Source organism: Miscanthus floridulus, chromosome 6 (genome assembly GCF_019320115.1).
Source record: "Miscanthus floridulus cultivar M001 chromosome 6, ASM1932011v1, whole genome shotgun sequence".
Taxonomy (NCBI): domain Eukaryota; kingdom Viridiplantae; phylum Streptophyta; class Magnoliopsida; order Poales; family Poaceae; genus Miscanthus; species Miscanthus floridulus.
In genome coordinates this window covers 108714532-108784490 of record NC_089585.1, presented here as the reverse complement: position 1 = coordinate 108784490, position 69959 = coordinate 108714532, and the positions used below count along the sequence as shown (strand labels likewise).

At 44.9% G+C, this 69959-nt stretch overlaps 5 protein-coding genes and 1 long non-coding RNA gene across 6 annotated transcripts; 4 read left to right on the top strand and 2 right to left on the bottom strand.

Annotated features, from left to right (window-relative positions):
• Nucleotides 1–123: 123 nt before the first annotated feature.
• Nucleotides 124–1207, top strand: LOC136460996 (pentatricopeptide repeat-containing protein At2g27800, mitochondrial-like). The gene has a single exon (XM_066460489.1). It carries the CDS (start codon nucleotides 422–424, stop codon nucleotides 1205–1207), a length of 786 nt encoding a protein of 261 aa, XP_066316586.1. The 5' UTR covers nucleotides 124–421.
• Nucleotides 1208–11103: 9896 nt separating this feature from the next.
• LOC136458986 (dihydroorotase, mitochondrial-like) lies at nucleotides 11104–14407 on the bottom strand. The gene is made up of 7 exons (XM_066458888.1): nucleotides 14027–14407; nucleotides 13763–13944; nucleotides 13086–13222; nucleotides 12747–12912; nucleotides 12522–12638; nucleotides 12025–12185; nucleotides 11104–11806 (listed from the first exon to the last, which is right to left on the bottom strand). The coding sequence occupies exons 1-7, from the start codon at nucleotides 14263–14265 to the stop codon at nucleotides 11615–11617; spliced, it is 1194 nt and encodes a 397-aa protein (XP_066314985.1). The 5' UTR covers nucleotides 14266–14407; the 3' UTR covers nucleotides 11104–11614.
• A 1873-nt stretch (nucleotides 14408–16280) lies between these two features.
• Nucleotides 16281–20366, top strand: LOC136456548 (uncharacterized). The gene is made up of 5 exons (XR_010759445.1): nucleotides 16281–16590; nucleotides 17128–17212; nucleotides 17308–17350; nucleotides 17487–17640; nucleotides 17894–20366. It is a non-coding gene; the product is annotated as an uncharacterized lncRNA (long non-coding RNA).
• Nucleotides 20367–21384: 1018 nt separating this feature from the next.
• On the top strand, nucleotides 21385–22893 carry LOC136456546 (serine/threonine/tyrosine-protein kinase HT1-like). Its single transcript, XM_066456451.1, has 3 exons — nucleotides 21385–21798; nucleotides 21950–22408; nucleotides 22663–22893. Exons 1-3 carry the CDS (start codon nucleotides 21433–21435, stop codon nucleotides 22768–22770), a joined length of 933 nt encoding a protein of 310 aa, XP_066312548.1. The 5' UTR covers nucleotides 21385–21432; the 3' UTR covers nucleotides 22771–22893.
• A 195-nt stretch (nucleotides 22894–23088) lies between these two features.
• LOC136456547 (uncharacterized) lies at nucleotides 23089–26673 on the bottom strand. The gene is made up of 3 exons (XM_066456452.1): nucleotides 26418–26673; nucleotides 26091–26325; nucleotides 23089–25509 (listed from the first exon to the last, which is right to left on the bottom strand). The coding sequence occupies exons 1-3, from the start codon at nucleotides 26598–26600 to the stop codon at nucleotides 25073–25075; spliced, it is 855 nt and encodes a 284-aa protein (XP_066312549.1). The 5' UTR covers nucleotides 26601–26673; the 3' UTR covers nucleotides 23089–25072.
• Nucleotides 26674–48348: 21675 nt separating this feature from the next.
• On the top strand, nucleotides 48349–51067 carry LOC136458985 (mannan endo-1,4-beta-mannosidase 2-like). The gene is made up of 5 exons (XM_066458887.1): nucleotides 48349–49009; nucleotides 49142–49339; nucleotides 49512–49634; nucleotides 49817–50034; nucleotides 50135–51067. The coding sequence occupies exons 1-5, from the start codon at nucleotides 48593–48595 to the stop codon at nucleotides 50553–50555; spliced, it is 1377 nt and encodes a 458-aa protein (XP_066314984.1). The 5' UTR covers nucleotides 48349–48592; the 3' UTR covers nucleotides 50556–51067.
• The last annotated feature ends 18892 nt before the right edge of the window (nucleotides 51068–69959 follow it).

The following is a 69959-nucleotide window of genomic DNA, read 5'->3' as shown; positions in this document are numbered from 1 at the left end:
GAATCCCTCGCTGCTGCAACGGCAATGGCGGTGCTATACCGTCCTGGCTCGGGCGGGCCAAGCGTCAGCGGAGAGGCAAAATCGAAAGATAAGATGGGCCTTCCGCCTTCGGGCTTACCTCGCGAGATGAAGTAGCACGGAACGGGGATGGCTCCGCGCGGTTGAGGGACGCGTAGGAGAAGCCAGAAAGAACTCGCCAACGCGAGCGAGGAGGCGGCCATCCCTCGTTCCAGGCTCCTGCGAACCTAGGAATTCGCCTCCTCTGGTGCCCGGTGCTGCTGGTCTGTGTGGCCGTGTGCTGTTAAGCGGCGTCACGGCCTTGGGTTGTGTGAAAAAATACCGGTTCCCGAGTCCTGACCGGTCCTGACCTATCCCGCTCCACGTCAGTCGTCACTCAAATTCGCCCGCCGCCGCGACCCCGATGACCACGCTCCTCCGCCGCCTGCTCCGCGCGGCTCCAGCCCCAGCCCCCGCTTCCCTCTCCAGCCACCTCCCCTTCTCCACCAGATCTCGCCGCACCCCTCACCGCTTCCGCCGCAGCCGCCGCGGCGCCAACCCGGCGCCGCCTTCCCCCGACGCCGTCTCGGCAGCAATCGCATCCCTCCCGTCCCGCCTCACCCCGCCCGTGCTCGCCTCCTTCCTAGCCAACACCTCCGACGCCCGCCTCCTCCTCCCGCTGCTCATCCACTCCCTCCACCTTCCCGCGTTCCGTCCCGACCCCGCCCCATTCCTCGTCGCCATCAAGCGCCTCGCCACCGCCGACCTCTACGCGGACTTCGACCGCACCTGCGCGCTATCCTTCTCTCTCCTTCCCTCGCTCTCTTCCCCTTGCCCCCTCCTCCGCAACGCGCTTTACTTCTACTGCCAGTTCGGCAGGCTCGGCAAGGCCTTCCACGTCTACACCCTCATGCGCGCCTCCGCCGACCCAGCAGCTCGCCCGTCCGCCGACACCTACCACGCGCTCTTCACCGCGCTGCTGTCGCGCGGACGCGGCGACACCTTGATCCATTACATGTACATGGACAACGTGTCGGCACTGTTCAGGCAGATGCTCGAGGAGGGGATCCCGCCGGACACGCGCACGCTCAACGTGCTCATCAGGGGCTACGCGCAGTCGCTGCATCTTATTATTCATACATTCGGCATTCCTCAAACATTAACTACAGAGGGAGTTACTTTACTAAGTGGATCGAGGGAGTTCTTTTGAAGAATATGACACACAAGGAAGTAATTAAGTTCAATACTGAGCATATTATTCATAGATTCGGCATCCCTCAAACATTAACTACAGATCAAGGGACATAGTTTGTGTCTAAAGAGGTGAGAGAATTTATCGAATTATATAAGATCAAGTTACTCAATTCATCTCCATACTATGCTCAAGCCAATGGCCAAGCTGAGTCTAGTAATAAGACTTTGATCAAGCTCATCAAAAAGAAAACTGAGGAGAATCCAAGGAGATGGCATGAAGTTTTGTCTGAGGCTCTATGGACACATCGTATTTCAAGGCATGGAGCTACAAAGGTTACTCCTTTTGAGTTAGTATATGGCCAAGAGGTCGCGTTGCCTGTCGAAGTGAATTTGGATGCATACAGGCTTGCTAAAAAAAATGATTTATCAGCTGTTGTGTATCATGATTTGATGATCGATAATATCGATGAGGTGACTGATGTGAGATTAAAAGCTCTCAAGAAAATAGAGAAAGATAAAGCTCGAGTTGCCAAAGCGTACAACAAGAAAGTCAGGAGCAAATCCTTCCAAGTGAGAGAATTGGTGTGAAAAATCATACTACCAATTGGATCGAAGAGCAATCAGTTTGGCAAGTGGTCACCGAATTGGGAAGGTCCTTACAAAGTGGTCAAAGTTATATTCGGAAATTCATATGTGCTAGAGACATTGCAAGATGAACGTCTCACGAGAGCAATCAACGGGAGGTACTTAAAAAGGTACTTTCCAAGTATTTGGCAAGAAGCCTAAGTGCTCACCAAACAATGGCCGATACATGTATCGTCCTTAGAAAAATGGCCGATGTATACATCGTTCTTAGCCACTGAGCAGCCGATGAGATGGGAATCATCGTTGTTTGGTTTTAATTTATTTGATTAAGTGTTTTCAGGTTTATGCATCATTCACCTGAAAACAGGGGGGCATATGTTGACAACCAAAAATGTTCATTTTGTGAAGTTGTCAAAATGTGAAACAGACTTCACCATTGCGTTCCTCTCGTCGAGACGGTCAAGAAACATATATGGAATGTCTAATTCGGAGTCCAGATGAAGAAGTTATGCCCTCGGAAAGATGTCCCGTCGTCGGGAGTTCTGACCCAAGTCGGGACTTCCGACTGTCGAAAGTTCCGACGTGTGTCGGGACTTCCGGGAAGCCTGAAGAAACCTGCTCGGGTGTCTGGGGTTATCCCTACGTCGGGAGTTCCGACAAAAGTCGGAAGTTCTGACTGTTGGGAGTTCCGACTCGAGTCGGGACTTCCGACTGGACTTCCAACTGGACTTCCGACATACCTGATAGAAAATCCTGTTCGGATCTGGCCTTTTGGATTCTGATCCGAACTGTTCCAAACTCATGGGAAACTTAGAAAATAAGGCTTGGAGAGGTTTCCTACTGGGATAAGACCACCCCCCTCTATATATATGAGAGGATCATGGCCGATTGAGATCCCATCTATCCAATCGTCAAACAAATCAATCTACTACCTCTACTCCAACCCTTTTGCCCTCTTCTCCAACCCCTATGCTATTCATCCCTTAATCCGACGACCAAGGATGGCGCCCTAGGCTTGCCGGCCGACCTAGGGCAACCCAACGACGTCCTTGCCCTGACGAGGTCCCTCCCGGGTGAGAGCTTCGACGGTTTCTTTGCTAGTTTGCCTGAAAACTAGCCGGTTCTTCGTCACGTAAGCACGTTGGTTATCCTTTGGTGGTTTGCTTGTAAACCTCTCCGTTCCTCACCACGAAAGAGTGACATCTTCGCTGCGTTCTTCGGTCCGTAGCGGCTCGGGCGTCTAAGGCCCTGTTGATGTTTGATTCGGATCACTTCCGACGTCAACACACTTTTTGGCGACTCCGCTGGGGAAGATTGGTTCTGCTATCTTTTATAACCGATCTCTTTGACCTAGCCTTACTCCTCATTGATCTATCTTCTTGAGCTCGCCATTACCATTGCATCTGGCCCAAAAGGTCGATCGCATCTAGTTTTGACCCCTTGTGATCTTGTTTGCGATTTTGCAACAAGTTGCGCTACTTATCGGAAAATTCAGCATGGCGGTCAAGTTATAAATCATGAAGTACCAAGGTGTTGCATCACAATATTACTACAATCACCATGAGGTACAACTTGCAAATGCATCTTATGATCATAATAGTTATTTTGCAAGTTCTATGAGCTCTCATGTTGGTGTTGCTAGCTGTAATGATACTAGATATGTTACATCGGCTAATACTTTTGTTAATGCTCCTCATCATACACATCATAATTATGAATATTATGGTCAAGAGCCAATGCATGTTGTAAATTCTTCGAGTTTTGATGCTACTAGCAACATACACCACGTAAATTGTTATTCATCGGCTATAAGTTCACAATATGTGGTTCCACCACAAGACATGCCGATGAATGAAAGAATTGGTTATAACAATGCTAATTATTTAGCCAATTGCTCTGAAAATTCAGCACCATATGCCAATGCACCTATTCATAATTCGGCTCCATATGTTACTCCCAACTCGAGCCGAATTAATGAAAATTCAACAAGATGTTTAAGTGCTAATACTTATGATTCGGCTTCATGTGTTACTAGTAACCATAGCCGAATCAATGAAAATTTAGCACCTTATGCAAAGATCAATGCCCACAATTCGGCTTTGTATTACGCTCATGACCATAGCCGAATTGGTGAAATTTCAGCAAGGCATTCGAGTGCTAAAACTCGTGATTCGGCTCCACATATTGCTAATAATTGTAGCCAAATCAATAAAAATTCAGCAATGTGTGCACTTGCAAACATTCATGATTCGACTTCATTTGTTGCTCTCAAATCAAGCCGAATTGATAAAGATTTAGCCCATGCTAGGAATCCATATGGTTCCTCTAAATGGAAGGTGCCCACTTATCATAGACCGTACCCATTATGCTATGATTACTTGAAAACTCCTAATGGTTGGTGGGTACCTGATTTTTATAAATTTAGTGGTGAAGATGATAAAACCACTATAGAACATATTAGTATATATCTCTCACAGCTGGGTTTTGCCGGTAAAGAAGACTATATGAGAGTGCGAAATTTTCCTTTATCTCTCACCGGTATTGCCTTTGCATGGTTTACATCTTTGCCACAATGTACTATTGGTTCATGGTCTCAATTAGAGGAGAAATTCTATAAATATTTTGGAAAGACTAAAGAGAAAAGGCCGATCACAGTTGAGTCATCGGCTAAAATAGGATTGCTAGTGGGCATGAAAGAAATAATTGATTCGGATGTAAGCAAAGGTTCGGCTATAAAAGCCGAACAATACAATATCTTTTCCGAATCAATCATATCTCAAAAAACAAGTCTTGCTATAGAAAAGCATGGAAAACGCCAAAAACCAGCTAGACTTGATTTTTCAGGAGTTAAAGGGGTTGTACACTTATCTAGTGATTACCGCATCAGTGATGGAGATGAAGCCCCTACAAGCAACAAAGGAGGGTTGCCTGCCTACTCAGAATCGGCTAAGCCGACTTCAAAGTCAGCTGAGCCGATTGCTGCCTGCCCTGAGTCAGCTAAGCCGACTGCCCCTGCTAGTGCCCAAGTCGGCCTAGCCGACTTCCAGTCGGCTAAACCGACTTTCTCAGTCTCGGCAGCTACCGATGCATCTTCAGATGATTTGGCACCTATTGTTGATCATTCTCTGGAGATGAAGAGTAACATCATGCAAATCAAGGACGTGCACTTTTCCAACATGATCAACAAGGTAGAAAACACAAATATTTTGCTCAAATTCCAATCTGGTCATACTATTTCAATTTTTGCATCTATTAGAAATATCCTTGCTAATTATTGTAATAGACCGATTGAGAATAGCAATTTATTTATTGTTGATAAAATAAATTCAGATTCTATCGGCCAAGACATTATTCCATATGGCAAAGCCGATAGTGGTAGTTCGTCAAAGCTAAAGCTTCCTATAAGCAATTGCAAAGGTGTAACCGAATGGATTGATAATAAATCCGATCCATTCATTTGCCTAGCTTTAAAGCCGACTCCACAAAAGAATCAACTAAAGAAATCAAAATACACCTTTGACTTTACTTTTTGTGATCATGTCTTTGATGTCTTGCTCAAGAATAATTTTATTAGAATCATTGATCACAATGCTTTACCATCTGTTAAAAATTTAGAAGAGCTTACATATTGCAAATGGCACAATTCTTCTAATCATAATACCTCTAGTTGCAATATGTTTCATCGAGTGATCCAATCGGCCATTGATAAAGGACGATTGAGATTTTCTAAAGCTCAACATATAGACCAATTGGATTCAATTGGTCTTGATGGTAAACAGGTTTCGAATCGACTTGCATTAGCCGATTCACTCAAAGCTCAAAGCTTGAACGTCCAAGAGAGAGATGTGAAGCCCTCAAGTGAAGGCAAGGTTGTTGTTGATGAATTGCAAATAGAAGATATTCCAGAGGACAACAAAGTTATCACAGTTCCAGAAGACACTGGGGGCAGCTGAAATCTCTCCAACCAAAGCAAAAGCCGATTGATCTCGTTGAGCAAGGGGAATCAGCTAAGAATCCTCCTTTGGAGCATGCCTGTCAAGATGGGGAGAAGGAGGTTGCTCGTAAAGCTAATGGAGGTAAAGGTCATGACAAACAAAGAAGTAGAAGGCCGAAGCTTAGCTTCAAGGAACTTCTAGCTAAATATGAGAAGATAGCAAAAACAAATATCACCAATCGGCCAAAGAAAATCCAATTATCAAAATTGCCTCCAAAGCACAAGTCTCAAGAGTGGAATTGGCAAGGAGATAGATCTCACGCAGCAACAACATATTCTCCTTTTGAGCAGCCAATTACCATGTCATATGGACCACAGCCCGTATATTTTCATCCTTATTCATTTTGGGACTGGTTTGATCAAGAGGCACATGTTTCACCATATTTTAGGCCAGAATATGTAGAGTATGCAGCTCCTAGATATTTAGAGAGATCATCATCTTGTAAAGACCATTTTGATCAAAATCGGTCTGGAGCTCAACCAAAGAAGAAAGTGGTAAAGCAAGTTTACCGCGTGAAGTATGATGGCCGAAAGAAGAAAAGTTCATATCTGAATTTAACAATCGAAAAGGCGATTACATTGCTGAAAAATCTAGCTATTGATGGCAAAGAAGTGAGGAAGTCATCTATTAATATTATAGGCGCCACATCTGAACAAAAGAAGGTGGGAGTGCCTAAAATCAAGAAAGATTTACTGCTGTCCAAAACAGAAATAAAATTGATATACTCAATCGATTTACCAAAGTGGCAAGAAAACAAGCTACAAAAAGCTTAGTACAGAGAAGCTAAAAGAAAAAGGCTTGGCATGGGTTTCCAAAGCAAGTATTCAAGCTTAGAAGGATGATGTTCAAGCAAGTGGTGCAACAAAAGCAAAGGAGAGAAGGAGATTCAAGAAACAATTGCCAAGTTGGAGGTTTGCACCAAATCATCAAAATTATTGGTCATGGCATCATCCATATTCTTTGCCTATGCCTATGTGGAATTCATTCCCCGGTATGCATGGTTATCCCTTAGCTTCTTATTTTGATCCTTGGTGTGGATCTTTATGTTATGGAGGGTTGCCAAATTATTTTACTTATCGATGATCAGGAGCCAAAATATTTATTTCAGTTATACATGCTCTTGTGGATGAATTCATATGGCCGATATTTTGATATCGCCCTTAGTGTAAAAATATAGCCGATGAATGCTTGCGACCATCGTGCTATTAGAAAGCCCCCATGGATTTTACTTTGATGGCCGTAAGGCCCCGGGGGGCATGATATATGCATTTTGATTTACTTCATGGATGTGACAATATGATTAGTCGGCTTGCAAATAAGGCCAACATGTTGGCATAATCATTATTTCTCACAATGGTGCTATTGGAGACATCAAGCCAATTAAAATTATATCTGCACCAACATTTGAGCCGAATGTGAAGTTTTCTTATTCGGCTTGGCTATATTGCAATCCATGGGGTATAACATATTGAAGCCTATGGTGATTCCTTGCTGGTGGTACACCAAGTTGCTAGTGAATTTCAATGTTTAGAAGGATCACTAAGAGCTTGTCTTGATGCTTGCCTTGATGTTATTGATTATTTTGCCGAATTTCAAATTCGGCATTTTCCGAGGCATGAAAATCAAAAGGCCAACATGTTAGCTCAGCAAGCATTTGGCTATGATGTCAGTGGACATAATTTCCATATTCAAGAATAGCCGATGCATGAAGATTTCAATTTTTCCTGTGTAGGTATAGACCAGTCGGCTAAGCCGACTGACCAAGTTGGCTCAGCCGACTACTCTCTTGCTGTGGCCAAGTCAGCTAAGCCGACTGCCCTAGTTGGCTAAGCCGACACCTCTAAATCGGCTAAGCCTACCGGCCCAGTTGGTTCAGCCGACTCTCCTGTGACCAGCCCGATGAATTCGCCTGAGAAGCTATCAAATCGGCCCGATATAACTTCCAGTGATGTTGGGGCCGATTTAGAAGATTGGAGGACTTCCTTGTTGATATATCTACGTGATCCAAGTGCCAAAATTAATAAAGTGTTCGGCGGAGTGCTTTCAAATATGTATTGCATAATGATAAGCTCTATTGAAGAACCGCCAAAGATTTGCTTCTTAAGTGCTTGGGATCAGATCAGGCAAGAGTGGCTATGGGAGAAGTCCATAAAGGCATCTGTGGTACGCATCAATCGGCCCCGAAGATGAAGTGGTTATTGTGTAGAGCCGGTTTCTATTGGCCTACTATGAGGGCCGATTGTTTTCGCTACTATAAAGTTTGCGAAGAGTGCCAGAAGTTTGGAAATATTCAGTTTGTGCCTGCTGCTGTGCTTCATCCTATCATCAAACCATGGCCTTTTTGTGGTTGGGGGTTAGACTTCATTGCCCAAATATATCCCTCATCTTCGAAGGGACACTGATTTGTGTTAGTTGCTACAGATTACTTTACTAAGTGGACCGAGGAAGTTCCTTTGAAGAATATGACACACAAGGAAGTAATTAAGTTCAATACTGAGCATATTATTCATAGATTCGGCATCCCTCAAACATTAACTACAGATCAAGGGACATCGTTTGTGTCTAAAGAGGTGAGGGAATTTGTCGAATTATATAAGATCAAGTTACTCAATTCATCTCCATACTATGCTCAAGCCAATAGCCAAGCTGAGTCTAGTAATAAGACTTTGATCAAGCTCATCAAAAAGAAAACTGAGGAGAATCCAAGGAGATGGCATGAAGTTTTGTCTGAGGCTCTATGGGCACATCGCATTTCAAGGCATGGTGCTACAAAGGTTACTCCTTTTGAGTTAGTATATGGCCAAGAGGCCGCGTTGCCTGTCGAAGTGAATTTGGATGCATACAGGCTTGCTAAACAAAATGATTTATCAGCTGTTGTGTATCATGATTTGATGATCGATAATATCGATGAGGTGACTGATGTGAGATTAAAAGCTCTCAAGGAAATAGAGAAAGATAAAGCTCGAGTTGCCAAAGCGTACAACAAGAAAGTCAGGAGCAAATTCTTCCGAGTGAGAGAATTGGTGTGGAAAATCATACTACCAATTGGATCGAAGAGCAATCAGTTTGGCAAGTGGTCACCGAATTGGAAAGGTCCTTACAAAGTGGTCAAAGTTATATTCGGAAATTCATATGTGCTAGAGACATTGCAAGGTGAACGTCTCACGAGAGCAATCAACGGGAGGTACTTAAAAAGGTACTTTCCAAGTGTTTGGCAAGAAGCCTAAGTGCTCACCAAACAATAGCCGATACATGTATCGCCCTTAGAAAAATGGCCGATGTATACATCGTTCTTAGCCACTGAGCAGCCGATGAGATGGGAATCGTCGTTGTTTGGTTTTAATTTATTTGATTAAGTGTTTTCAGGTTTATGCATCATTCACCTGAAAACAGGGGGGCATATGTTGACAACCAAAAATGTTCATTTTGTGAAGTTGTCAAAATGTGAAACGGACTTCACCATTGCGTTCCTCTCGTCGAGACGGTCAAGAAACATATATGGAATGTCTAATTCGGAGTCCGGATGAAGAAGTTATGCCCTCGGAAAGATGCCCCGTCGTCGGGAGTTCCGACGTGTGTCGGGACTTCCGGGAAGCCTGAAGAAATCTGCTCGGGTGTCTGGGGTTATCCCTACGTCGGGAGTTCCGACAAAAGTCGGAAGTTCCGACTGTCGGGAGTTCCGACTCGAGTCGGGACTTCCGACTGGACTTCCAACTGGACTTCCGACATACCTGACAGAAAATCCTGTTCGGATCTGACCTTTTGGATTCCGATCCGAACTGTTCCAAACTCGTGGGAAACTTAGAAAATAAGGCTTGGAGAGGTTTCCTACTGGGATATGACCACCCCCTCTATATATATGAGAGGATCATGGCCGATTGAGATCCCATCTATCCAATCGTCAAACAAATCAATCTACTACCTCTACTCCAACCCTTTTGCCCTCTTCTCCAACCCCTATGCTGTTCATCCCTTGATCCGACGACTAAGGATGGCGCCCTAGGCTTGCCGACCGACCTAGGGCGCCCTAGGATCACTTCCGACGTCAACAGCATCTACATTGTTTAATTCAATGCTTATTTGTTTTATCTCCAATTTTTTTTTTCTCAAACACGCTTATCTCCAGCTTCATCATGCTTGACATCAACAGGGAAACCTTAATGTTTCACATGGCATTTTTTCACTGTTGATGTTAAAATCATTGACATTTTTTTTTTCAGATTCCTATGTTTTTTTTTTCCATCTTCTCCGATCCAAATCCGAGACACTTATGTTGCTCCTGCCCTTTGTCAGTGGAACACTTCGCTAGGAATATGTCTCTCTTGCACACAGAGGAGGGGCGCCCAGCTGTCTATTCAGCATTTCACCTCACTGCTCTAATCCCATATTCCTTGTTTCTGTTTCCTACGAAAATAGATGTTCCTGTAGGAAGTGAGCGTTGCCTACCAGCAGTCCAACTCGTGAATCTCATCAGTATTGTGTCCACTAGTCTACCATCGTGCCAGAAAGGCCATGCCTCCAAGGTGTTTGATCAATGACTGCAAGTTAGATTTGTATGAGATTAAAATCTGTGGATTCTTGTTGAATTCATGATTCCAACGCATGATAACTGCACATGAATTTGTAGCTCTGAAATTACTTCAGACACCTGCATTCGTTATCTTATCTAGTGAATTATTATCTAATAAAAGGATCACATCACTGACCTCCAATACTGTATTTCAATGTTATTGCAGGATATTTGTCCTATGATGGGTTTGAAGGATAATTCTCTCTTTAGATTAAATAGATGAGATGGTGAGCTGATCTGTCACTTTATTCCAAAATTTAGTCAGGCCTGAGTGATTTACGGAATATTGCTCTGATGAGATTGTTTTATGTTGATCCAAGTGATCATTTCTGGGGTCAGTGTATGGAAAGAAGAGCGAAAATAATTGTAAACACTATCAAGAGTTTTGTGTGTTAAAGAAATTTTGATATGGAAAATGAAAAGGAGAACCAAAATATTATAGCTCGAAATTTCATTCTGTACTTTTTTGGTCCTAAACTGAACATGGAAGTTCTTTGTGGTAAGGCCACCTATCCAGAGTTATTTCAATCTCAAACAACCATTATGATAATTTTTAACTAAACTAATTATGCCACATAAATACTATATACAGTAATCTGGATGTAATTGACAACCAAGGCTCTACGCCCGCATGGACGCATGCAATTCACTAGTATGATTTATGAGAGGTTGCTGTTGCTGAAAGCAAAACATCATCTGCAGGTCTCAATAACTGGATGCCAGTTGCCTGAAAGACTGTCAGAATTCAAAAGTAATAATAACAGGAAAATATTGTGTTAAAGGGACTACAATTCAAAAGTAATAATAACAGGAAAATATTGTGTTAAAGGGACTACAAGATTATTCGACGACGTAACTGCAATCGTGATATTTATTCATTCCATTATTATGGATGGTACCCTGTTTCGAAGGCTAGGCGCCCAGGCCCAGCTCGCCTTGGGGAATAGTGGCACCTTGTCGCTTAGGTGCTGCCTAGGCACACCCAGCTCTTGCCTGGACGCCTTGTCGCCTTTGAAATCATGGATGCTATGGTGTCTAGATCAGTAGACTAGCCTTGATAACCATACAATGTGGCCTTTTAGCTACTTCCAGAATTGTACTTCAATCCAAAATGGATATAACAACTCAACAAGCAGACCTTTCGCCGTTGCTTTCAATTGCCTGAATAGTTTGCTATGCTGATTCTAACAGAAACAGGAAAAAGAACAAGAAAAACTCCACATTGGTTCCCCCAAGTGCTGGGTCCAATAATGCATACTGTTTACTCTTTAGGCTAATCAGATGGAAGCCATTCAAGGGTGCTGCCACTAAACATAGGCACAATCTCCCCTGAACTGTGTTTATAAGTTGCAGGAACTTTCCAGGCATTCTTTCTCAAGACAATCTTTGAAGTGTTCCTTGGGAGGCCATAAAAATCGGGGCCATTGAAGCTTGTAAATGCTTCCAGCTTATCTAGGGCACCAGCCTGAAATAGTGGAAACATGTCCAGAAAAATAAACCAATCAAAAAAAGAAATTTCAGCATCTGTGCAGTTTGTGATAGTTGCAACTTCAGTGTCATGTACATAATAGACACCAATCTACAGCAAGATGATTTTCTTGAATTCTAGTAATAGCGATGAAAAACGGTCATGTATAAGCAAAGATAATTGAAAAGCATGAGAGTGCTGGCGATAGAGATTACCTCTTCAAATACCTTCGCATAACGAGACAAGGCAACAGGCGCGCTATATATTCCTGCACATCCACAGGAACATTCTTTGTTCCGTTTATCATGGGGAGGGCTGTCAGTACCAAGAAAGTACTGTCTAATCCCATTTGTTACAGCAGATACAATAGCTTGTCCTGGGTGATGGTTCAGAAAAGTTATAGTCAGAGTGTGGTTCAAATACATAACAAAAAAACTTTTTAACATGACAGTTAATTGAAATGATAGCCAAACCCCAATTTAATCAGGCAACAGAAAAATGTAAGACAAGAAATTGTTGTGAATCTATAGTTATATATTGACGAAGGGATATTTGGTCACATTTTTTGACAAAAAATCATTATCGTCATGTTTAAGAAGCGGTTTTCATAATTTCTGAAGAAATTCTAGTTATTTTGTGAACCAAAAGAAATATGATTGTGCATTTTTATAACAAATGGTAGCATTTCTTATAGGAGGCAATTGCAACATACTATGAGTCTCTCTTTTCAGTACTGGCAAGCAATAATTGTGTGGCTGCAAGCCACCCTGAAATAAAGCATTCCTGTTGAGAAGAAGATGCTGGGGAGTCACTGTTGCAGCAACATGACCTGGGAACGTGAAAGTGTTATACTCGTAACAAAGGAAGAAGTATAATGCCATTCCCATAGAAAAGAAAAGGGAAGAAGTATGATGCCATTCCAGCAGTAGTGCAGCACCTTCTTCACATGATTCTATGAAGTTCACTGCATCCATGGTTGTGATATGTTCCATGACAATTTTCAGCTGCGGAAGTTTTTGTACAAGTGGAGCCAATATTTTGTCAATGAAAACCTTCTCACGATCAAAGGTGTCAACATGTGGATCTGTGACTTCTCCATGAACCTGAAGAAAATAGCCATAAAAGATGTTGCACAAGGCAGTGTGGCAAAACCAAATTATTAACTAGAAGCAAGAATTGCTCAACAGTTATGTCCAGTAGAGACTAGTCATGTGGATAAAACTCCAATTAAAAGGTCAATAGTGTGTCAAGAATGCAATGCGCCAAAGCTACTTACAAGCAATGGCATTTCCTGCCTGACCATCTCCTCGAGGACTGGCAAGCACTTCCCAAATATATCAGTGACGCCATCTTGGGAATTGGTAGTTGCTCCGGCAGGATACAATTTCACAGCAAAGATTATACCACTCTTTACTAAAACCAAATAGCATGGAACATAAACATCACTGTCCAGATAATCCATAAATGCACACAACAGTTGGTATTTTAAGCACATTGGACAAATTTTTTCAACAGATTGTATGTGGCAACAAACTCATTGCGCAAGTGCAGCTCTCCACCACAAATAGACAGTGAAACTAACAATAGTGCTGACTACTGTTTGGATTCTTACTGGTTAGGGTTCTGGAGCAGATGGATGTACACAAAACACCACCACCAAGGCACTCGAAGCTGATCTGCAGACTACATGCCATGATTTTTGAGATGTTGTGGCGTCCTGTGGCGCTGGGGGTACGTCTAAACGCCTAGGTGCCTTCTATGTGACGCTTAGGTTATATGGTGTAACTAAAACCCTGTGCCGTCCTGCGGCGCCTGGGGTACGCCTCAACGCCTAGGCGATGCCTCAAAAACCATGCTATATGCCGGCATACCACTAGGTAAAGACGATGCTTCAGTTCAAAAGATTAACAAAAGTGGAGAACAGGTATGTTACTGCAGAGAGAGACTTCATACTTGCGAGCTTGATCTCCTCTGGGCTTGTGTTGTCTGTGAGGTACAGTGTCATGAGCGGCACAAAGCTACTCCCTGGCGGCAGCGCCCTCAGTATCTCTTCCCTGTACTCCACTGCCCGCGCCGTTGTGGTCACCGGCGGCTTCAAGTTGGGCATGATGATGGCCCTCCCAAAATGCCTCGCGCTGCCACACAACCTCAGAAACGTTACATCGAACACCTGGCGTGCACCGCCAAAAACCAAGCAGCAGCTACTATCAGGCGAACCTGTGTGGCACTACAGCCTCGAGGACACCGCCTTCACGAAGATGGAGATGCCAGTCGTCGGGGCGAGTGATGATCAGCTGATCCTGCAGCTGCGACTTGGTGGCCATGGCAATCGCCCTCAGGTTCGGACGTGGAGAGGCGTGGAAGTAGACGCGGCAAGGAGGGGATGGCCGGAGGTAGGAGGACTTTGTTGGGTACGGGTGAGCGCCGACAGTGGTGGTGTTGACGGCGAGCTGCATTGGCTTCGCTCGCTTTATTCCATTGGCCCTCTCCGGTGGCGAGCGCGGCGTCCGACTCCTAAGTAGGGGCAGCAAGGGGGCCGGGGACTGCGGCCTGCGGGAGCGCGCTGCGCTGCGCCCGTGCGTGCGGGAAGGAGATTCGGTTTTTGCTTGTGAAAGGCAGGATCCAATGGCACACAAGTAAAGCGCCTAGTCTTGTTTTTTTTTTTCAGCAGGGAGCGCAAGGAAATGAGACAAAAAAAAAATGATCAAAAGTAAATAAAATAACGTGTGATTGTGTGAAGTTGCTAATGTATCATGAAAAATCATGTTCATACTACGCGAACAGCACAAAATATATCATAAAACATCTCTTGGGTAGTGTGAACAATAAAAAATACATCATAGAAACATTGTATCTTTTGAGTTTTGTATAAGAACTAGGTTTCCTCTATAAAAGAATTCATCGTAGAACATCATATGGATGTTATTTGAACACTCAAAATATACATATAACATAATATGGTTCTACGTAAATAATAAAAATACATCATAGAACATCATACAAATACTACATAAAAATAAGCAAATACACATTGAACATCTCATGGATACAATTTTTACTAAAATAAAAAAACAATAATTGAAGATCTGAAAAATATATTATAGAACATCATATGTACGCTACAATAAAAATTAAAACGTAAAAAATAATAATTAAAATAATTTAATACAAAAAATAATGAAGAAATGGAAAATAAAAGGGATAAACGAAATAGAAAGAAAAACCAAAGAAAAGAGAATGAAAAAATAAAACACAAAAACGAATAAGAACCATAATTCAGAAAAGGAAATAAAAGAAAGATTAATAAAAAGATAAAGAAGAATAAAAAATCATACGTACCTCAGAGTCAGAGAGAAAAAAAAGAAAAACATACGTGTCTAGATACCCCGTCGGAGAATCGGAATCGAAAACAAAAGTTGCCTATATATATATATCTATTATTTATTTATTTTACTAAAAGAGCGAAGAAATTATAAAATAGTTGTTACCTAAAAATTTTCTACCCACTCTATATCTAGAGCCTTAGATGGCTAAGTATCTTTAAATCTGACGATATATACCTTAATCAAATTGTGGGCCATCTTCCGTCTTACGCACTCTGAGAGACGTCTTACGCGTTCCCGCCATTCAAATCAGCTGAAGCCTCCCTCCGCTCGCAAACCTTTTTCACCCGACCAAAGTACCCGGCCTCCTGTACCCGCTCGAGATTTTCGCGTCCTCCGATCTGCCTCTTTCCTTGCCTGTGAATCTGTGACGCCCTTTCCAATCCTGCTGCTCTCTGTCTCTTTCCTTGCCTACTAGATCGACAAGCCATCTTCCGCGCCTTCGTCTGCCCACCTTGCGCCGCCGCTGCTGAGGGCAGGGGCTCAGGCCTCATGGCCTTCCCCTTCGCTCCAGCGCCTGCCCGCCGCCCGCTGGAGGAGCGTGACGCGCGGGTCCTCGTCACGGCACGTCGGCACACGTCGCGCAAGACCGGCAACTCCCTTCTTTGATCCATTGGCACAGATGCAAATCGCTAATCCCATCCCCATCCCCACCCCCCCCCGCACCCCCTCTTTCATCCAGATCGGCAATCCACCCCCGTCCCCTCGAACCCACCCGACCCCGACGCGGCTCAGCGTCGGCCATGACCACCTTCTCTAGGCCCTCGCCTCTCTCCTCGCGGCTGCCGTCGTCGTCGCCATCGCTCAAGTCCAGGCATTCATGATGTTCATGGTCAGTTATGCGCTCCGTGGCTTCGCCGCCACCTAAGTAACGACAGCGAACCCCGCCGCGCCCCCCCCCCCCCCCCCCCCCCCCCCCCCCCCACACACACACACACACACTTAATAATTACTGTTGCTAATCTCATGTTGTTAGTTTTCTTTATTTCTTGAAATTAGCAATCTATGTTCTCATTCCAATCAGCTTTGCAGACGCCTGGGGGGCAAGTGCAATCCGAAAGTGCTCATTAGGCGAGTGTCTTCTACGCTTGAAAAATTCATTTTGACTTCGCAGGCTGAAGTCGTAGGTAAAACAAAACAGTACAGATATTGGACTTTGGAAAAATTCTCACTGTACAAAGCTAATACTGCTCTGCAAAATTGTGATGCGCTACATGATCATGACTATTGTCCCAATTTATGGTCTTCTGTTCCATCTAAAGAATCAGATTCTCTTGGCCCACAGGGTGATTCGTGTGTTAATAATAAAGTCTTGTTTCAAGAAGATTGTCATGATACAACAGTCGTGCATCATCTCCTAAGTAAGTAACCATGAAGCTTCTCAACCAGTTGGACAAGGTATAGCAATCTCAAGTCCTTTGAGTTCCTATATTTTTTCTTTACAGTCTGCTCAATGTTTCTTTGGGAATTGCCATGATACTGTAAGCGCTTGTGGTATTTGTTCTACCTCAAACTTGATTTGGCCTTGACTTTTGAGTGTCTATAGATCCAAATAGCTTCATGTAATTCCACTCGGGTAAATATGCAATCAAAATTCTGTTGAGGGGTCCTAGGTAGAAAGCTATTTTTTTTTGACAGGTTCAGGAGTTTGTATGCCTTAATGTTTCTTTTTTGACAATTGTTACAGTTTAATAATTTGAAACATGCTGCGCGGCTTGATTTTGTTAACTGGTTTTGATATACCTGTTAACCTGTGAAGCTTTATTTATTTGTATGTGGTTCCTTCATTGGTTTCTGTAATACACGATCTGACTTGGCGTGGTGTCCTCTAATGTATTTCCTTCATCTATATGTGGTCTCCCCTACTGAATTTTCTTCAAAAGAAAATGAGTACTTCCCTGCTGAATTGAAGTGATCCTTTTTTTTTTCTTCTAGGTAAAGTTGCCTTACAGAGGAATAGGCATCGCTGTTCCACTTCAACTTCTGATGACAGACAGAAAAGGATTCTTCACATATTAAAGTTTGTTTGCTACGTATGCTTCAATCAATCTTTATGAACCATCTTCCAAAATTACCGATGTGTCGTCTCATGGTTTTTTTGTTACTACTTGTCAGCTGCTGCTTCCTCCTACTGGAAATATAAACCCATCTGTTAGTTGTAAGCTATTTTTTTAAAACTTTAACAACCACCAACACTCTTTCTGCTTGCCGGTCGATCATTGCGACTTCATCGATACTAGAGTCTCAATAGATCCTTACTGATACTAGCGTCGCAATTGATCCCTTTTTGTCAGCACATGTGAACATTACTGAAGGTTGGAGGTCGCTCTGAGACTGGGAGAGGATTTGCATTGGTTGCAAATATGAGCGCTAGAGTCAGTTTTGTAGGAGACAACGCTGTGGGAGTCTGGCATGCAGACAGAGCTTCTAAAACAACGTTGAATCAGTGTAAGTGGACACTAAGATGTTCCATTGTCCTGTTCTCAGTTTTTTTAACAACCCTGCTATGCGCACTAATCTTGTCATCACAATAATCTACGCTCACCCGACATGTTGTGCATTATTCTGTTTTGAATACCCTGGTGGTTGTGCGCTATCAAAATTTATCTGTCACTATTTGCTTGCTGAAGTTTGTTGCTTGATGCTTCGATTTTTATTTAGAAAGCCTGGCACTATCTAATTGTTTTGGTTTCTCACAAAGGAGATTGCGGTTGTGGGGGGATTTCAGAGAGCACCTAGTTTTGACGCGGCTGTCTGGTGGAAACTCTCATAAACTTTTGCATTAATGCATTATGACTAGATGGAACTGGAGCTACGAGCTTACTGCAGGAACAAAAAAAGGTATTTTATTTTGCCAAGGTAAGATTAACTATTTTTCATGTTTATTGGTTACTGTGTTTTTTCCAATTTAATTGGAGCTCTGGAACCGGAATAAACATAAACCTGTTATCTATTTCATTTTGGTTTCAAGATGATGCATTAATCGTTATGTGTGCCCATATGAACTCATAAAATTCCTGAGACTGACTACTAGCCTGTTCGTTTCGTCGTAAACGATCGTGGATTATTTAATGCTGGCTGGTTTGGTGTGAGAGAAAAATACTGTTACAGCTTATAATCCATGATCGTATACGATCGTATAAGCCCAGCCGAATAGGCTGTACAATATTAAATCTTGTTGCAGTTTTTAGTTGTCTAAACAACACTTCTGCTGAAAAAAGTTGTGTTTCTGATTAGAACGGTAATCATCCTGTCGGTGTTTTGGACCGGTGGATCCTCAACCAACTAGTAAATTTGTACTGCGTGTTTTCGATCCCGGATGGTGATGCAAAGAGACACGAGGCTTATACTGGTTCAGGCAATCGATGCCCTACATCCAGTCTGAGAGATCGATCTTGTATTCCTTGCACTGAAGTGCTTGCAGTAGGGGGTTACAAGCTGGGTGAGAGATGGAACTAGTCCCAGGTCTCAGCGTGGAGTGATGCGGGCTGCTTGAGACGTTGCTCTCAGGCGGCCGGGCAGTATGCGTGTTACAGGGTGTTGTTTTTGTGGGTGCATGTGTCCTCTCCCCAGAAATGGCCTAAGTCCTTTCCTTTTATAGTTGAAGGGATGACAAGGGTGGTACGTGTGCTAACTATACGGCGTCGTGCGAACGGAGGCGGCGTGTCTGAGCCCTGTAGCTTGTTCCTGTGGCGGCGTGGTCGTCGGAGTGGTCTGTCCTTGAAGCGCTGGGGCGACGTGCTGGTCACATCCGATCCTGTGCATCATGGGAGCTCCAGGGCTTCCTCGAAGCGGGCGCGGCGGTCAGCGTGCGGGTCGCTGTGGGTTGACTGTGCGCGAGGCTGAGGCTCGGTTGGCGCCGAGGCCGAACCCTGGTGGGGGTCTCGGCAGACGTGAATCTCGAGATAGCCGAGGCCCCGACGTAGAGTGCCGAGGCTCGGAGGGAGCAGTCGATCTGGTACATTGGTTCGGAGGCGATGATGACCCGGGCCAGACTTCCCATGCCGCGTTGTCTTCGGGGCGGGGAATGCGGGGCACAGTGTAGTGCAGGCGCTGATCGTGGGCACAGCGCCAGAACACAGTGGCCGGTAATCCCCGCCGCGCCCTGTCTTAGCCGGTATGGCGTTGATGCGACTTCTCGTCCCGTCGGCCACTCCGTGGTGTCGAGCCGTCGTCCGGCTGAGATTGCGGGAGTGGTTGACGCATTAATAGGACGTGACATGCTGTTGGGAAGACTGGTCGAGGCGGGAGCGACGGGTTATTGACGAGCCAGCCTCGAGCGACACGGAGAATAGTTGTCTCATTCGAGGCCGTACGCACGGGGCCTCGGGCGAGACGGAGATTGGGCTCCTTGCCGAGGCCTCCCGCGAGAGGCCTCGCGCGAGGCGGAGATTTCGTCGAGGCGTCGAGACCTCCCGTGCGAGGCCTAAGGCGAGGCGGAGAGCCGGTGGGCTCGGACAGGGCTGGTGATGAACCCATGGCTTACCTTCTGGCTTCATTGTTGATGGGATTTAAGTGACTTTTTTTGGTGTACGCTCGGAGTACCCGTTTTATGATACCCGACACATCCTATTACTTTAGTAAGATCTACAGAGAAGATTCCAAAAAACTAAACTCTGCAATGAAAAAAAAACACTCGAAGGATTAATCAAATGAGACGTTTCAATAAGACATTATCTCCTGCTATCTTGCTTAATTGCACTATCTGAAGCAACCTTAAATTTTTATCCTCATTATTTTGACTCTCATGGTCGATTAAGTTGATTTGTAGTGCAGTGGCTTTAGGCCCCGTTTGGATTAGAGGAAAGTCACAGGAATTTTGGAGGAAGCAATTCCGGAGGAAAGGAAACGAGAGATGCCGTTTGGAACAAAGGAAGCTTCCCTACCGTTCCAGAGGAAAGGAAACTGCTTGCACACAAAACGCAGGAACGAGAAAATCCACTCCGACACAAGGGAACGGAGGGAACGCTGCTTCTGATGTTTCATTCCTATGGTTTTCATTTCCTGCAATCCAAACAGTCCAAATGTTTCATTCCTATGGTTTTCAATCATGTAGTTTTCCACTTTTTACTTTTCTTTATTCCTGTGTTTCCTACCATTCCTCTGTTTTACATTCCTTTGTTCCAACGGGGCCTTAGTATTTGAATATCTCTTGTCACATTTTCCTGCCCCATCTTTTATTCTAATCAACGCACATTTTTAAAAATGATCTGCTTGCGCTTTGGTTGAATTATTAGTTGCTAATTTTTAGCCCTGGTCTCCTGGAAGCACCCCGGGCACTAATGCAGCTCATGTCATACATTCTCAACCAAAGGAGAAAATCGACCGACAATGACAACCAAGGAGAAGGCCATAGGCGTATGGTGGCAATGAATATCTTCTTATTAAGTATAGAATTAATGCCAGTTTAATTTAATACTCTTTAGGCGTAAGTGGTTCTTAGATTGATGTCTCGATATATTATTCTTTATTGTCTCTTCTGTAAAAAACAACTTAATGTTAAAAAAATGTGTAAGAATGGAATAGACTACCATGATGCATTGATGCCTAATAGAGGGACGGAAGGCATATGCAACCCAGACAATCTTTGCCCTGTTCGCTTGGCTGATAAGCCATGGCTAAAAGTACTGATGGTTGATTTGTTGCGAGAGAAAAATACTGTTCGTTGGCTGAAAAAATACGGCTTATAAGCCAAGCGAACAGGGCGCTTGTTTCTTACCAAAGCTTGGATATCGGTATATGCAATGAACAAAATCAAACGGTCAAATGGATTGAGTTTGGGTTGTAAAGATTGTCGCCAGGTCATGTGGGTTGTAAACACTGAGTATAATGATATTTTTTATGGCCCCGTTTGTTTAGAGGAATTTTGGAGGAATCTGGATGAATTTATGAGAGGAAAACATGGTTCCGGATGAAAAAAAGAAGCGAATCAAAGCCGAATTTAAGGACACGCGAATACAAATTAACTTCAAAACTTATATAGGAATTGTCCTCTATAAAAACTTTTTGTTTATACATATATAATAATGCTTTGGTACCGTGGTGTTATAGGAACAACTTCCATCGTACATTTATATATAGATACAAAAACATCATACTAGAAACACGTGCGACACGCACGTGCGTGTTAAGAAAGAAAAGAAAAGAAAACATACGTACCCGGTACCTGGACGCCGCTTTCGGAGTCGCAATCGTGCGCTCGCTCGTCGCTCCAGTTCTGGGCCGCGCTAGCTCCAGCGGATGGGCCGCGCTCGTGCAGGCGTACGACTTGGCGCCGACCGGCCGGAAGATTGGCGGAGTCCGCCGGCGCCGGTGAGGGCACCGGGCAAGCTGAAGCATAGGAAGGAAGGCCATGCCAACGGGAGGGTGAAGGAGGTACTCGGGAAATGGTCCGTCGATCGCTCCCAGGTGCTCATTGGGCACAGATTTGCGTCCGGGGCTCACAGCCGGTTGTTCCACGGAATCTACAAAGAGCAGCCTGTTGCTGTCAAGTTCATCAGACAGCCTGATGACGAGGAAGATGAAGAGCTGGCTGCTCAGCTTGAGAAGCAGTTCAACACGGAGGTCACCACTCTGTCACGCCTCAATCATCCTAATGTCATCAAGGTAACTAACGACTTCACCCTCAATTGAGTGCAAGCATACTGAAATTCAGGATATGAAAGCCCATCCTTTATCATGACACGGAGTATATAGTTACAGATTATGACCTTGCTTTTATGAGTCTCCTCACTCCATCTACATTTTTTCTATGTAGCTGGTTGGAGCATGCAGCAGTCCACCAGCATTCCGTGTCATCACTGAATTCCTTTCTGGTGGTTCTCTGGGAGCGTTTTTGAACAAGCTGGATCACAAAGCTCTTCCCCTGGACAAGATCATCTCAATTAGCTTGGATATCGCACGTGGCATGGCATACATTCACTCGCAGGGAGTTGCCCATCGTGATGTAAAGCCAGATAACATCATATTCGACGAAGAATTTTCTGCAAAGATTGTTGATTTTGGAATAGCTTGTGAAGAAGAGCACTGTGACCCTCTGGAAAATGACACTGGGACATTCAGATGGATGGCTCCAGAGATGATGAAACATAATAAGGCATACGGTCGAAAAGTCGATGTCTACAGCTTTGGCCTTATCTTGTGGGAAATGTTTTCTGGAACGATACCATATGAAGAACTGAATCCATTTCAAGCAGCTTTTGCTGTTTTTGACAAGGTAATAACCTGATGCCCATTTCCTTCCCTGCATGTGGATGGTAATATATATTCACTGACTTGATCAAAATTAAGAGATTGTTGCTAAAGAAACAATATGTTGAGACATTTTAAATAGCAACACTGTATGGTGAAGTTTCAAAAGTACTACATAGAATTTTTGTTTCATACACTTCAAAAAAAAAAGCATTTTGTCTCATGACTCTTCATACTTTTGGAAAATCCAAATGATGAGCATACTTTTCTAATTTTCAGAATGTGAGGCCGGCAATTCCTACTAGCTGCCCAGCACCAGTGCGACTTCTAATTGAGCAATGTTGGGCCTCGCATCTGGAGAAGAGAGACCTGACTTCTGTCAAATAGTTCAGATACTGGAGAAGTTTAAGACTGCTCTTGACAGAGATCGGACACTCGACAATATGCCAAGCTCGATCTGCCGTGAGACTCATGATCACAAGAACTGGCTTGCTCACTGGGTCCAAAAGCTCAAACATAGCCATCCTGTTCATCATTCAGTATCTTTTTTTTTTGAAACATCATTCAGTATCTTCTCCCTTCCAGACCGTGCTAATCCGATAGGCAACAACATGTAATTTTAGTTATTTCCTGTCTTTTTTTTTTTGAGGAATCAGGAGGAGCCAGAGGCTCCTACTGTAATTTATTAAACAAAACAGAACAGAGTGACAGAATTACAGGAAAAAAGACAGAGTAAACTACAAACTCCCACTCTTTCTCGCGCGCGCTCTCTCTCTCTCTGGAACTCAGGGTACAGAGAAGGAGAAGAAAAAAATCCAAAATATTACAAGTTGGAGTTTATCCATGATTCAAGCAGGGGGTGATTCTAGCCTTTGTTCTGTGCAAAAAGAGGAGGGATTCCACCGTGACCACCCTTTTGCAGTCTTCTACTGAGGGGTTTTTGTTTCGAAAGATAACATCATGTCTCATCGACCATATGGCCCAGCTAACATTTTGTAGAGTTTTCCATTCTTGAAAGATCTGGGGTATTGTGAGTTGATCAGCATACTGAAAATCCTAGACACCTCCAGCAGTCTTTAGCAAATGGACAGTAAAAGAGAAGGTGCATTATTGTTTCTTCAGGAGGTTTTGCCATTAGCAACCAGCACACTTGCCATACCTTTGAACTTTTCCAGTAGCTTCAAAATATCACGCCACCAGAAGGATCCTCTAGGGGTTGTGGAGTTTGGCAATTTGTCATTTCTATAATGCTTATCCCAAATAAGCTTTACCCATGGCATCTCTCTTTTGTTGAAAAATTTATCCAGGTGCTTGAGTAGGAGGGCTTCATTCTGAGTTTGAATGTTCAAAACACCTAGACCACCTTCACATTTTGGTATACATACCATGGGCTATGCAGCCTTCGCCATTTTCCTTGCATTCTCTTCTGCACCTCTCCAGAGACAGTTTTTCATGTACTTGTCAATCTGTTTAATCACAGTTTTTTTGCAAAGCAATAGAGCACATTGTGAAAGTTGGGAGAGCTGTTAAGACTGAGTTTGTGATTTCAAGCCTGCCAGCCTGACTGAGAAAAGGTGACACATAATTCAGCCTTCTCTCATATTTGTTGATTAATGGGAGAAAATCATCTACTTTTGGTCTGCTAAGGCCCATGGGCAGACCAAGGTAGGTGAAAGGAAAGGAACCAGTTGCACATCCAAAGGTTCTAGCAAGATGGTTCAGTTTTTCATTGCTCAAGTTTATGGGCACCATCATTGACTTGGAGAAATTGATCTTCGGGCCTGTTGAGTCACTAAAGGATTGTAGAATACCTTTCAGAAAAAATAGCTGAGTAGCAGAAGCTTCCATGACAATCAGGGTATCATCTGCATATTGGATGATGGGGAAATCCAAGGTTGGGGCTGGAATTGGTAGTCTTAAGTGCCCAAGCTGAGTTGCCTTGTTGATGATGGATTGGAGCAAATCAACTGCTAAAATAAAAAGTAGTGGAGACAGAGGGTCCCCTTGCCTTACACCTCTCTTGCAGTGAAAAGTTTTGCCTATGACTCCATTTAATAATACAGCAGATGTACCAGAGTTGAGGATGGATTCAATCCATGATCTCCATTACTTCCAAGATCACCTTATGTTCTATTTTATCAAAAGCTTTTTCAAAATCCAGCTTCATGGTTTGTCAATGATTTCCTGTCTATAGTTACATGGTTTGTCATGTGTATTTTGACTAGTAACAGAGTTACATGGTTGGTGCTATCGCACACTGTTCAGTCTTGTACATCTGACGTAATTTTATCGTCAACTGTGACTTCATAATAATATTTAATTTAATTTAACAAGTGGATGTTTATTATTCTGAGCGCATTGGTTGACAAATCACCGCTTCAGGACTTCAGATCTTTGGCGTCCAGTTGGCTAAGGTCTGTCAGCCCAGCGCAAGTGAGGCTCAGTTGCATTCCTTACAATACAATAGGGGCATTCTTCAGTTACAAACAAAATTCATGAGCTTTGAGCTTGCAGCTCGCCTTTCTGAATCCTGACAAAAACCTAAAACCATCTGTGATGCACTCTATAGAAACCTTTTTTTCTTCCCGTATATTGACACTCTATATAGAAGTATAGTAGAACTACTAATGCAGCTCGGCAGTATATATATATACTCCCCTAGCGGTCTGCCAAACACGTCATGCGTCCATCACGCGGCCTCCACCGCGGTCCGGCCAAAGTCGAAGGTGAGCATGGACGCCCTGAACTTGGTCTGCTGCTCTGGCGAGCCGACGGTCACCGACGGAACCACCACCACCGGCGTAGCCGCCGCAGCCGCCACGGCCGCCGTCGTCCGCTCGGGCGTGCCGAGCCACTTGGCCTGCATGTACTTGTGCTTCCTCCAGGGCCCCATGTGCATGTTGTTCTCCTTCATGCACTGCTTGGCCGCGGCGCACATGACCTTGACGACGCCGCGCAGCCGGTCGGCCCGGCCCACGAACGCCTCCGGCAGCGCGGTCACCAGCGCGCGGTACCCAGCGCTGGCGCGCGCCACCTCGAACTCGGCGCGGAAGCTGAGCTCCACCACCACGCGCACCGCCTTGCCGCTCCTCGTCTGCACCACCACCTCCACGTAGCTGTGCTCGCCTGAAAAGGTTTAGTGGATCGGGAAACACGTCAGCATGTAACGGACTGGCCAACTCGTGAAGCAGAACGAACCAACCAACTTGTTCGGCATCGAATATCTGGTTCAGATTTTTGGGATGTTCGGCGCTAACGTGTTGCAGTTCGCTGCGTCAGAGAGGGTGGATGTGGACGCTGCAAGTGGTGCCCGCTAAGCTGAACCGTGAGAGAAAGAGACGCGTCCCTGACATTTGCCTGGCTGTTTGTTAGTACTAGGACTGTGGGAGTATCAGCTGGGAAGCGTTTGTCATCGGAGGATGACCAGGTCCATGTGAACCATGTGAGTTTATACAGGATAGCAGGTAGGCACTACTGGCAGCATAATTCTACTCGCCCAAAAAACAGATACTCCTATTTGACAAGGAGCTAAACAAATCAGCCAGTTGCAGCATGTATGTACGCGAAAAATCCTTTTGCTTTGTACATACAAGAATCTTCTCTTGGCTAAAAGGTCCCGTAATACAGATACTCCTATTCCTCTCTGTTGCGTTTACAGTAGAATGAAGAGAGGTTAATCACGACGCGACGCGACGTAAGCAGTTTACCTGAAGGGATGTCCGGCGAGCGCGTCCACTTGGACTTGCAGAGCGCGCTGTTGTAGCCGGCGTCGCGCAGCCGGTCGGCGACGTGGCGGAGCATGCACAGCCGGCAGTCCCGGGCGGCGGGTCGCCCCGTGCGGGAGCAGGAGCAGGAGCAGGCCGCGGCGCGCATGCTCTTGACGGCCTCCTCCGTGTCCGCGCGGATCCTGCTCTCCGCCGGGCTCGTCTTGGCCAGAGCCTCCTGTATCATCCACATCCACGCATATTTGCATCGCTCAGGACCAGAACACGCAATCGAAACAGAACTGGTTATCGAATGGACGGAGGACTTACGTGCAGCTGGGAATGTTGGGTCTGCCAGAAGGCCTTGCTCTCGGCGGTGTCGCCACCGCTGGAGCCCTCGTCGTCGTCGTCGTCGTTCTCCGGCCGTCGCTGGTCCCTCTCGAAATCTTCCAGGAAGCCCAGCACCATGTTCGACAAGCTCATCTCACCGTCTATCGTCTCCTCCATCACCATAGTGTGTGTTTGTGCTGCGATTTAGTGCGCAAACAACGGTGCTCTCCGTCCGACTCGGTCGACCGTGGCTGGGGAAGAAGCTCATATATATACCGGGAGCGTGGGGACGTGACGAACGGGCAGTGGTAGCTGATCTCCTGTGGGCCCCAGGGATATGCGGCGGATGAGGCGATTGGGGACGCGCAAGTGGGGCCTGGCTGTTGGCTGGGACACGGGAACAGCACGGATCCACGTCAGGCGATCCAGCAACTCCCTCTCGCGGCCTCGTTCCCCTAATCCCCTCGGGGGAATTCCCGTGCCATTAAAAAATATCACAATGTTCGTGTCTCTGAAAAAGTTCGGTCTTCAGTGTTACTGTTTTAATTTTTTTTATGCCCTCTATGCCACTACCGTCAGTTTGGCCTCTAACATCGTCAAACTGTAGGTGTGAAAAGTCAAAAATACCTTTAAGTCTAAATATGTCATTACTTTTTTTAAGCATCTTAACAATTTTTAAATGAAAAAACTCAAAACTAGAAAGTTGTAAATCTCGTCGAGATCTATAATTTTCATATAAAATTTATTTTAATTTAATTTCACAAAAAATATATGATTTTTCTAAGATATATTAATCATATCAAATCATATTTTTTTTTGCAAAATTAAATAAAAATAATTTTTATATGAAAATTATATATTTCGACGAGATCTACAACTTTCTAGTTTTGAGTTTTTTCATTTTAGGTCGTTAAATGCTCAAAAAAATTAATGACATATTTAGACTTAAGGGTATTTTCGATTTTTCACAACCTGTAGTTTGACGGCGTTAGAGCCCAAACTGACGGTAATGGCATGGAGGGCACAAAAAAAATTAGAACAGTGACGCTGAAGACTACTGAACTTTTTCAGAGACACGGAACATTACGATCTTTTTTAATGACACGTGGAAAATTTCTCCAAACTCCTTTGCCTGGGGCCTGGGGGCTCCAATGGTTCCACGACGGGTCCCCGCCTCCGCGCTGTCCTCACCTACTCGATGGGCCGCCGCGCTGCGGTCACCGGCGTGGTGGCGCTGGTTGGTGGTTTGGTTGTTGCCTTGCTAGACTTGCTGCCGCTGGACGGCAGGAATTCACGAGTCCCGGATGTTTCCGTCCGTGGCTTGCGCTCACGAGCCTGGATAAAACCGGATAAGCTCCGCATCCCGGACCCGCCGGCATATCCGCCCGGCGCCTCGGTGGTTGCAGGATGCAGGAGCGTACCAAGTACTCCTACGAACATCCGCGTCGGTAATGCTGACATCGGCGATCCCTCATCTGTTCATCGACTGACCATTGACCACCGGCACTGCACGCACCACCACACATGTGCGTGTGAAGGAATAGCGTCGTGGCAAGGTGCGGTGCCCGCGCGAGATCTGAATTTCAGATGAACACGTGAATTTCGCTCCAGATTTATATGAGCTGCAGACTGGGTGTAAGTAGTATCTTAGTACTATTATGCGCATCACGTCTCTCTACATCAAATAATTTGAGATTACCGCTGCATTAAATCCAGGGAGATGTTAAGGGCGCCGATATGCATGGATAGTTCTGCATTATTTGGCTAGTAGAAATAAAGATGTCTGCACCACGATTTGTATTAATTCTTGCTTTTCCAACGGTGCAGGTCGATTTCGATCTCTCACTACCTGATGTGGACACTACATATATTTTCTCCAATCTGCCAGGTCAGAAGATCGCTGTATTGCCTATCTCGATAGCTGTTGTGAAAAACGCGCGATCGCAATACAAGACAGGGTTTCGCGATCGCATAATCCCATACTCTAGTACTCCACTTGTGGAGAACGAACCATTCTAATTAGAAGCTAAACAATGGTTGACCAATGACCAATGGCAAGGCCAGTACATGCTACATGCCATGTGTAGTCAGGACTAAGATAAGGTTAATGAACGACAAAAAAAGCGCCCTAGCTCCATGACAAAAAATGAGCAAGTAATGACCCGGCAAACCATTCCTGCTCCGCCACAACCCACAAGGTCTTTCCTGAAGGTCCCAGAAATGACTAAAAAAACCATACGATTCTATGTTCTCTGCATGATTCATGAAAGGGATCATGGATCAGAACGGTTTGTTTCCAATGGGAATTCGAGTGGTAGGGTCTGCGAGTCGGCGACTCGGCGGTGTGGCGTGGCTTCAGATAACATCGCCACAGCCCAGAGCATATGACAATGAAGAGCTTGAGCTACACCCTTCTCCGCTCCTTCGGATCAGCATCGATCGCCACCAAACGCACGGAGCTGATGAAATCGATAAGCACCGTGACTAAACAATTCGGGCTGAGTAGGACGATGGGAATTGATGCGACGAGACCTGTCGGCTAACGACCCAGCTCTACGCGGCGGGAGGATGATTACATATGTGTCAATGTGTGTAGGATATGCAGATTGATGAATACATTAATAAATCAACGATGGCTCTGTGGACAGAATATCGTCGGCGGTACTCTAAAGGGTATTCACGAAGGTAGATTTATCGACAAAAATACGTGTAATCGAGAACAAGAAGACAAAAGAGACACACGAGTTATACAGGTTCAGACCGTCAGTATGACGTAATACCCTACTCCTGTGGTCTGTTGGATTATATTGGTTATCGTATGATATTGTGTGTGTTTGGAGGGGGTCCATGTCCGCCTTATATAGTCCGGATGGCAGGGTTACAAGTCGTTTAGATCTGAGAGATAACCGAAAAGTAATAACAGATTACATGAATCATGTGATCATACATATCCTAACAGATCTCGTATTATCTTCAGGATATCTTTCCGGTGTCTTGCGGGAGACGCCGAGCAGTGTCGTGCTCCGCAAGGCTTCGTCTTATGAGCTGGGCCGCCCCTGGGGCACAGCCCACGTGGTCTGTCGTGGGTATCCGGGGTCGTACCCCCCACAGCTAGTCCTCGAGCGCCTTGTACCCGTTGTGCAACGCCGTCTTGAGCTTGTCCGAGCAGGTACAAACAAAGCCGAGCAGTCAAACTCATGGTCCGACCACCGTGATGAGTTGTCGAGCAGTTGTGAGGAATTGCCGAGCAGCGTGAACCGTCGCCGAGTAGCGTGACACAAGTACGGCTTACCATAAGGATGTAAGGAGCTCAAGTTCAGAATCGAAAATTTCTTCGCGGTGGACCAAGTGTGCCCACTTAGAGTCCGACCACGAGAAAGGGAGATAATCTTCATCTTAAAGAGACGTGAAGTCTTCCAGATTAAAGCAAACACACTCACTGCAAAGGTGAAGTGTGTCCACTTAGTTCCCGAGCCTGACACTAGGTGACGTAGTCACGTGATGTCAAGGTTTAAAGTAAAGAAAAGCACAAGACCAGCCGAGCATGCAGTCAATCTCCGGGTGTAACCCAGAAAAGAGAAAAACACATTCACAGCAAGGTGAAGTGTGCCCACTTAGTCTCCGAGCCGGGCAGTAGGTGACGTGGTCACGTGGTGCCAGGGTCAGAAACCGTCAATAGAAGAAAGCTTGCCAACGTCATCTGACATGCGCGTATCAAGATCTAGACGTGCAGCCCAAGATCAGCACCCTGATCAGAACAACATGGAGCAGCTTGATAGCACATCGATGAGACGTAGCAAGATCCGACTACCAAAGGAGTCCTCAGCGTAGCTGACGATGTTCGAGCACCGAGGAGTCCCCGGCGTAGCTGACGATGTCCGAGCACCGAGGAGTCCCGGCATAGCTGGCGATGTCCGAGCATCGAAGAGTCCCCGACGTAGCTGGCGATGAAGCATAGGCGATGAACAGTCTGGTCAACTGGTCGGTGGTGAAGTGAGCATTGAGTAGAAGCGACCGGTGAACAGTCTGATCAACTGGTCGGCGATAAAGTCCATGAACCTAGCGGTCTGACCAGTTGATCGGTGAAGAAGTCCGAGCACCAGGTGGTCCGATCACCTGAACGATGATCCTACAATACAAATATGTAGAACGGGTAGCACATGATGTAAAAATATATGAACTCCGGAGAAAAATCAGCAATGACGATGAAATAGCGTATGTAGCTCGGTGATCAGTTGGTGTGAAGATGTATTTATATTTAATATAAATCGTCCGACTAGTTAGTGTGTAGCTGAGTCTCTAACCCTAGCTAGCCCGTTAACCATAACGCGGAGTGCGGAGCCCGTGTGCGTGTAAGAAGAACAAAGCGTCGCTAAGGAGCCGCTGTCGACCACCCATAATGCAGAGGGTAGACGCTCGTGCACGTGTAGGGAGGAATCGGAGACAGGACTGTCTCTAGGAACATTCGAGCGTCAACATGATTGTTCGGAGGTTCAGAAAATCGTTTGGAGAGCAAACATGGAGAAAATAGCTCGGAAAAACATTATGGCGATATACGAAGATTGGAGAATATTTAGAGAAATATTAAAGTGTGACTTAGCTTTAGACAGGATGTCTGGTCGGCATGGTAGTAGGCGGCGAGTTATCGACAAAGACGACCTCGGAGACGATTCCGAGATCAGATCTGCAATCGCAGGTGTTGGAGTGATTGGCGCAGTATCGATCTGCACCGGCTCGATGAGCTCTGTGACTCCGTCAGCGTTGATGATCCACGAGATCGATCCGACCGAGCTATAGGAGGGACGAAGAGCCTGCGAAAAATACCATCTTGTTCGACATAGAAATAACACGCACACCCCTACCTGGCGCGCCAACTGTCGACAGAATATCGTCGGCAGTCCTCCGAGGAGTATCCCACGAAGGTAGATTGATCGGCCGAGATGCGTGTAATCAAGAACAAAAAGGCAACAGAGACACACGAGTTATACAGGTTTAGGCCGTCAGTATGACGTAATACCCTACTCCTGTGGTCTGTTGGATTGTATTGCCTATCGTATGATGTTGCGTACGTTTGAAGAGGGTCCCTGCCCGCCTTATATAGTCTAGGGACAGGGTTACAAGTCGGTTAGATCTGAGAGATAACCAGAAAGTAATAACAGATTACAGTAATCATGTGATCATACGTATTTAACAGCTCTCGTAGTATCTTCAGAATATCTTTCGTCGAGCAGCGTCGTGCCCCACAAGGCTCTGTCTTGTGAGCTGGGCCGTTCCTGGGGACGCAGTCCATATGGTCTGCCGTGGGTATCCGGGTCCTACCCCCATGGACTCTTATTTACAAATCACCCCATGAGTCCCTTTCCTTGGCAAGCCAAACTTCAGTGTTACCGGTGGAAGCCAGGGAAAAAATTTCAGTGCTGGCTTGATGCACAATTACGGCGAAAGCAACAGGTAATGTATTATAGAATAAATGATCATCGTCGTCAGGAATTAACAACACTTTCGAGTAGATTAGGTTGGCAAAAGGTTGCATATATTGTAGGTGCAGTTTTAACTTTTGCCCGAGGAAACTTTTCAATCGGTCAATGTCTCAGGATAACTCTCCGGCCATCCCCTAATGCTTACGGGACGAATTAAGGTAGAGCTAAAATAAACAAATTATTTCGGAGCATTCGCGTCATTCCACTTTTTATCAGGATTATCATTACATGGTGAAACCAAGGTCAGTGGCCTTTGTCTACCACCACTGTCAATTAATCACTGAATTAGCAGTTCCAAATGTGCTCTTAGGAATAGAATATACGTCTATGTTTACAGAGACTAGTACAGTGCACGTGCTAACGGCACGGCTTCATTTAGGGATATACATAAAAACATCCGTCATATATTGGAAAAATGAAATGGAAAGAATCAGTTCATTTTCAGAGAAATATATAGAATAAATCATGACTTGAGCACGGTACATATATTTAATAAAGCATATAATATAATTCCTATGCATCACAAGAACAATAACCGTTCCTCTCCATATTAATAATTTTCAGATTATAGAAAGTGCCAAAACTAAAATTACCACTCTGCAGTCTGCACTACAGTTTGCTAGAAAGACAACATACGAAAAATTACAATATTTCCACAGCAGCTAAAGCGGCACATCGCCATGGCTAAATGTGCAGATTCCACCGAAGCCATAGGAGCGAGGCAGAGACGGAAGGGTACATGAACTGAGCAGCAGTACACTCGACGACGTGAGGACCGAGGAACCACTGGCAGTCCACTTGGCAGCTTCCTGGTTTTCCACCCGTCCACCCACAGTAAGGCATCGTCATTGTTCTGCTCCTCTGTCCAATCTAATATGCAGCTCTGAAGCTGCAATAGTTGCAAAAAGTTATAGAAGGCAGCAAATCCTTACCAACTTGTTGCAGGAAACGAAGCAACAATTCAAGAGAAAAAGAAAAAGCAACGAATCTAGTAGACGAATGGATTTAGTAGATTAGAGAAGAGTATTGATCTAGTAGATTAGAGAAGAGTATTATTGATCTAGTAGACGAATGGAACAACGAACAAAGGAAGCTATTGCAAAGACAAGCGAACAAAAATCTTACTGGACAAAGACAAATACCAATGCAATGCAATCAAAAAGGGAGGTGTCCTTTAACATCTCATACTGGAATTAACACTAATGCAGTCAGGAACAAAAAAAAATTGGAACTTCTCATACTACGGGTCACATTAAATCCAAAGTTAATCCTATAAAATTTGAAGTACTTAGCTAATTGTACTTTGTCAAACTTGTTACTACAGCGAACTGAGCACATCCTGCCTCAACTATCATCGGTGTCCCTAGACACCAATCAAATAAAAAAAAAAGAACTATTTTATATAGGGAGAACATTGGTGTGCAGGTGCAGCTCGGAGAACACCTGTCATCCTCAGTCCAGGCACATATCTTGGCCTAACTTGCCTACAGTGGATTCAGCACCCGTCTCTCTCAGCTTCATCCATTCACCCAGACAAGTACATGAACTGATCCAGTTCGGAGCCAACTCCACCAAGTTACCCAGAGTCAAATCGGATCAGAACGGTTTGTTTCCAATGGGAATTCGAGTGGTAGGGTCTGCGAGTCGGCGACTCGGCGGTGTGGCGTGGCTTCAGATAACATCGCCACAGCCCAGAGCATATGACAATGACGAGCTTGAGCTACACCCTTCTCCGCTCCTTCGGATCAGCATCGATCGCCACCAAACGCACGGAGCTGATGAAATCGATAAGCACCGTGACTAAAAAATTCGGGCTGAGTAGGACGATGGGAATTGATGCGACGAGACCTGTCGGCTAACGACCCAGCTCTACACGGTGGGAGGATGATTACATATGTGTCAGGCCCGTTTCTAAAAATTTTTGCGCAGTATCCGTCACATCGAATCTTACGGTACATGTATGGAGTATTAAACGTAGACGAAAAAAAAACTAATTACACAGTTGAGTGAGAAATCGCGAGACGAAACTTTCGAACCTAATTAGTCCATAATTAGACACTAATTACCAAATACAAACAAACGAGCTACAGTACCCAAAACCAAAATTTTTTGGCTTCTAAACGCGGCCTCAATGTGGGTAGGATATGCAGATTGATGAATACATTAATAAATCAACCCGTACGCTACAGTAAATGATTTTACCCGGGGGAGAGATGTCCCCTGATTTTCATCTTAAGAAGCTGGTGCCGTGACTCGAACCCGGACTGGCTCGGCCAACCGCTTCTTTGGTGTGTTGTGCTGACCAGTTACACCATGAGAGTGTTGGCGTACGCTACAGTAAATGAGGAGAGAGAGCGAAATCGTCGCGTCGCGAGACGACAGCGAGCGCTCGTGCTCCCAGGCGAACACGACGGCTGAATTCGCATTGTACGGAGCAGTCGTCTTGAGCTGATGCTGCGCGGATCCAGTAAAATATTCACACAAAAAATCCGCACATATATGCCTCAGCCGCGTCATTTTTCATCGCCATTCTCGCCCAAATCAGTCTCAGATGCCCTTGCGTCTTCGCCGGATTTCGTCTCGCGATGTCTAGCCGGGATTTGAAGAACAAGGTGAAGGCAGCGCCACCAGCGGCGGCGGCAACGCCAGGGGCGAGCAGACTTACTCGCGGAAGCGGCTCGGCCCATCTCAATCATCTCAGGTCTTGAGTTTGCTGCTTCCAAAGAAAAACTGAAAACCACTGGTTGAATTGGTTCAGGGAGTCCAAACATCATTCCAAAAGTATAAATTATTTCTTAGCTTCCACAAATTCGGTAGAGCTACTGAACTGAACATTTTTAAAGCTACATGTTAAAATAAGGCCCCGTTTGGCAGGGCTTCTCCACCGGCTTTAAGAGCCGTTTGGAGCCGTTTTCTACCAAACGGTGTAAAGTAAAATAACTTCACTTGTGAAGCCCCTAAAAACATGCTCTCACAGTGATTTGGGGTGGGATAGAGCCAAAAAAAGTGGCTTCTCCCGGCTCCTCCTCCAGGCCCCTAAAAACATGCTCTCACAGGGAAGCCATTTTGCCAAACGGTTTACCAAAACCGCTTCAGCTCCACCGGTGGAACTGTTCGTGGAGCTGAAGCAAAAAAAAATGGCTTCACTAGTGAAGTGAAGCCCTGCCAAACAGGGCTTAAGTAGACAAACAAAAAACAGCAAAACCAGCAAAAAAAAAAGGAGGCTGCAATCAGGAGGATAGGGTTCAAGCATGAACTTGGGCGATAGTGGGTGCAAAGTATCTAACAGCTTTATCTATGTCAATATTTTTTATATAAAAAAAGCTCATATGGATGGTCTTGCTTGTTCGATAAAAAAGGGACTGGCATTTAAATGACATAAGTTAATGTCTCTTCTCAATCTTTCTCTCAACTTGTTCACCTTATAGGTAGAATTTCTTAGGAAAAAATGGTTGAATTAGAGACCACATTAGAGTTTTCTATTAAGAAAATCACCCTGCCTCAAGATCCCAAAGAAAATTCATAATAGTTGTATCCGTGTCAAGAATAGATGCTTATGTTACACAAACAATGATCATAATTCACAACATGGCTACCCGGTGATCCTAAGGTTCAATTCCTTAGAAATTTCAGAATATGCCTAAATGCCAACACAACTTTATTTGTGGAGCTTGAACCAAAGAAATATACAAAAGGATCAACAAGTCAGTGTTAGAAGTTGGATGGGGGATTTTAGTACAGAAGGATCACAACATGTAAGTGAGTAGCAGAGGAGACACGCATTAGCTGCATTATTTTTATGCATCATTATTAACTTAAGGTCCATTCCTCAAAACTTCTAAAGACAAATTCCATCTATTAGATATTAATGAACCAAGGCAATGGGAAGCAATTTTTTCAATTTCACCAATTTACTCCAAACAATTGAATCATCGTTCTTTTCAAGAACCTGTATCATGAATGCATCCCTCATCTCAACAAGAAACCTAATATCCACTCCAAAAAATTGTTGAATAGTATTATATTTATATACATAACCTAATGTCCACCCCTTGATAAGCTCCCTGACATAGCGCGCCGCCAGGTCCTCGCATCTCACGGCCCCTACCACACGGCGCCGGCAGTGAAGTACGCCACCACAAGGTCCTCACCAGTGGTGCTGGAGCCTCATGACAAATCAAATGCAATTGATTGAAAAGAAACTGTATGCACGAGTATGAGTCATGTCCATGGCATTTGTTCGTGCTTAGCAGGTGAAATTTGAGAATGCACTGTCCATAATAGAACATAGTAGTGAGGCGTCTGTATGCTTTCATCACCATGAACAACTGGAGAAGACCTCTGTCCTCCTAATACCTTCCGTGAGTGCAAAATTATGAAGAGAAGCCTGTCGTAACATCCCCATTATACAGTACCTAATAAAAAACATAGCTTGTGATCAGAACACTCACTTTGTAGAATAACTGGACTCGTAGATAGAATAATGGGAAACGGAACTGAATGAAGAGTATACAATCCATGTCCAAATAAATGGAATCCAAAGACCATCCTCCAATCTGGTTCAACTTAAGCGAGAGAAAATCCAACACATGACGGTCCATCCAACTAATCCAATCAAATGAAAGACGAATTCAGTCAGCGTACCAAACACATTCACCCCTGAAACGCTTCCATGGATGTGCACCTGCTGAGCTCCCCTTCATCTTCGGCTTCCTCGCCTACCACCGTCAACGCGTGCTCCATTCCACGAGAGATCTTCAGTGGATCCACTCGAATGGAAGACTATGGTCAGACGGATTTGCCACCCGGCGCGGCCGCGCGTCCGTGGAGTGCCAGAGCCCGATGACTTTGACCGGTTGGAGCTTCTGGTCGCCCGTGAGCACGACGACGCCCGAGCTCCCCACGCGCGCGGACAGCCGCAGCCAGGACCACGCCTTCCGGAGGCGGCGGTGGGTGTGGCCCTGCCAGGCTCGTTAGGTGGCCAGGCGATGGGCGGCCGGCCCGGGGCCTGCGGTGGCCGGCCTCGGAGAAGCGCCGACGGGCCGCGGCCGGCCACAGGGCAGCACCGGCGTAGCGGCGGCGGGGAACCCTAGCCGCGAGTCGCAGATGGGAGGAGCCGATGATGTTTCATTTGTTTTTTCGGGGAAAAAAATACAACCTTGGGGCGGGGGCGGGCTGTCGCTGGGCAAGGCACGTTCAATCAAGCAGGACCGGGCGGATGTGGTTGAGTAAGGGAGCGTTTAGATGCCAAAATTTTTGAGTTTTGGCTACTGTAGCACTTTCGTTTGTATTTGGTAATTAGTGTCTAATTATGGACTAATTAGGTTTGAAAGTTTCGTCTCACGATTTCTCACCCAACTGTGTAATTAGTTTTTTTTCGTCTACATTTCGTACTCCATGCATGTGCTGCAAGATTCGATGTGATGGGTACTGTGCAAAAATTTTTGGAAACTAAATAGGCCCTAAGTAGTGAGTGAGAGTTAATTTGGTGTGTACGTTTTTAATGTAATTTTTATTTATGTATGTTTCATGGAGTGGACGTAGTTTAAGTTGTGATTGTAGATGTAGAATTTATTTGATGACTGTAGAATAATTTAAAGTGGTGTACTATAGAGGTGGAGATAGAGATGAGTGTACGTGAGTATCTACTTATACTATGGGCCGACCTAGCAGCCTGCTCGGTCCGCTTGCAAATATAGCCCTTGCGGACACTGCGGGCTCCTATTTCAAGTGACGCGGGCCTAAGCAGCCCAGCCTGCAAAGCCTAAGGGACTGGAACGGGTCGCCTGCATCAGCCTTCAGCCTACAACGGCCTGCAAGACCTGCGTCTGTCCCTAGCATGAGCAATCGAGAAGACTCCTACTTGAGCGCCGTGCATCCGCTGCATCCGCCGCGGTGGAACTAGGGAAGCGCCGGCTTCGGAGTGATGCAGCGATCTTGTACTGTGAATCTGTGATCTGAAAAAGAGTATGTTTCAACAATAAGTGTCATGATATGTGCAAACTGAGCAAAAGTTTGGTTGGTTACGTTCAGGGTGATGGAACCTGTCCAACAGGATTTAAATCTTGACTTGGTTTGGGCGTTCGTGTTTTCTGAATTTATTTCAGAATTTAATAACATCATTCTTTCTGTGACAGGCAATATATCAATCAATAACGAGGTGTTTTTTGTGACTTCATCAACTTTGAGATCTGCTGGTCCAACTCAGTCTCTCAGAGTTACTAGTAGAGTTAGGATGTACATGTGTGCGTTCTTAGAAGTAGATGTGTACATGCGTGTTGTGAGTGTCGGGCTGTATTTTATTCTGGGTTTAGGGAAAAAAAAAGAGTGTCACGGCATAGTTTAGGCAAAAATAAGAGACCGCTGCTAATCACACTAGCCACATAGGCTGCCTTATTTTTGCTGGGGCCTTTCAGCATCTTAGACTTGAGGCCTCCAGGAGCAAGATGAGTAAATGGGCTATGGAGGCTTTGCATCCTGCTTCGTGAAACTATGCGTTCTCATGAAGCCCACAAGGTCCATACACGTTGCAGGCCAGCCACATGGCCCATACAAATTAAAGCTAAGACTATGCACCGACTTTGTAAAAAGTCCACATTACCTTCCTCATTTTCACGAAAGTCCGTTTTTCTCCCTAAACTCCAAAACCAGGCATAACACCCCCTCAACTTTTAAAACCGTTCATCTTACCTCCCTAGCCCTGTTATAAGTAGTTTTGAAGGCGGTTTTGTCTTTTTCTTTTTTATTTATTTCGGCTAAAACTTTAAAAAATCATAGTAAATCACAGAAAAATCATAAAATAGAAAATCTAATTTTATTGGACTCCACATGAGTAGATCTACATAGTGAACATATAATATTGTATACTTTAGTACAAAGTTTTTGTTGTGGCTTTACATCTATGCTTTTATGTAATTAATTGGAATAATTCAGAGCTACAGTTCTATGGTCCAATTGTGATGAAATTTTTATGATGGGATAATTATTGTATGATTGAACTGTAGTAAAAATTTTATACTCATTTGATCTTGTATAGCTTAGTTATAGATTTATTTATATTTAACAAGCATAAACCTAAATAAAATCTACAACTAAGATATACATGATCCAATGAGTATTAATTTTTTACTAAAGTTTAAGCATACAATAATTAGTCTACCATAAAAATTTCATCATAATTGGACCATAGAAATTGCAACTATGAATTATTCCATTTAATTAAAGAAAAGCATAGATCTAAAGCCACAACAAAAACTTTGTACTAAAGTATACCATATTATATGTTCACCGTGTAGATCTACTCATGTGGAATCCAACAAAATTAGATTTTTTATTTTATGATTTTTCTGTGATTTACTATAAATTTTTAAAGATTCAGTCGAAATAAATAAAAAAAGAAAAAGATAAAACCGCCTTCAAAACCACTTATAACAGGGCCAGGGAGGTAAGATGAACGGTTTTAAAAGTTGAGGGAGGTGTTTTGCCCGGTTTTGGAGTTCAGGGAGGAAAAACGGACTTTTCGCGAAAGTTGAGGGAGGTAATCAGCCTGTTCGTTTCGTCGTAAACGATCGTTGATTATTTACTGCTGGCTGGTTAGGTATAAGAGAAAAATACAATTCTAACTTATAATCTATAATCGTATACGATCCTATAAGCCCAGCCGAACATGATGAATGTAGACTTTTTCCATCCAAGCCCACAGGTCCATGCATCTCTTTCAGGAAGCCTGCCCAACGCCCGGAGAGTCACTTCGGCCCAACGCCCCACTAAAACGCTTGCCGGAAAAAGAAATGGCCCATCGGAATAAAACAAAATGTTTCAGGAATATTTCAGTTAGGAAGAAAAAAAATGTTCCGAATCTCACCATGGGCGCAAGATGAGATCATCACTAGAAAGTGCTGCGCGGCCTTGCCGCGCAGGTCCAGTATTTGACCTCGAGGGCATCTTCGTCGTCCTTGGTGTCTCTCTGGCCGTCGTCTTGCTGAAGCCTTCCTCAAGTGTCAAAAGGTTTTTATAGTCTAGGCATAAGTGGCTTTGGATTAGGCCAAAGCTTCCATTTGTTGCAACGGAGCTGTGAATCAAGAATACAGCGATAATCATAATGTCGGGCCAGGCGCCAGGCATTGAGATCTTGCAAGTATATGTTGCCTCTTACAGAAGGATGGAAAAATAGATCAGCCAGAGAAGAAGCTATAGTGGCAACCATTTAACAGTATAACTCTAGGTCAACCAATGCAATTGAATAACCTTTCTTAAATACAAGCTTACAGTTTTGGACAAATGTTCCATCGGCCTGTTCGCTGGTTGGTTTCTAGGTTGATAAGCTGGCTAGTGCTGGTTTGTTGTGAGAGAAAAACACTGTTGGCTGGCTGATAAGCCCTGACTGAAACCAACAATCGAACAGGCTGCATAACTGAAAAAAAAACTACTGTATTTTCTTGTGTTTTATATTTTAGAATGGGAGCTTGTATTGTCAACTTCATAGGCAAATGGGAGGTTGTGGCTCCCCTTTTTTTTATCGTATTGCTCAATTAGAAGTACTAGGTAGCTATTTTACTTGAAAGTATTCGTTTGAACCATAGCATTCTGAAAAAGTGTATGGCGTGCTTTTGAACTTGCAAACAGGAAGCACATAAGTAATTAAAATTATGGACTTCAAATCTGAAATTAGTTTGGAGGATGCGGGAAAATAGCTGCTCTAGGTTATAATTGACGGAAATGTTGCTTAAGAAACATTCAAATTAAAGTTGATAAATAAGATTAGGCCTTTTCAGGACAATTAGTATAACTAGCTTATTGTTTAAATGGTCATCTATCATGTTACATGACGCTGTAAACTAATGGCTTCTATGTGGTTTGATCAGATTGTTTCCTCCAGAAAAAAAAGATATAAATAGAAGTGTTGTCATAATTTAGCCATCCAGAAAACATGACTGCTTGAGACCCTATGGAAAGCAAAATTTGTATCTAGGGCACACCGATAAATAAGATACTTTTCTTGAACGGACAAATCACTTGAGTTCTTAGTTTATATATAAGCTTGAAAATAAGGACATAAAGGAAACTACGCTTCAAGCTATTTTTTTTCTTTCTCATGTTTTTTTATTATTTAGGAAAAGATCTAATTATAGAAAGTTGGGTACAGACCAAACTGATGTTGACCACAATAAAGTGGATTTACCAAAATATTTTGAATACACAATATATACATATATTTTGGAAGTTTTTTGACACAGCATGCTTTATATATAGGACTTGCAACGAATATTGCAAACAACTCCTGCGTAAGCATTAGCAAAACCAAATTATTTTTGGTCAATCGGTAGGACACCCTGTAAACATTCCTAGTATGCATGAGTGATGACACTTAATACAGCTGGATGACAGATCATGGCGTGTGCACTTCAAATGAGACTCCAGCTGTCTCTGGTATTGATTAGTGCTACAATTCATTCTCTGCATGGTTACGGGTGTATTGCTTCAAAGATCAGTAAGACGAAATCGTATTTTATAACATTGATCAGACCATTAACAGTAGGAACCACAAAATGTAAACACATTTGAGTTTGCAAAGGCCTAAGGATGAATACAGACCTCTGATGCCTCTATTGTCAAGTATCAGAGTACACAAGAGGGCTGAGAAGGCTGATGAAATTGCTGCATATTGCGATGGCACACATCCTTCTTTACTGTATCCCAAATTACCATAATTTTTTTATTCAGATTTGCACCAACCTAATAAGTTTGCAAAATGAACGAGCTGCCAATTTTTGGACATTGCACAGTATGATAGAAGACAAACATCTAAATTCACAGATTGATAACAAAAGGAGACGGAAACATGGCAATGACTGAACCTGCAAGGCTATATGCAAAAAGGATATTAAGAACAACTCATGCTTATGCCCAATCGAGTACCTGAGGCTTTGTCAGTATCACTAAACACGAATAGTGGCTATGCAAGAAGAACCTTTTGCAGGAAGGCAAGAATAGAAATCATATAACTATCGACAAAGGATTCATTCTTTGTTAAAAAAAATAAAGCTTTAAACCTGGATTATCAGGAATTCTAGTTTAATTACAGATTATATGGACTTTTTAATCTTTAACCCATTACCTTGCGACGCAGGAAGCTGTATCTTGTCATGGGCTTTACTGTTCTCCATGGCGCCACGGGCGGTTCGGTGCTCCGTTGGGTTGCTGAGCTGTGCCAGCAGCCATCCGATGTTCCTGTGCCATTCCTTCGCGGCGGCTCTGCTCTATTTTTTCTATGGGTTACAGCGGAGGTTCAGGTCCCTATGGATGGGTGCCACTGCCACTTCTATTGCCGGAGCCGCAAGGCCGATGCACCAGCGCTTGCTTCAATTGATGGCGCGCACGGCGAGGCCGGAGCCGCAAAGCCAGGGGTCGAGTGGCCAGTGCGGCGAACGGGACGAGGTGGAACCGAAGCGGCGCAGGTCTGGTGCGGTGGTCAGCATGGGCGGGGGCCCAGCGGCCCCTGCTACCTTGGCGCGGTGGCCGCTGAGGACCACGCGGGCGCGCCGCGTCGCCTGAGGGCAGGGCGGCCACCGTCGGAGCCCGCCGCGCCGGCGCGGCAGGCGGCAGCTACGGCGGGGGCCGCGTCAGGGGAGGCGTCGACACTCGGTAGTGGCGGATGCGGCGCGGTGGCGCGCGTCACCCGCAGGGGGAGGGGGCACGGTCGTGCTAGGGCCGGGGGCGGCCACCGGCGGGCCCCTCTTGCGCCGGCGCGTCACCGCGCGTACGGTGGGCGCACAGGAGCAGAAGCCGGAGGAGGTGGCGGAGGCGTTGGTAATCGGTACTGGCCTCGCGGAGGCCACGATTCGCAAGCGCCCGGTTCTCCAGCTTAACGGGTGACGGATGGGTCCGCGCCCGAACCGACCCGCAATCGGACGGTCCAGATCGCCTGATTGCTCGATCCGACGGCTTGCGGATTAACGGGCGATGTGGCACGATGGTTAGCCCGCTTTTGGAAGCAGGATTCCTATATAGAGAATTCCCCAAACGACCATGAATGATTTGAGGATGTGACAGAATGCGCCATGAATATATGCGAAGCGTTGCGAGTTGCCGTGATCTCACATACTCCAGTGTGCAATGTTCGTGCGAAAAAAGCGAAAGGGGTTTGAGAAAATTGACGTAAATCGTGATAGCCTGATAGGCCTCTGTTAGGCTCTGAAACCCATATATGCAGGTAAATTTTCATTTAGGCTGCGTTCGTTTGAGGCTTCATTCGGTTACGTGAGATTGAATCCTGGCCGCACTGTTCCTTCGATAAATTACATAGTGTCGGATTGATTTCTGGCCATTCCACGCCGGGAACGGCCTAACCGAACGCCTCTGAAGGGGAATGACCGTCGGGAAATATTCCAGGCCAGATTCATTATATAATTTGAATAAGCTTTAGTTCACAGGAATAGTTTCTGGACCGGATTCAGTTGAACCGAAGGAGCCCTCGGTGTTTCCAGGCCAAGTGCCAGTTAGCTTTCACCAACCAAGAAGATTTTGCTTGAATCGGTGCAAAACGGGCTCTCCAATGTAGTATTTTTTTCAGCTACCTTGGCGGCCTGGCAAACCGCGCTGCTTGCCCATTTGGCCGTCCTCGCCGACTGCGGGCACCACACCAATCGCGCCGGCGCCATGCGCTTGCCCGCACCGCAGTCCACGTTCCACGGCTCGGCAGACGCGCCTCTCGTCCCCTCTCCCACAAGGTCACAGGACCAATCTCGTGCTGCCACTCTGCGCCGCGTGTTCCTCAAACGCGGCAGGCGTCCCGCTATCGTCGTTGCGTCCATGTGCGCGCGTGACGAGCGGCGCCCCGGCCCGTTCTTCTGTGCTCTCGGGCTAGGGTTAGCCGCTGCTAGCTCTTTTCATTCCACGAAAAAGCGTGAGAAATTCACGTCAGAGCCGCGACTCGCGACCGCAAAGGCCGGTCGCACTCGCAGAGGCACGGTCGTCCCAGTGGCATCACTGCATCAGTGGGCCAATCGGCCATCAATTCCGCTCAGCTCACGGGCTGTCGGCGGACGGACAGGCGCTAGTCGCGTACACGTTCCGCGTGCCGCTCCTGTGATTCCGGGGAGTGGCAAGTCCGGCCGAAATATCAGATCCCGGTGGTGGTTGCTTTTCCTGCGCTTTCTGATTCTCTGACGGATTCTGATGGGAAGACGAGGGCCGAAGTGAGAAATGGTTGTCGGTCATCTAATCTTGTGGTTGTAGGATTAACCCCCCAACCTGCAGCGATGACCTGATTCAACCAAGTTCAGATCGCAAGTACAGCACGTGCAGTTGAGTTGATCTCAAGGAACGAACCCACAAACAGGAGGCAGATCGGGCTTCGATTCCTGGTCGCTTCGATAAGCTAGGTGAACAGAAGCTGAAAGCGCAAGCAAGCCTCTCTTCAGTCTTCGCCAAGAGAATATGGGGAGAAAAGTCAACAAGCCCCCGAGGTTAAACGTAAACCGTGAAACCGGGGTATGTATCAAGTATGTGACCGCGCATTGGTTTGGTAATTAAGCCGGGGTAACTGTTGCCTGCATTTTGTAACCTGGCACCCCTGGCGTGCGATTGTATTTTATATACACTGATTGCTTCATCCAGTAAAAGAAATACAGTGCCTGCTTGGCTTCTTAAATGAGTTTGTTATCCTTGTGCAGCGTGGGCAAAAAAAAAAAAAAAAAAAAAAACGAGAACCGAACCGAAAATACGGAAACTAAATTTTTTGGTACCTTATTTGGTTCCTAATTCTTGGGAGCCGAAATTACCAAGGTAAATTCAGTTCTTTACGTCAGAGAACCGAATTTACCGAATTACCTAAAATGTTTTGAGTTTAAGTGTTGTTATATTATTGATTGTACTATTATAGACTATTATATTATGTATTGTGGTACTCACTCTTATAGTCCTGTGGACTTTTATATGTATATTTATTTTGCACTATTATTTTCTATGAAATCATGTCAAAATTAGTTTTTAAACATGCTATTATATGTCTCTGTGACTAGTTCGGTACTGTTCGGTAAATATCGAAACTGAACCAAAAATACTGAAACTGAATTTTCTTGATATCAATTTTTAGAAGGAACCGATCAGTACCTATTTTTGTAAGGAACCGAAGTAGGTTCGGTATTACCGAATGATCAGGCTGAGCCGTGTACTGCGCTGGATGTATAATTTACTGTTCGCTTTCATTCACAGGCGTCGGCGACACCGAGAGATGGGCTCACCGCTCACTGTTGCACGTGATAAACTACAACTATCCTTGAGAAAAACATGTACGTACTCGATGCTAGCAGCGCAGTAAATGCATTGCCACGAATAGTAAGCGCGTGTCTAGTTTCCACCCTAAATTCAAAAAAAAAAATGCTACAGTAGTCATCATATCGAATCTCACGATATATGTATGAAGCATTAAATATAGACGAAAAAAACTAATTGCACAGTTTGGTTGGAAATTGCGAGACGAACATTTTGAACCTAATTAGTCCATGATTGAACACTATTTACCAAATAAAAATAAAAATACTACCATAAACAAATTTTCAACTTTCACCTAACTAAACACGCGCTAAAATGGGAATCGCGAAATGTTCGCAAACAAACGAGATCAAGGAACAACCTCCCTCGCACTCCCAGGGCCCAGCTCATCATCTCTGAAAGCCATAAGGGCGTCCCCAACGGCCCCTTCAAAATCGATAGTGTAGCGAGAAGAGCACAGAGAAACTTTAAAAAATAGAAGAACACGCTACCTATACTAGATGGACGACAGAGGAGTAGGGTGTCGGTGACACTGAACTTTTCTTGATCTGTGCGAGCCTCCTGCTGCTTGGTGAGTAGCTAGCGACTCTGAGGGCTTGTTTAATTAAAATTTTATGATTAAATATAGACTAAAAATAATTAATTATACAGCCTCAAAACTTTACCTCTATTTAAACACCACCTAATTTTTTTTTGGTTCTCTCTCGTCCACGTGGAATAGAATATACGAGTATTTTGTGCTAGCTACTTCAACCTCTGTTGCGAATGCCCTAAACGTCAAGGAACCGTCTGCGTCATAGGGTAAGTAGGGTGGTCCCAGGTTACCCAGATTTGTATACTACATTTCGCATGCTGGAGTTTAGGCCTTGTTTAGTTCCCTTCAAAATTCCAAGTTTTTTCACTCTCTCTCCATCACATCAATTTTTAGCCGCTTGCATGGAGTATTAAATGTAGGTAAAAAAAATAACTAATTACACAGTTTAGTTGGAAATCACGAGATGAATCTTTTGAGCCTAGTTGGTCCACGATTGGACAATATTTGCCAAATAAGACGAAAGTGGTACTATTCATCCGGTTGAAAAAAGTTGCAAACTAAACAAGGCCTTAGTGCCGAAACCGTTTTGTTGCAAGAGAAAAGTACTATAGAGTATAGTTGATAAGTCAACCGATATATTCAAGCGAACGTACCTGGCTTTTGAGCCCGTCTCTGGAGACAGAGATTTGGCATCTCCACCAAGTATTTTGACTTTTAGTTTTTAATTTTAATGATCCTTGAATTAAGCAGAAGAATGCAATTACGGCAGTATGATTTGATTTCTGAGAGATGCCCTTTGTTTATGCCCAGTCATTTTGTCATGGAGTTGGTCTGACGATTGCAGGACGAGCAGGAGAGATCTAGGGGCAAAGGACCATATTTCTGGCGCTGTGTTGGTTTAAGTGGCGACTAGTAGTACCTAAGCATGTGGGCTCTGTGTCCTTTACCTGCCCTTAGGGGGCGGTGCGCCTGTCTGCCTGAGATCTGAAGGAATCATGTGAACTGTGACCTCATGGTGTGGCAACTTTCCTCTGCTCTTTTCCTTCCCCTTGTATGTACAAAACAAAATTACACAGATAGAATGTCTCCATCTATTTCAACTTACGTCATTTTGGATTTTCTAGATTGATAACAAAAGCTTTGTATCTAGAAAAAATATCCTATAATTGGGACAAAGTGTGGTAATTATGCACAACTTTCTACTTTTAAAACACTTGTATGAGCAAATTCGGTAAAACTATATCCAGATTAGGATTTTGTTTTTCTACATACATCCTTGGCGCGGGCGCGTCACTCATGCAAGCTGACACAGAAAATATATCACTATACCACCGACACCGTTATGTAGTGTACATGTGGTGTGGAAAACCTATGCCCCGTTCAGCTTGCTGAAACTTAGCTGAAACTGACTAAAAATATTATTTTAGCTAAATTATTATGAGAAAGAAATACTATTCTGGCTAAAAAAACAAGTCGAATGGTGGGTAAGCCGAACGGGCCTATATCGAGAACAATAAATGGCAAATCACGCATTACATTGAAGACGGCAATTCGTATCGGATCCTTAGGGCCCGTTTGGCACGGCTCATCAGCCGGCTTCTCGAGCGGCTTTTGATGAAGCCGTGCCAAACGGTGCTCAGAGAAACAGCTTGCGCCTAGAAGCCGGGCAAAAGCCATTCGGCGGCTTACACTGGAGAGGGCAAGCCAAAAAATGTGGCTTCTCCTGGCTTCTTCCTCAACTTTTCCATCTTTGTCCTCGTGGAAAGCACGGCAACGGCAGTTGGAGGAGGCAGTCCCACGCGAGGCCGTCGTGGTGGAGCGCCACCGCGCAGCTGGCGTCTGGCGATCCCCGCCCCAGTCGCGCCGCCGCAGAAGGACGGAGGCAGGCGACGAGCGCGGCGGACGGGATCTGGGGAGGCACAGCGGTGGAGGAGGCCGGACCGCCGGTGAGCACGGCCGCGATGGGGAGGCGCGTGAGGGCAGGAGGCTGCCGGGGAGCCGGAGAGCGCGAGAGCTGGCGCGCGGGGACGCGCAAGCGCGCAGCCGTCGGGCCGCCGGCCTCCTGCTACGCCCGCGAGAGAGAGAGAGATGGATGGAGGCCGTTCGGATAAGAGAGAGAGATGGATGGATGGAGGGAGTGGGTGCCCGAGAGAGAGATGGATGGAGGCCGTTCGGATAAGGAGAAGAAAAGAAGGGAGAAGGAAAGAAAAAGAAAAAAAAAAGAAAAATGAAGAGAAAAAAGAAAAAAAAAATATAAGGGTATTTTGGACATTTCACATCTTCTTTACACTAGGAGAAGCCGTTTTGCCAAACATTTTCGTACAAAATAAGCCAGAGCTAGAAAAAGCTGCTTCTCCATAGGAGCCAGAGTCAAAGCTGTTTTTTCACGAGCCAGAGCCGTGTCAAACGGGCCCTTATTAAAGAATTAGACGCATCCCACAACCACTCGAGTACTCGAGTCTCTGGCCCTGGCCGACGTTTTCGTAGGGAAAAAAACACCATTGCCACTCCCTGGACCTAGAAGTCCTAGATAGAAGAAAAAAAAATCCCGGTCTTCAGCTGCGCCTGCACCGCTGCACGCCCCACAGAGACACAGAGTAACAGTGAGTATTTTCTATCGACTACCGCCGACGCCCAAGTGCCCAACGCAGAGCCGAGGCACCACTTCTCCCGTTGTCCGCTGCCAGCCCCTCCTACTTCTTCACAGTCCGCTCCCTGCGCCTCCTCTTCTCCTCCTCCCACTCCACTGTCCTCAGCTCCTGCCTCCTGCCGCCCCACTCCACCTTCTGGAACATCTAGGGAGTATCCCACCCCACCCCCGCATGGTCACCCCATAGCCTCCCCAAGCTCCCCCGAGAAACCACCCCACCGACGCGCCGGCAGCAATGGCGGTGGGCAGCGGCCTGGCCCTGTACCACGTCCTCGGCGTGGCCACCTGCGTGGCGCTGCTCTACTTCACCTTGGGCGAGGTGGACCTCCGCCAAATCTCCCTCCCGTCCATGCCCGTCTCCGTCTCCAGGCCGTCCTCCTCCTCCCGCGCGGCCGCCGCCGTGGCGGCGCCCTTCGTGGAGCGGCGCGGCGCGCAGCTGTTCCTGGACGGCCGGCCGTTCTACGCCAACGGGTGGAACTCCTACTGGCTCATGGATCAGGCCGTGGAGCCGAGGTCCCGGGACCGCGTCTCCCGCATGTTCCGCACCGGCGCCGAGATGGGCCTCACCGTCTGCCGCTCCTGGGCGTTCAACGACGGCGCCTACAACGCCCTCCAGGTCTCCCCCGGCCACTTCGACGAGCGCGTCTTCAAGGTACTGTTAAAAAAAATTGCTCATTACTGCAGCGCAGCTTGCGCTGCCCCCGTTAATTTTAGCCGGAAATGCCGCGCTTTTCTGTTTCTGGGGTGCTAATGGAGTAATGGACCGCGCGCGGTGCCGCATCAGGCGCTGGACCGGGTGCTCGTGGAGGCCGGGCGGCACGGGGTGCGGCTCATCCTCAGCCTGGCGAACAACCTGGAGGCGTACGGTGGGAAGACGCAGTACGTGCGGTGGGCGTGGGAGGAGGGCGTCGGCCTCTCCGCCTCCAACGATTCCTTCTTCTACGACCCGGCCATCCGCGACTACTTCAAAGTCTACCTCAAGGTCAGCTCATCCTCAGCTGGTTCTTCCTAGTAATAATCCCATTAATCTCGCCAGCTAGGGGAATTAGTTTACTGTGACAGGCGCTGCAGTGTAATAGTAGTACTATATGTTGTGTCGGTCACCCGTTTCACCGGCCACTCTTGACGCTTTTTTTTTTGGGGTGGGGGTGCAGACGCTGCTGACGAGGAAGAACCACTTGACAGGGGTGGAGTACAGGGACGACCCCACCATCCTCGCGTGGGAGCTGATGAACGAGCCCCGCTGCACCACGGACCCATCCGGCGACACGCTGCAGGTGAGCCATGAGCCGCGTCCGAGTTTCCACTGATTGCGTCGGTGACCGTGGCCCATTTCTGCATCTCGAATGAAAGATAGATACGTAGTACACATTGTGTTCCTGGTCGTTCTTCTTTTCTTCTCGATGAATGATGAGGGTGATGGTCATAATGCATTGGTGGGCATGAATTGCTCGTACAGCGCTGGATGGAGGAGATGGCGGCCTACGTGAAGTCCATTGACAAGAAGCATCTGCTCACTGTCGGCACCGAGGGGTTCTACGGGCCGACGAGCCCCCAGGACAAGCTGAACGTCAATCCGGGCATTTGGAAGGACAACAACTACGGCTCGGACTTCATCCGCAACGCCATGATCCCAGACATCGACTTCGCTTCCATCCACCTCTACCCTGACACCTGGTAACCATCCCAATCCGAAAAAAGACTCGGCATTTCTTTCACCTTATTGTCAGTCCCCGTGAGAGTGATGGATGGATCGTGTCCGCGTATGTACGTGCAGGCTGCAGCAGCAGCACGCCACGGTGGACGAGAAGCTCAAGTTCGTGAAGCGGTGGGTCGCGTCCCACATCGAGGACGGGGACAAGGAGCTGGGCAAGCCGGTGCTCACCACCGAGTTCGGCCTCTCGCACCGCGCCAAGGGCTTCGACAGCTCCCACCGCGACGTCTTCTACAAGGCCGTCTACGACATCGTGTACAGGTCGGCCGTCCGCGGCGGCGCCGGCGCGGGCGCCTTCGTGTGGCAGCTCGCCGTGGAGGACATGGAGGAGTTCCACGACGACTTCTCCGTCGTGCCCAGCGAGCACCCGTCGCTGCACAGGCTCATCAAGTCGCAGTCGTGCAGGCTGGCCAAGCTGAGGCGCGGGGTCGGCGGGGAGGAGGCCAAGCGGACGCTGTCGGTGTGTGCCGCCGGCTCGTCGTAGGAGCGACGAGGTGGTGGTGCGCAGGCAGAAGCCATTTCCATTTCCACGCGTCGTCCTTTCTGCTTTGTTGCGCCCAGGCCGAGGTTTTGTCTTTGTTCTGTCCTCCGAATCAAGGGAGTGGTGAAGTGTGTGTGTGTGTGTGTCAGAAATAGGTCGACGAAAAATGAATAGAAGCAAAAAAAAAAAAAAATTGTGTGTTGCCTGCCTCGTGAGGCTCGGTGATGCTGCTGGTTAGATTCGTTTGCCGCCAGCACGGACGCCTCACGCCTGCGGAATCGCAGATGGGCATAGGTAATCTACAGTTTTCCTTCATGTGCAAGTGCAACGGTACGGTAGATGCCCTTGACCTTTGATATGTAGAGTCATCGTCGAGTGGCATCCAATGGTAATAGTCGTCCATAAATAATGTATTTCTGGAATCTGAACATTTGATTTTTATATATATAGCTGTAAGCATAAGAGGACAAAAAAGGCATAGAAACGGAGAACTCCCGCTGTACCATGCCACAAATTCCTCCAAACCATAAAAAAAAGGCATAGAAACGGAGAACTCCCGTTGTTCAGGTTATCTCAGAGCGACAAATTGTATATGTACGGAATGATCTGAATTTTATGGTACTAGTACGAGTGTAAGACCATTTTGGAAGATAAGAAGTACGCTTGAGTCGCATGTGCTTGCGGTGATCGCAAGATTTGCACACGCTGGTCCAATAGGCATCTCAAAGGTGATGACCAAACTTCACAAACCAGTAGGATTAAACAAACGCCTCTACAAAGGTGATGGTGCTATATAGTCAAGTATAATTAACGGTAATGCTGGGTTAGAGCGTCGGATCCGATAGGATCTGTCGGACGCCGCCGTTGGTAGGCCACGACGCTGGCTGAACGGCACAACACACTGTGCTGCTAAAAAAATATGAAATACTCTGCTCTCACTCTCCATTTCCTCAAGCTTCCCTGCAGCGCCGCACCCATTCCGTCGCGCCCCCACACCGCGCCCGCACTATTGCGGCGTGCTCCAACACGGCTCTCTCCACCGCGCCCGCCTCGCTGCCATCCTTCCTCTCCACCACGCCTCCGCCCCGTCGTGGCCTTCTACAGCGCGCCCGCCTCTGCTGATGCTGGTGCTGGTGTTGCCATCACGCGTGCCTAGCCTGCGCCGCTCGTTCCTCTCTCCTGCCCATCGCTCGCGCCCACCTCTGCTGGTCGGGCCACTCCCTCCCACGCGCGTCGGTCTGGTGGTGCTCGCGCGCCGACCGGCCCCGACCCCCTCCTTCAATGTTGCAAATGTATGTTTCAAGTGTTTTGGATGTTTCAGAGGTATGTTGGAAGTGTTTCATATGGATGTTACAAAAGTAGATCGAGATGTTGCATATGGTGCAAGTGTTTCAGAGACATGTTGCAAGTGTTTCAAAGGCATGTTGCAAGCGTTTGTTCGAAATGTTCATGTGTTTCAGACGTATGTTATAAGCGTTTTGATTTGAATGTTGCATATGTTTCACATATATATGTTGTGTGGCAGAACCACCTAATCTAATGTCTCCTAGGAGTACTTGTCTTCCATTAGACACTAAGTACTCAAGAGAGGACACTAAACTACACAGTTTCGTCGAGCACACCCCAAGGGAGAACTCAAAAATTCATATTTTTTCCATCAGGATCATAAATGAGATAATAAAACTTACAACATATTTAGTCATTTCTTACATCACTTTATTACAGTAGCAGAATATTACCTCCATTGATTATAACAACGGAATATAACAATGTTATCAGAGCTACAGAGAAAGCAAAGATTCATTTAATGACATGGTGAAGTATTAACATAATGGACATTATATACGAGAGGTGCTAGCAGATTTTACATCTTTTCTTATAAAAACCTGTAGTGAGGATTAAAAACAAACACTACAGTCGTAGCGTGAAAGAAATTCTCTCTGAGCCCACTAGGACGTTTTCACACACAAGAGTCAGCTCTATGTATCCTCCGATCACCTGCAACAGGGGGAATAATACCCTGAGTACTCGATTGTACTCAGCAAAACTTACCCGATAGGAGAAAAACAAAAGACTCCAAGGATATGCAAGGCTTATTTGGTTTGTGGGTTATTGCATCTGCAGAAGCATTACTAAATGTGCGTCCTTATATTAAATTTTATTAGCAGTCATCATTAGTTCATTAACTAACCATTCTATGTAAGCAACTATGCTACTTTCAAGCAGGTGGTGAGCAATCAGAACCATTTTATCACCCTTTAAGTTCTAGTTCTTACTATGATGCTAGACCATAGCCAAGTCGGTATCGTCTCACAGAAACGACGATTCATGAATAAATGTATCCCAGCTGGGTACCCCGAAACACATGCCTCGTTTGTACCCTAGGCACAAACAAGACCAACCCATTCCACCCCTGTCACGGAGTCCAGGTCCCCGTCAAAACTTAGACTCCAAGCCCCCACACTTGAGACCCGGTCTCAGTATGGTGCTTAGACCTCCACCTTTCCCCGCCTCCAATCAGTCGGGTCCAGAAAGAGCCAAAACCCACGACAAGAGTGTAACTAGCCTTCCCGCTTCTATAAGTAAGTATGTGCTCAGGATAATAAGTTTATGACCTGACTACCATCCACAGCAACAAACGGTCCTCAATCGACACAGGCGGAACACGTGCAATCCGAGCCTCGCTCGAATGCCTAACCAAGTCTAGATCCAAAGTACCATTCCACCCGATCTCCAATTATCATCCATATATATTTCATGTGATAGTAATATAATAACAACAATAATATCTTTCTTATCTCTTGCGAGTGACAGGTAATCACTCGACTTCTACCGAATCCTATAGCATAGCAATCTACACGATCCTGACATACTAGTAGGACTCATAGGATAAGGATATATATATATATATATATATATATATATATATATATATATATATATATATAGCAAGTAGGTTTTCATTCAACTCCTTAAAACTTAATGCACAAGCATAAAATAAAGTGTAGAATAATAGGGGTTATGCACCGGGGCTTGCCTAGGTAAGATATAACCAAAAGTTAGCATTCCATTAGTGACACGATCATCAAGGCACCATCTTTTCTGCTACTTTAGTCGACTCTATGATCCATCATTGTTCATATTATGATATACGTGGATGCAACGCAGAGACACAATTAATCAACGGTAACCGCGACTCTTAAAAATATGATTTCGCTCCGCAAGCTAACAAGCTAGCTTTAATGAATAACGTACTAGTCTACGTATCCACGTCGTCAAGTAAGGCTTTGTCTCTATGAAAGCTCTAGTTTGGTTTTGGTGAATTGATGAAACCCTAAGTGCTAACCTAGTTTATCAAGTGATCATGAGATAGATAGCACATTCCAAGTTGCGAAGCAAATGAAGATCATAGCATGATGATGATGATGCCATGATGATGATCAAGTGCTTGGACTTGGAAAGAAGAGAGAGAAAAATAAAAAGCTCAAGGCAAAGGTATAAACCATAGGAGCTATTTTGTTTTGGTGATCAAGACACTTAGAGAGTGTGATCACATTTAAGTTTGATAGCCGTACTATTAAGAGGGGTGAAACATGTATCGAAATGCGGTTATCAAAGTGCCACTAGATGCTCTAACTCATTGCATATGTATTTAGGATCTAGTGAAATGCTAACACCCTTGAAAATATTTGTGAAAATATGCTAACACATGTGCACAAAGTGATACACTTGGTGGTTGACACATTTGAGCAAGGGTGAAGAAGTTAGAGGTGAAAAAGAGTTAGTCTTGCTGGTCACAAGGTGATCGGACGCTGGTCCCAGAGGAATCGGCGTGTCCAGTCAGTTGTAATAGCGGAGATGCTGGCGTCGATCAAACGACCGGACACTGGGTCGCTCAGTGACCGGACGTTGGTAGGGTGTGTCCGGTCCTGTTGTCGAGTAGCGCAGAGAAAAGTCACTGTGTGACCGGACGCTGGCAGGGTCCGGTCAAGCATGATCGGACGCGTCTGGTCGAAGAAAATCATTTCTGAAACCTTACTGGAAACGATCGGACGCTGGAGGCTGAGTGTCTGGTCAGTTTGTGCGCAGCGTCTGGTCAAGAGATGACCGTTGAAATCTGATGAATAGTATTTGAAGCAGGGGACACATGGCATGAATCACGTGACCGGACGCTGAGGGCCAGTGTCCGGTCGATTGGACTGGAGCGTCCGGTCACCCCGCGCTGTGCCCAGTGAAGGGGTACAACGACTCTTTTATTTAAGCCCCATGGCCGGTTGAAGCTCATACCTTTGGCCATTTCCATTGACATAGTAACCTTGTGAGCTTAGCCAAATCTCTCCCACTCATCTCCATCATTGATTCATCATCTTTGTGAGATTGGGAGAGAATCCAAGTGCATTGCTTGAGTGTTTGCATCTAGAGGCACTTGGTGTTTGTGTTTCACTATGAGATTCGCTTGTTACTCTTGGTGGTTGCCGCCACCTAGATGGCTTGAAGCAGCGAGGATCGTTGAGCGAAGGGTGGTGATTGTCTTCGGCTCTGATCATAGTGATTGTGAGGGGTTCTTGACCTTTCCCCAGCGGAGAGCCAAAAGATACTCTAGTGGATTGCTCGTGGCTTGTGTGATCCTTATCTTGTATTGGTTGTGCGGCACCCTATTGAGGGTTTGGCGTGTGATGCCAATTAGCGCGTGAACGTCTAAGTGAGTGAATCGCCACAACGAGGAGTAGCTTGCCAGCAAGCAAGTGAACCTCGGTAAAAAATCATTATGTTCATCATTGATTCCGAGATGATTGTTCTTCATTGTTATTCATCCTTGTGATTAATTGGTTCCTTCATCTACACGGCGGTATAACCTTCTTGATCACTCTCTTTACATACCGCAAATTAGTTGTCAAGCTCTTTAGTGTAGCTAGTTGTGAGAGCTTGCTTGCTTGGTTGGTGTGGCTCTTTTGTTAGTCTTTGAGAGCACACTAACATAGGGTAGTGTCATAGCTATTGTGTGAATAGATACTATCTAAACTAAAATTGTGGTAGGTGGCTTGCATTTTGAGTAGGCTAGCGCAACACTTGCTTCGTATTATAATTGTCTAACCGGTTTGTTAAGTGTTGTTGTAGAAATTTTTATTAGGCTATTCGCCCCCCTCTAGCCATTAGGACCTTTCAAGTGGTATTAGAGCCGAGGTCACCGTGATTTGAGGCTTAACAACCTTCGGTGTAAAAATGGCTCAAATTAACAACACCAAAAAGCCACCCCAATTTGATGGCACAAATTATCCTTATTGGAAGTCAAAGATGACCACACACATCAAGTCAATCAATAGAAAGGTGTGGAAGGTGGTAGAAACTAAAATTGAGATTAGTGATCCGGAGAATCCCACCGTGGTCGAAGAAGTACTTCTCCAAAACAATAACATTGCTCTAAGTGCTATTCATGATGCAATTGATGAGAAAACATTTGAGCAAATTAAGAATATTAAGATGGCTCATGAGGCATGGAAGAAGTTGGAAGAATCATTTGAGGGCACTGAAGCCATGAAGGGTGCAAAGGCATACATCCTCAAAGAGAAGTTTGCAAGCTTCAAGATGAAGAATGATGAGAGTGTGCCGGAGATGTTCCATAGGCTTTAAGTGCTTGTCAATGATCTTAAAGCACTTGGTGAAGAGGTGAAGGACAAGGACTTCTCACATAAGTTCTTGAGATGTTTGCCTTCAAGATTTGGTACATTGGTCATCATTCTAGTGAGAAGCGGTTTGGACACCATGACACCAAACCAAGTATTGGGGGATAAAATAACCGATAATACATATAGAGATGATGATGAGAAGGAAGAAAAGAAGGAGAAGAAAGATGAGAAGAAGGATGACAAGAAGAAGAGCATGACATTCAAAGCCACATCATCTAAGGGCAAAGCTAAGCAAGAAACATCAAGTGAAGATGATGATTCATGGGATGATGAAGATGATGAGAAGATGACTCTCTTTGTCAAGAGATTTGGCAAGTTCATGGTGAAGAAGGGCTATCGTGCTAGGAGAAAGAAGTCTTCATCCAAGAACAAAGAAGAATTAAGAAGATGCTTCAAGTATGGAAGCAAAGATCATCTTGTTGCTCAATGTCCATACAATAGCGACAATAATGATGACAATAAGAAGAACAAGAAAGAAAAAAAAGAGAAGAAGGACAAGATGGCCTTCAAAAAGAAGAAGGGTGGTTCATATGTAGTCACTTGGGATAGTGATGCTTCCTCAAGTGACGATGATGATGATAGTGATGATAACAAGACCACCAAGAAGAAGGTTCTTGCAAGCATTGCAATCAATGAGAAGCCTTCTCTCTTCAAATCTTCATCATGCTTCATGGCTAAGGCCACTAAGGTACAATCTAGTGATGATGAAAGTGATGAAGAATATGCTGATGAAAATGAACATAAAAATGAAAATAATAGTGATAGTGATGATGATGAGCCTACTAAAGATGAATTATTTGACATGCTAGAAGATGCTCAAGAACACTTTGATATTAAGAGAAGGGAATGCAAGAGCTTGAATAAGGAGGTAAAAGCCCTTAAGCAAGCCCTTGATGAGCTCAAAGCAACTTATGAGAGGCTAGAGGAAGCCCATGAGAAGCTTGGCAAGGCTCACAAAAAGCTTAAAAGGCTCATTCCTCTTTGCTTAATGAGCAAGATAAAAAGAAGCATGTTGAAACTTGTAATGTAGACTTAACTTGTGATTTAATTGATGAATCATTATCCATGCCTATCATTGTTGCTCCTACTAACCCTTCTTGTAGTACTTCCACTTCCACCTCATCTAGTAGTGATGGTCTCACTTGTGATACCTCACTAGTGGTTGAGATTGAGAACCTCAAGAAGGAGGTCAACAAGCTCACTCACACCTTAGCTAAAGCTTATGGTGGTGAGGACCGCTTGCTTATGTGCTAGGGTAGCCAAAGAGTTTCTCTCTACAAAGAGGGATTGGGCTATACCCCCAAGAAAGGCAAGGCGGCCTTTGCTCCTCACAAGACTAGTTTTGTGAAGAACAATGGTTGGTTTTGCACTAGTTGCAAGCAAGTAGGTCATAAAGAGCATGAATACAAAAACAAGAGCAACCTTGTGAGCTTAGCCAAATCTCTCCCACTCATCTCCATCATTGATTCATCATCTTTGTGAGATTGAGAGAGAATCCAAGTGCATTGCTTGAGTATTTGCATCTAGAGACACTTGGTGTTTGTGTTTCACTATGGGATTCGCTTGTTACTCTTGGTGGTTGCCACCACCTAGATGGCTTGAAGCAGCGAGGATCGTTGAGTGGAGGGTGGTGATTGTCTCTGGTTTCGATCATGGTGATTGTGAGGGGTTCTTGACCTTTCCCCGGTGGAGAGCCAAAAGGTACTCTAGTGGATTACTCATGGCTTGTGTGATCCTCATCTTATGTTGGTTGTGCGGCACCCTTTTGAGGGTTTGGCGTGTGATGCCAATTAGCGCGTGAACCTCCAAGTGAGTGAATCACCACAACGAGGAGTAGCTTGCCGGCAAGCAAGTGAACCTTAGTAAAAAATCATTGTGTTCATCATTGATTTCGAGGTGATTATTCTTCATTGTTATTCATCCTTATGATCGATTGGTTCCTTCATCTATACGGCAGTATAACCTTCTTGATCACTCTCTTTACATTACCACAAATTAGTTGTCAAGCTCTTTATTATAGCTAGTTGTGAGAGCTTGGTTGGTTGGTTGGTGTGACTGTTTTGTTAGTATTTGAGAGCACACTAACATACGGTAGTGTCATAGCTATTGTGTGAATAGATACTATCTAAACTAGAATTGTGGTAGGTGGCTTACATTTTGAGTATGCTAGCGCAACACTTGTTTCGCCTTATAATTGTCTAGCTGGTTTGTTAAGTGTTGTTGTAGAAATTTTTATTAGGCTATTCATCCCTCCTCTAGCTATTAGGACCTTTCACTCTAGAAAAATATTCTAGTTTTAAAATCCCAAGGTGTTTCAGCATTTTATGGATTAAATATATATTTTTGAACTAGGGCTCATTTAGCTACTTTAGAAAACTAATTATTATGGAGCTACAAAAATTATAGTGAGCACCTAATAATATGAGGAATTTACTGTAAAAGTTTCAGAGCCAACACTATCACCAATTTATCACAACAATTCCTAAAAGTTTGTATCTTACAATATTAAGCATCTTAAATTAATTAGGTAACTCCTAGAAATATTATAAAACTATGTGAACAAAATATACTAGTAGATAGATCATGATTTTAGAAATCTAACAAAATTGGTTTCACAATTTTCGGTTATCCACATGATTTTATAATGAATTTACAAGTTTACCTTAGAAACTAATTTAAAAATGCATTAGAAAAAGAAAAGGGCTGGCAGCAACCACCTCAGGCCTGGTAGCCCAGCGCGGCGTGGTTGCGCGCGCGTCGTGGTGGCCCAGCATGGCCCAAGGCCGGGGGCGCCCGCGTGTGTGCTCGGGGACTTCGTCGCTCGCTCCTCGACCTGTGCTCAGGGACTGTCTCGACCACTCTACGACCACGGCTCGGGGACTTTGCGTCTCGACTACATGCGACTGGCAACTCGCATACAGTTGGGATATTTTTTCTCCTTTAGACCTTACTATAAGGCTTATACCTCACCTTCCAGCAAGCTCGGGGACTACATCGGTACGATGCACCTACCGGTGCATCTCGTATCGCCTGTACGACAATTGGATTCTCAACTTACTGGGAATTCTTTTTAGACCCTGGCACCACGTGCCTACGTCACCTACTACCAGGCTTGGGGACTAAGTGGGCACACTTCACCTTGCGGTGAATGTGTTTGTTTTTCGACCCCTATGCCTCTGATGATCAAAGACGCTACGCTTCAAGACACCCTTACGTTTCTTCACAGAAACCTAAGTGGGCACACTTCCCAGGACAGAAATCTTTTTCTTTCTTCTTAAGAGCACCATACATTCTTCGGACAACCTACTTCTCCGGCGACAACGGTGGTCGGAGATGTCAAGAACTCAGGCCTCACTGTTCGGAGAAGGTTAAAATGGCACGTCGCATCAAAATACATGGCGCTCGGAGACTAGCTGTGGGGGATATACCCCCAGGTACCACAAGATGGTACATGGGCCGCACCATCCGAGGTGGCCCAACCTGTAAGATCGAGGCGTGCACGCCAAGATTACTAGTTGTACTAGATATTTTAATAGTACTAAATAGGATACTTTACTTGTAACCCTCCTCCTCCAGAGTATACAAGGAGAGGCAGGGGTCCCCCTCTGAGATCACCTCAATCAATACAGAATAATGAGACACAGGACGTAGGTATTATGCCAACACGGTGGCCAAACCTGTATAAATCTTATGTCTTGTGCCTCTATAATCATCTGGTTCCTAATTACACGCACCGTCTACCGATAATCTACCATCATGGGCATATCCCTAGATGGACTGCTGACCATATTTCGTCGACAACGTGCGACATTGGCTTTATAGAAAAGCCCCTGTGCTTTTAGATAATAACATGACTACTATGTGTACTATTCCTACCATCAGTAATCTTACAACTAAACCCTCGAATGTTTTCACCTTTACCACAGAGAGGTCCCTAGAATCCCCGCGCGCGCCGGCGTGGTGGCCGACGACATAAGGCGGTTACGCCGGGCAACCTAGATGTGCTATGATAGAAGTAAGGGGACGACCACTATCTATAGCTAAACACGTAAGGATGGGTGGGACTCAGAGGCGCACTGTCGCGGGCTACAGCGACGAGCGGCCATCCACGGCTGAAAGCATCTAGGCCCTAGTTGGGTTTTGGTGATTAATGATAATACATGATTACTGTGACTAACGTGTGTTTTGCAGATGCAATTAAGTTAGATCATGGTAATGGCAATTGATTGGGCAATCATGGTTGTCATGCCCTTGCGATGAAAATCATTTTGGTTTTCAAAGGTTGGATGACAAGGTTAAGGATGGACTAGTTCTAAATGTCGTTTGGTGTTGAAGAGACACTTAGAGTAGTTTAGGACTTTGTTTTTCCTTTGGCCATACTATTAAGGGGGTATGGATGAGTAGCTTGACCTAGGTAACTCTAGTGGGTTAGGTGTGGTGCACACTTGTCAAATCTAGCACTAGGTAGCTCCTAAAAATCCCTTAGATCAATTGGAGCAAACTTCATTCATATATGATTGCGAGTTATAAGTGAATGGAGGGTCAAATGTTGACCGAATGCTGGTTCCGGTGTGACCAGACACTGGCGCAGAGTTCGATTAGTTCGTTTGATCAAGATGAAGTCATCTAGATGCGACCGGACGCTGAGAGGTGAGTGACCGAACGCTGGGTGCCAGAGTCAGGTCAACTCTAGTAAGATTCCAGAGAGGGAGAATCCTGATCGGACATGTCCGGTCAATGCTGACCGGATGCTGGTCAGGTTCCGGCTACTGACCGAACACTAGGTTCTAGAGTCCGGTCAACATCAGTAAGGTTCCAGAGGGCAGTTTTAGTGACTGGACGCGTCCGGTCAGTGCTGACCAAACGCTGGCCAGTGTACGATCACAACTTAAACTGCACAGAGGTGGGTGAACCAACCGGAGCATCCGGTCACCTTGACCGGAGCGTTCGATCACCCCGTAGAGGCACATAATGATTCATTTTGAATGAGGGGTTATAAATACTTCCTCTATTCACTCAAGGGATCACTTTTGCTCATTCCAACAGCTGAGAAACACCCTTGAGAGTGCTAAGAAGAGCAAGATCCTAGTGAGGTGATTGAAATTTGAGAATCCAAGAGAGAGGCCTCATTAGTGAAAGCAAGAGTAGCAAAGTGTGCATCCACCCTTCTCATTAGGCTTGTCATGGTCAAGTGAGAGTTCATGCTTGTTACTCTTGGTGATCGCCATCACCTAGATGGCTTGGTGGTGATTTGGAGCTTGGTGATCATCCAGTGGAGCTTGTGGATGACCCAACTCAAGTTGTGAGCGGTTGTGGGCGATTCAAAATGACGGAGTATCGAAGAATCAACCCGTAGAGAGGACTTGATCCTTGCGCGGATCAAGGAGGAGCTACACCCTTGCGTGGGTGCTCCAACGAGGACTAGTGGGAAGTGGTGACTCTCCGATACCTCGGCAAAACATCGCCGCGTTCCTCCTTCTCTCTTTACTTTGAGCATTTACTTTGAGCAATTTAATTATTGTATTTACATTTATAGAATTACCATGCTAGAGTAGGATTGGAACATAGGGTGCTAAACTTTTGTGCAGTAGAACAATAGAAACACTTTCTAGGCACAAGGGGTGAAGTGGGCTAACCGTAGGGTTTTATTATTGCAAATAATTTTAGAATTAGCCCAATTCACCCCCTTCTTGGGCCTCTTGATCCTTTCAATTGGTATTAGAGCCTCATGCTCACGTATTTAGGCTTAACCGCCTAGAGAAAGGTGTCTTACAGGGATGGACCTCCTGCTATCTTTGAGGGGGGATGATTTTCCTTATTGGAAAATCCGCATGAAGGCGTATTTAGAAGCTCTAGATGTTGGAATACTTAGAGCCGCCTCACAAGGATTCCCAAAACCTTAGGATCCCACGCACCTTCAAGGCGATGAAGTGAACTATGAGAAATGGAATGCAAAGGCTCGAAACACCATCTTTAGAGGCCTTTGCAAAGATGTGTTTAACCCCGTGAGGAACCATAAGGTCGCCCATGCACTGTGGTCGGACATTTGTGTGCTCCATGAGGGAACTAAGAGCGAGTGTGAAGAACGCTATCATCTTGTTATGAAAAAGCTTAATTCTTTTGAGATGCTTCCTAAAGAGAGTGTTAATGAAATGTACTCACGCTTGAATGTTCTTGTAGAGAAAGTCAATGAGCTTGGGCTTACTCAAATGCAACCATCCAATGTTGTGAGAAAAATTTTGAGTGTCCTCCCCATTGATAAATATGGGCATATTGTGACCATGCTTCATCAAGGTGATCTTTCCACTACTATACTGACTCAAATCTTAGAAAAGATCAATGCTCATGAGATGTATATGCACATCACACCACAAGATGGCTCATCCTCTGCCAAGAAGAAAGACAAAGACTTAGCATTCAAGGCTAGCCAAGAGAAGGGCAAAGCAAGAATTGAGTATGAGAGCTCAAGTGATGTTGAAGTTGATGATGCAAGTCTTGCTCTCATGGTGAGAAGAACCGCCAAGGTGCTAAAGAAGCTCAACAAGAGTGGCATCAAGTTCGATGGCAAGAAAAAGAAGCTCTTCACTAGCTTTAGAAGGAAGCTAATCTTCAAGATGGATTGCTACAATTGTAGAGAACTTGGTCATCTAGCACATCAATGCACAAAGCCCAAGAAAGACAAGTACAAGAATAAGAACAAGTGCAAGAAAGATGACTCAAGTGATAAGATGAAAAGAAGAAGAACAAGCCATATAAGAAGAAACATGGAAAGAAGAAGGACTTCCACAAGAAGAAGAAAAATGGGAAGGCATATATCGTCGGTGATTGGCTCACGAACATTGATTCATCAAATTGCTCATCTGATGATGATAGTGATAATGAGAAGGTGGCCGCAATTGTGATTGACTCTTCATCATCTTCATCGACACCACCACCATCATCCTCTACACACCTATGCCTTATGGCCAAGGGTGAACAGAAGGTACAAAATGATGATGATAGTAGTGGTGATGATCATGCTAACAATGATGATAGTGATAGTGATAGTGATGATGATAAATATAAATCACATTCATATGATGATCTTGTTAAATTGCTAAATTAATATACTAAGATCATTAGAAAGACTAGAGCCAAGAATGACAAACTAGAAGCTAAGAATGATTCTCTTTTAGCTAAATGTGATATAGCCGAAAATGCTAGTGTTGAGCTTAGAGAAGCAAATGGAGCTATGTCATCCAAACTCAAGGAGCTCAAATCTTCTAAGAAAGAGCTTAAATATAAACATGATAAACTTGAGGGGATGCATAAAGAGCTTATCACTAGCCACAATATGTTAAAAGAAGAATATACAACTCTCAAGATAAATCATGATAATCTTGTTATTGCTCAAGAATTTTTATCCAATGAGCCACATGATGCTACTAACGATGTTGTTAAGATTGATATAGCTACATCATGTGATGATTTAATTATTGAGAGCATTGAGCAAGGATCTAGTAGCAAAGGCAAACAAGTGGTTGAAACCAACAACTATGATGAGTATGTCAAGCTCAAACATGATAATGAAAAGCTCAAGAAAGATCTTGAAGAGCTCAAAACCACCAACACTATAGTGCTAGAAACTCTTGATCATGATGATGATTTGATTCTTGAGAATGAGAAGCTCAAAGAAGAGAACAAGAATCTCAAGGAAGAGAAAAATAATGATGCACTCAAGGAAGAAAGCAAGAAGCTCAAGTTGGAGAAAGAGCATCTCAAGATTGGATTGAGCAAGTTCACAAGAGGCAAGCATCTTCAAAGTGAGCTACTAATGAACACCATCGTCATGAAGATGGACATAAGTAGCATTGGTTACTTGGCAAACCAAGAGAAGAAGGCTCAAGCTCAACAACAACACAAGTCAAAGCCAAAGCCAAAGAGGTGTTTTGAGTGTGGACAAGAAGGCCACTTTGCCCATGAGTGTCAAACTCCACCACCACAACCCTTGGCTAAGCATGCTAGACCTATTGCTTTCAATGCTCATTACATGCTTAGAAAGGACTCTAGTGGAAAGATGAAAGTTATGTTCTTAGGACCTCCTAACTAGAATGGGCCTAAGAAAATTTAGGTTGCAAAGTCACTTGTTGAGAAAGTCAAGGGCCCTCAACAAGTTTGGGTTCCTAAAGCTTGATCTCTTGTGTGTAAGTGAGCTACAAGACTGGTGGAAGTCATTGGGTAATTGATAGTAGTTGCACACAACATATGACCGGTGATCCTCGTTTGTTTACCTCACTAAATGAAGAAGTAGATGGACAAGAAAGAATCACATTTGGAGATAATTCAAAGGGTAAAGTTAAAGGATTGGGCAAAGTGGCAATATCAAATGATCATTCAATCTCAAATATGCTATATGTTGCTTCATTGAGCTTCAAATTGCTATCCATTGGACAATTGTGTGATCTTGGCTTTCAATGCCTATTTTCCGAGAAGGAAGTGGTTGTATCCAAGAAAGATGATGATCAAGTGATATTCAAGGGATTTAGATACAACAACCTATATTTAGAGGACTTCACCTCCAAAGATGCTAATTTGAAAACTTACCTATTCACCAAAACAACACTTGGTGGCTATGGCATAGAAGACTTGCTCATGGTGGGATGAACTCACTCAAGAAGCTAATGAAGAAAGATTGGGTGAGAGGGTTGAAGGATGTAAAGTTTGAAAAGGACAAGCTTTGTAGTGCATGTCAAGCCGGCAAACAAGTTGCAAACACTCATCCTACGAAAGCTTTCATGTCAACCACAAGAGTGCTAGAGCTCCTTCATATGGACTTATTTGGACCAATAACATACAAGAGTTTGGGAGGAAATCTTTATTGTCTTGTGATTGTTGATGACTACTCAAGATACACATGGGTGTTCTTCCTTCATGACAAATCCGAAGTTGCATCATGCTTCAATAAGTTTCCAAGAGAGCACAAAATGAGTTTGAAGTGAAGCTCAAGAAGATTAGAATTGATAATGGCAAAGAGTTTGACAAAACAAACATTGAAGCCTATTGTGATGAAGTTGGAATCAAGCATGAGGTCTCCTGCAATATATACTCCTTCAACAAAATGGCGTAGTTGAGAGAAAGAACCGGACATTGATCACACTAGCAAGAACAATGCTTGATGAGTACAATACTCCCAAAGCTCTATGGGCGAAAGCTATCAATATCGTATGCTATGCATCCAACCGTCTATTCATTCAAAAGTTCCTTGACAAGACACCTGATGAGTTGCTTAATGGGAAGAAATCGGATATCTCCTTCTTTAGGGTGTTTGGTTACAAATACTATATCTACAAGAAGCGACAACACCTAGGGTTATTTCAAAGACGTTGTGATATTGATTTTCTTGTTGGTTACTCATCAAAGTCCAAAGCATATAGAGTATTTAATTATGCCACCGGCTTGGTTGAAGAAACATATGATGTGGAATTTGATGAATCTAAAGGTTCCCATGGAGCACATGAGAATCTTGATGACGTAGGTGATGAACCATTGAGGGAAGCCATGAAGAATATTTTGGTTGGAGACATCAAGCCTAATGATGAAGAAGATGATGTACAAGTGAACAATCCACCTTCTTCATCAAATATGCCACAAGATGGTGATAAAGATGGAAGAGTAGAAAATGAAGACACGCATGTCTCCCATGAGCAAATGGTAGTATAAGCACAAGATGTTGATGCTCCACAACCTCCCCCTCAAGTGGTTGATAGAAGAAATTCACCTTTACTACAAGCTCATCCACAAGATCTCATTATAGGGAGTCCATCAAAGGGAGTAATGACTCGCTCTCAAATGCTTCCTTCATTTATTAAACATCACTCTTTTTTCTCTTGCTTTGAGCCTACCAAGGTAGAAGAAGCTCTTTAAGATCCGGATTGGATAAATGCCATGCATGAAGAGTTGAACAACTTCATTCGCAATGAAGTTTGGACTCTTGAAGAGTGACCAAAAGGTGTAGAGTCATTGGAACAAAGTGGGTGTTCTACAACAAGCAAGATGATCAAGGCATTTTTGTGAGGAACAAGGCAAGACTAGTTACAAAGAGGTTCTCTCAAGTTGAATGGTTGGATTTGGAGAGACCTTTGCACCAGTTGCAAGACTAGAAGTCATTCGTATCCTCCTTGCATATGCATCACATCATGAAATGAAACTATATCAAATGGATGTGAAAAGTATATTTTTAAATGGCTTTATAAATAAACTAGTCTACATTGATCAACCTCCTAGGTTTGAAGACCCTTGATATCCTAATCATGTTTATAGGTTGTCCAAGGCGTTATATGGATTTAAGCAAGCCCCAAGAGCTTGGTATGAGTGCCTTTGGGACTTCCTCATTGAGAAGGGCTTCACCTTCTTTGGATCATCAAATGAAGATTTTTGTAAGAAATTTGGTGAATTAATGTTCGAAGGAGTTCGAGATGTCAATGATTGGAGAGCTTACATTCTTTCTTGGTTTTCAAGTCAAGCAAATGAAAGAAGGGATTTTCATCTCTCAAGAGAAATATACTAATGATCTTCTTAAGAGATTCAAAATGGATGAATGTAAGTCAATCAAGACACCAATGCCAACTAATGGACATCTCAACCTAGATAAGGGAGGTAACACGGTTGATCAAACTCTCTACCGCTCTATGATTGGTAGCTTGTTATATTTAACTGCATCTAGGCCCGACATCATGTTTAGTAGTGTGTATGTGTGCTAGATTTCAAGTTAATCCTAAGAAAACTCATTTGATTGCCGTTAAAAGAATCCTTAGGTATCTTAAGCACACACTAAGCATTGGTCTTTAGTATCCTAAAGGAGCTATATTTGAATTAGTTAGCTATTCCAATTCGATTATGCCGATTGCAAAGTTGATAGAAAAAGCATATCTAGAGGGTGCCATTTGCTTGGTAGATCACTTGTGTCTTGGTCCTCCAAGAAGCAAAATAGTGTGGCTTTGTCCATCACTGAAGCGGAATACATTGCCGCGGGTGTTTGTTGTGCACAAATACTTTATATGAAACAAACTTTGCTAGACTATGGTGTAGTTCTAGAAAAAGTACCTCTTTTGTGTGACAATGAGAGTGCGGTAAAACTTGCTAATAATCCGGTTAAACACTCTCGCACCAAGCACATTGATATCCACCATCACTTTTTTAGAGATCATGTTGCTAAAAATGATATTTCATTTGAAGGTGTAAGGACCGATGATCAATTGGTGGATATCTTCACTAAACCGCTAGATGAGGCAACATTTTGTCGGTTGAGGGAGCTCAATGTGCTTGATTTTAGCAACTTCACTAGAAATTGAGCTTGTGTTGTCCCTTGCATTGCATTGTAATATACAACATATTTAATCCTTAGTAATGCATATAGGGTTTGTCTAACATGGTTAAGATAACCACCAAAAACGTGTAAAGAAGTTTAACCTTGGATCAAACTTGACAAGCAACTAGAATTACTTTCAAGTATTGCATTGCATATGCATGAATGTTATTTTGTCGTTTCTCTTCAATCACCCTTTTTATTACATATTTTCTTAAAAAGAATTATAGGCTAAGGCAAAATATTTTGAAAATTTTAAGGGTTTGAGAGAGGTCACTCACATCAGTCCCAATTGGTGTTTATTTGGATCTTATTGAAGTTGGGACTCGATTGGGAATAGGCAGCTCGAAGGACTTTGAAGAATTGCTGAAAAGGAGTGACCAGACGCTAGACCAGACTCTGCTCCCCTGTGTCCGATTAGTTCATAGGAGGTGAACCTTTGCTGTGAAGGAGTGACCGGATGCTAGAATAGTGTTCTCCCTACGTCCGGTCAGAAGGTGATCATGTGTTCGATCAAGCAAAGAAGACAAAGTCAGGATCGACCAGACTTTGGCTGCGTCCAGTCAGTTGTGATCGAACGTGTCTGGTCATGACTCTAGGGGATTTGGACCTCTCTAGAATCGACCGGACTTTGGGTGGCAGCGCCCGGTCAGTAGTAATCGTGCGGGATCTGGATTCTTCTCTGTTTCCTTTTCTATTCCATCCGGGGGCCACCATATAAGCCAACCACCATATGCGCCACCTGACCTAACCCACGCCCATGCCGACATCGCTACCACACCACCACCACGCCGCACTCCTATGCTCTAGCTACGCCACTGCACCATCTTCTCCCACGCTGCTCCCGCGCTGCCACACCACCATGCTTGCGCTGCTCCCACGCCGCCGCACTGCCACGCCCATGTCGTGCCCTACACCAGCACCACCACCGTGCCCTAGCGTTGCCATGCCTCACCTCACCAGCAAGCGCCTGTGCCCTAGTGCCATTGCCTCGCTGTGCCATCATTGTGCCACCATCAGCTGCATCTCCATGTCCAATCCACTTTTGTGCTAGCAACCAGCCCAAATCGACATGCCGCATTGTCTCATTGGAACCCTAACCCTAGGCGTTTATCTGGTGGTTCCCCAATTTATTCCTCTTCTCGTCGATTCACCGGTTCATCAGGTAGTAAGCTCTCATTTCCAATTTTGTATCTATTGCTTGCTTTCTTAGGGTTTCATATCTTTAGACGTATATTTAAATTATTCATATATATCCGATCTATTCCATCGTGCAGTGAGTCTATGTTGTTGAGTTCTCATTGGCAGTTGTCAGTCAACTCAGGGCCAAGCTTGTGAGTATGGATTGAGGCCAAGCCTCAGAAGTGTCAGTGATAGTTGTTTCTTATCTGAGGCAGCATATTGTTTTAGTTGGCACGTGTCAAGAACGTCGGAGGTGGTCCTGGTTGAAAGCATCTAGGCCCCTAAGTGGGTTTTAGTGATTAATGACAATATGTGATTTCTATGACTAATGTGTGTTTTGCAGAGGCAATTAAGTTAGGTCATGGTAATGGAGATTGATTGGGCTATCATGATGGTCATGCCCCTACGATGGAAATCATTTTGGTTTTCAAAGGATGGACGACAAGGTTAAGGATGGACTAGTTCTAAGTGTCGATTAGGAGTTGAAGAGACACTTAGAGTAGTTTAGGGACTTTGTTTTTCCTATAGCCGTACTATTAAGGGGGGTATGGATGGGTAGCTTGACCTCGGTGAGACTAGTGGGTTAGGTGTGGTGTACACTTGCTAAACCTAGCACTAGGTAGCTCCTAAAAAGCCCTTAGATCCATTGGAGCAAACTTCATTCATATATGATCGAGAGTTGGAAGTGAATGGAGGATCAAATACTGACTGGACGTTGGCTTCGGTGTGATCGGACGCTGGCGCAGAGTCCGATCGGTTCATTTGATCAAGGTGAAATCGTCTGAAAGTGATCGGACGTTGAGAGGTGAAGTGACCAGACGCTGAGTCCTAGCGTTCGGTCAACTACAGCAAGGTTCCAGAGAGGGAAAATCACAACCGGACGCGTCCGGTCAGTGTTGACCAAATGCTGAGTCCCAGCGTCTGGTCAACTATAGTAAGGTTCCAGAGAGGAAAATCATGACCGGACACGTTCGGTCGGTGTTGACCGGATGCTGAGTCCCAGCATCCGATCGACTCCAGTAAGGTTCTAGAGAGGGAAAATCACGACCGGACGCGTCCGATCAGTGCCGACCAAACACTGCCTAGCGTCTAGTCATCACTTAAACACTAGGAGTTTGGGGAGAACTGACCGGTGCGTCTAGTCAACATGACCGGAGCGTTTAGGTCACCCCGTAGAGGCACATAACAGTTCGT

Bases quoted from the DNA above. Each gene is read 5' to 3' on its own strand.
- LOC136460996 (XM_066460489.1), top strand. From the start codon at position 422: ATGACCACGCTCCTCCGCCGCCTGCTCCGCGCGGCTCCAGCCCCAGCC.
- LOC136458985 (XM_066458887.1), top strand. From the start codon at position 48,593: ATGGCGGTGGGCAGCGGCCTGGCCCTGTACCACGTCCTCGGCGTGGCC. The intron at 49,010-49,141 runs GTACTGTTAAAA...GTGCCGCATCAG, and splicing joins TCGACGAGCGCGTCTTCAAG to GCGCTGGACCGGGTGCTCGT. The intron at 49,340-49,511 runs GTCAGCTCATCC...GTGGGGGTGCAG, and splicing joins ACTTCAAAGTCTACCTCAAG to ACGCTGCTGACGAGGAAGAA.
- LOC136456546 (XM_066456451.1), top strand. From the start codon at position 21,433: ATGGGCCGCGCTCGTGCAGGCGTACGACTTGGCGCCGACCGGCCGGAA. The intron at 21,799-21,949 runs GTAACTAACGAC...TTTTCTATGTAG, and splicing joins ATCATCCTAATGTCATCAAG to CTGGTTGGAGCATGCAGCAG. The intron at 22,409-22,662 runs GTAATAACCTGA...TCTAATTTTCAG, and splicing joins CTTTTGCTGTTTTTGACAAG to AATGTGAGGCCGGCAATTCC.
- LOC136458986 (XM_066458888.1), bottom strand. From the start codon at position 14,265: ATGCAGCTCGCCGTCAACACCACCACTGTCGGCGCTCACCCGTACCCA. The intron at 13,223-13,762 runs GTATGAAGTCTC...ATTTGGTTTTAG, and splicing joins AGAGGAGATCAAGCTCGCAA to TAAAGAGTGGTATAATCTTT. The intron at 12,639-12,746 runs GTGCTGCACTAC...TCACGTTCCCAG, and splicing joins CATAGAATCATGTGAAGAAG to GTCATGTTGCTGCAACAGTG.
- LOC136456547 (XM_066456452.1), bottom strand. From the start codon at position 26,600: ATGGTGATGGAGGAGACGATAGACGGTGAGATGAGCTTGTCGAACATG. The intron at 26,326-26,417 runs GTAAGTCCTCCG...TGGATGATACAG, and splicing joins CCCAACATTCCCAGCTGCAC to GAGGCTCTGGCCAAGACGAG. The intron at 25,510-26,090 runs GTAAACTGCTTA...AAACCTTTTCAG, and splicing joins CTCGCCGGACATCCCTTCAG to GCGAGCACAGCTACGTGGAG.